Source organism: Cervus elaphus, chromosome 5, assembly GCF_910594005.1.
Source record: "Cervus elaphus chromosome 5, mCerEla1.1, whole genome shotgun sequence".
Taxonomy (NCBI): Eukaryota; Metazoa; Chordata; class Mammalia; order Artiodactyla; family Cervidae; genus Cervus; species Cervus elaphus.
Genome location: NC_057819.1, coordinates 12,668,510 through 12,738,844, shown reverse-complemented (window position 1 = coordinate 12,738,844; position 70,335 = coordinate 12,668,510). Strand labels below are relative to the sequence as shown.

The 70,335-nt window shown below is 49.8% G+C and overlaps 1 protein-coding gene and 1 long non-coding RNA gene across 4 annotated transcripts; one reads left to right on the top strand and one right to left on the bottom strand.

Moving 5' to 3' along the window:
* Positions 1 to 17,053: 17,053 nt before the first annotated feature.
* LOC122693841 lies at positions 17,054 to 44,818 on the bottom strand. 2 transcript variants are annotated; one of them, XR_006341027.1, is made up of 5 exons: positions 44,690 to 44,807; positions 43,829 to 44,116; positions 19,749 to 19,828; positions 19,098 to 19,279; positions 17,054 to 18,287 (listed from the first exon to the last, which is right to left on the bottom strand). It is a non-coding gene; the product is annotated as an uncharacterized LOC122693841 (long non-coding RNA). The 2 variants fall into 2 exon arrangements; XR_006341028.1 differs by lacking the exon at positions 43,829 to 44,116 and having other exon boundaries at positions 44,690 to 44,818.
* On the top strand, positions 44,061 to 57,634 carry TBX3 (T-box transcription factor 3). 2 transcript variants are annotated; one of them, XM_043901733.1, is made up of 8 exons: positions 44,061 to 45,014; positions 46,680 to 46,947; positions 47,862 to 47,921; positions 48,182 to 48,328; positions 50,289 to 50,365; positions 51,453 to 51,610; positions 53,042 to 53,718; positions 55,551 to 57,634. In XM_043901733.1, the coding sequence occupies exons 1-8, from the start codon at positions 44,626 to 44,628 to the stop codon at positions 56,025 to 56,027; spliced, it is 2,253 nt and encodes a 750-aa protein (XP_043757668.1). In that variant the 5' UTR covers positions 44,061 to 44,625; the 3' UTR covers positions 56,028 to 57,634. The 2 variants fall into 2 exon arrangements, with proteins under 2 accessions (XP_043757668.1, XP_043757670.1); XM_043901735.1 differs by lacking the exon at positions 47,862 to 47,921.
* Positions 57,635 to 70,335: the final 12,701 nt, after the last annotated feature.

Here is a 70,335-nt window from a genome sequence, read left to right as displayed (position 1 = left end):
GCTACACTCTAGTTGGGGTGCGCAGGCTTCTCATTGCGGTGGTTTCTCTTGTTGCGGAGCACAGACTCTAGAGCACAGGCTTCAGTAGTTGCAGTTCATGGGCTCTAGAGCACTCAAGCTTGGAAGTTGTGGCACACAGCCTTAGTTGCCCTGCAGCATGTGGGATCTTCCTAGACCAAGGAACGAATTCATGTCCCCTGCTTTGGCAGGGAGAGTCTTTGCCCCTGGACCACCAGAGAAGTCCCACAGAGTGATTTTGACTGGGGTATCCCTAGGGTGGCCTATTCAATAAACATCCTTTGGCAGAGTAAGTAGGAGTGGGGGATGACTTTCCTCTAGAAATGCCCTAGTCCTGTTTCCGCACTGTGCATCCCAGTTTGATTTTAGACCTGCGTTCTATTCTAGCAAGTGATGCAGGCTACTCTAAGACTGGGTCATACAAGACCATTCAGCTTCCATGTGATTCTCTTGTGCTAGGTGTTCAGTCTTAAGATAGTCTTACTCGGAACCCAGTTGCCATGATGTGAGGAAGCCCAAGCTGCAGGAAGATGCCATGTGGAGTTGTTCCAATCAACTGTCTCCAATGAGTCCAGCCTTTGAATCACCCAGCCCTGGTGCCAGACAGGTGAGTGAAGCAGCCTTTGATGTTTCTGGGCCCCTAGACACTCAGATGACTGCCAGCCGTTCAGGTCATCCAAGCTGAGGCTTCAGACATGATGAAGCAGAACCAGGCCAAAGTTCTGACCGACAGAATCTGTGAACATAATAAAGCGGTTGCCTAACAGCCACTAAATTTGGGGTAATTGGTTAGGGAGGAATAGATAACCATGTAATCGTACAATGCCCTTCACCAGTCTAAGCCTCAGTTTTCCCATCTCCAAAATGTGGATAAGAACACCTTTTAAAGGTGATCCTGGGAGTGAATGTGTTCATACAAATAGCAGGCACAAATAGCAGGTTCATAAGCCCGCTGGGTTTAAGAGATTATAACTGTTCAACTCAGAGGCTGGGAGCACAGATGAGCACCCTGAAATTCTCAACACCCAAATTACCTACCCACTTTTGCCATATGCAGTCAGTGGTTCAGCTAGCTTCCACATCCAAAAAGGACCCCCCAAAATGTACACACCCTGCCATCATCAATCTCCCTTTCCATGCCAATGAAAGAATTTTCAGAAAGCAAGACTGCCAACAGCAGAAATAAATCACAACTGGGGTGGGGGGGAGGGAGGTGAAAATAGCCAAAGAGAGACAGTGTAGCAAAATTCTCTCCCCTTCCCATCCTTCCTCCAAACCAATACCAATCCCATTATTCAGCCGCCACTGTGAATAATGAAGCAGCCACATGGCATCCCTGAAAGCCAAGAAGGAAAGGAGACGGAAACCAGCCAGACTGAGAAACACAAAAAAAAAAAGCCAAGAGGGGTACCCCTCCCTAGGACTGAGGGAAGGGAAAACAAGGACCATCCTCATGGTCACTGGCATAACACTTTGTTACATGACGCTCTTACAGCCATTATTGAAAACGCAGAGTCTTAACCACTGGACCACCAGGGAAGTCCCACTTACAACCATTATTGCATGAGACCAGCTGAGAAAGCCCAAGAAGTTGACTGAGATGATGTAATCCATCCCCGTTGAAAAGATACAGGGTGTGATGCTCAGAAAATAATTCAGGTGTGATGGAAAGAGCACCCAGTGTGGAGGGAGAAGGGGATGTGTTTGTTTACTCCAAGGCTGTTTGTTTGTTTTTAATTCTTTGTTTGTTTTTTGCTGTGCTGGGTCTTCATTGCTGCAAGGGCTTTTCTCTAGTTCCAGAAAGTTGGGCTACTCCCTAGTTGCAGTGTGCGGGCTTCTCATCGCGGTGGCTTCTCTGGTTGCAGAGCACAGGCTCTAGGCTCACTGGCTTCAGTGACTGCAAAGTGCATATTTTGCAGTTGTGGCCCACAGGCTTAGTTCCCTGCAGCATATGGGATCTTCCTAGGCCAGGGATCAAACCTGTGTCCCCTGCCTTGGCAGGTGGATTCTCAGCCATCAGACCACCAGGGAAGTTCTGAATATACGATATTTTTGAAAATAGGTCCAGTGGGACCTCTGCCTGCTATATCCTTGCACCTGGAATAGTGTTTGCTACCTGAGAGATATTCAGTAAATAATTGTGGAATGAATAAATTGGGCTGTTGGAGAAGGTCTCTTACAGGAGATGAGCTCAAAAGCTGAAGTTTAGGGACTCCCCTGGTGGTCCAGTGGCTAAGACTCTGAGATCTCAATGCTGGGGCCCTGGGTTTGATCCCTGGTCAGGAAACTAGATCCCACATGCCACAACTAAGACCCTGCACAGCCAAATAAATAAATAAATACTTTTTTAAAAAAAAGCTGAGCTTTAAAGGATGAGTAAGACACAAATAAAGAAAAGAGGGTTAGGGATCTAGGAAGAGGGTTGCCTCTGGTATTCACACCATGTAGAGTCTCCTCCCACATCAGATAAGGCCAACCTGCATTGAGACTAGAATATGGCAGAAAGGATGGACTGACCATGTCTTCCAAGGGTAGGTCATAAAAGACATGGTAGCTTCTACCTTGCTCCCTCTTGAATCTCTTACCCAGAAGGAAGCTGCCTGTTGTCATAAACACAAACAAGTAACCCATAAAGAGTCTCAAATGGAGGGAAACTGAGGTCCCTCCAACCAATGACCAATGCCAATTTATCATTTGTTTGAATGAGCCATTTTGTAATTGGATCCTACTGTCCCAGTCAAGCCTTCAGATGATTGCAGCCCCAGTGGACATGGTAGCTGCAACTTCAAGAGATCGTTTTTTTTTAAATATTTACTTGGCTGCCTTGGGTCTTCGTTGCGTAACGCAGTATCTTTCATTGTGGCAGAGAATTTACAGTTGTGGTGTATGGGCTCAGTAGTCGTGGCATGTGGGCTTATTTGCTTTGCAGCATGTGGGGTCTTAGCTCCCCAGCCAGGGATCAAACCCACGTCCGCGGCATTGCAAGGTGGATTCTTAACCACTGGACCACCTGAGAAGTCTCTTCACGAGATCTTGAGCCAGATCTGTCTAGCTAAGCCATGCCCAAGTCACTGATCCAGCGTTATGTTTGGCTAGATAAATTATGCATCAATAGCTAACTGATACAATGCTCACTATTGAAGCAGGAGGGGTCGGGGGGAAGACTTGACCTTTATCTGTGTGGGAAAGAGAAGCATAAGATAGTGACCAAGGGCTTAGCAAAGACCAAATCATGGAAAACCTTGCTAGGCACATGGAGGGATCTAAATTGTACCTTAATTGCCATGGAAAGTTACAGAAGAATTTTTTGTAGGGGAATAACCTGACCTAGATTTACACTCTCAAGATCCCTGTGGCTGGTATTCTGAGAACAGAGAGGAGAGGAGCAGGCGAAACCAGGAAACCATACGGGACCCAATTCCATCACTTACTGGCTGCATGACCTTGGGCAAGTTTATCTCGAAACCTCAGTCTCTTCATCCGTCAAGTGGGTGTTGTGGTCCTAGACTTGCTAGCAAAGATATTGAGATGATATGTATCAAGTGCTTCCTGGGGTGCCTGGCTTGCATTACATGTTTCTGCAAATCTTAATTCATCCCTGCTCCCCTCCTGCAAGAACCACTTCTATCAGGTACCCCTGGAGTATAGAATTTGCGTTCTAGTCCTGCAAACTGACAGATTACAAAACAGTCAACGAGACCAGCCATCAGCACGATGCTGGGTGCCTTCCGAGTGCCCGGCACCGTGCCAACCTCTCTGCTGTGCTATCTCACCCGTCCTCCCCGTCATGCTCCGAGGCCAATAATTACTATCACGGCGTTAACCTCAGAGCCTCTGTGCTCTCAGATTCCCATGATGTCACATCACAGAGCAGGTCTCAGCTGTCACTTCCAGTCTGCTAGCAAAGAGGCCACAGATACACGGGCTGCCCTAGAGACAGTAAGCACTGGAGGAAATCTGGGTCTAAGATACAGAATTCTGCTCCTTGAACGGACCCTGGAAAGAGAAGATCCTGCCTCCATGACCTGCCTGAGCTGGAGCTCATCACATCCTCACTCCGATGACCCCAGCTGGACTTACCCATCCTGCCAAAGGCAGTGGAGCACAATGGTTAGCGCTTGCTAGCATGTAGGACTGGAGGGAAGTTGTATTGATACAATCTCTCAATGCCTCATTTTCCCCATCTGTAAAGTGGGGATAAGGGCCACACACCCCTTTTTAGAGTTACCCTAAGGAAGAAGTTGTTTGTATTTTCTAGACGCTTGGATGCTGACTGTTTCCATTGTTTCCCCATCTATTTGCCATGAACTGATCGGACCAGATGCCATGATCTTAGTTTTCTGAATGTTGAGTTTTAAGCCAGCTTTCTCACTCTCCTCTTTCACTTTCATCAAGAGTCTCTTTAGTTCTTCTTCACTTTCTGCCATAAGGGTGGTATCATCTTCATATCTGAGGTTATTGATATTTCTCCCGGAAACAGTGAGAGACTTTATTTTTGGGGGCTTCAAAATCACTGCCGATGGTGACTGCAGCCATGAAATTAAAAGTCGCTTGCTCTGTAGAAGAAAAGCTATGACAAACCTAAATAGCATATTAAAAAGCAGAGATATTACTTTGCCAACAAAGGTCCATCTAGTCAAAGCTATGGTTTTTCCAGTGGTCATGTATGGATGTGAGAGTTGGACTATAAAGAAAGCCGAGCGCCAAAGAATTGATGCTTTTGAACTGTGGTGTTGGAGAAGACTCTTGAGAGTCCCTTGGACTGCAAGGAGATCCAGTCAGTCCATCCAAAAGGAGATCAGTCCTGGGTGTTCATTGGAAGGACTGATGCTGAAGCTGAGGCTCCAATACTTGCACCACCTGATGCGAAGAACTGACTCATTGGAAAAGACCCTGATGCTGGGAAAGATGTCAAGCAGGAGGAGAAGGGAGTGACAGAAGATGAGATGGTTGGATGGCATCACTGACTTGACGGACATGAGTTTGAGTAAGCTTCAGGAGTTGGTGATGGACAGGGAAGACCGGCGTGCTGTAGTCCATGGGGTCACAAAGAGTCAGATACGACTGAGCGACTGAACTGAACTGGACCCTGACAGCCACTGCTCTGTGAGTAAGCTGGCTGACTCTCCCATGGTGAAATCTTTGGTGGAACACAGATTAACCTGGTGGGGAAGAGAGGAAGGAACTCACAAGAAAGTGAGCGTCTTTGAATTTTTTTTTTAATTGAAGTATGCTTAATTTACAATGTTATATTAGTTTCAAGTGATTCACTTATACATATATTTATTGGGTTGGCCAAAAAATTCACTTGAGTACATGGGGGAAGGAGAGGGTGGGACGAAAGGAGAGAGCAGCATGGAAACATGTATGTTACCACATGTAAAACAGATAGCCAGTGGGAATTTGCTCTAAGACACAGGGAGCTCAACCCGGTGCTCTGTGAAAACCTAGAGAGCTGGGAGCGAAGTTCAAGAGGGAGGGGACATATGTATACTTACGGCTGATATATGTTGATGTATGGCAGAAATCCACACAACATTGTAAAGTAATTATCCTTCAATGAAAAATAAATAAATTGTTTAAAAAAAAAAGATATTGAGGATAGTTCCCTGCACTATACAGGAGGTCATTGCTGTTTACCTATTTTACATACACTAATGTGTATATGTTAATCCCAAACTCCCAATTTATCTCTGCTCCCTACCCCCAAAGGTGAACTGCCATATGGCAGGAAACACAGGTTGGATAGGCACTGCACACAAGTGTAGGACGAGAAAGGAGGTTTGCAAGCCCAGAAAAACTGCACGTGAGACAGTCAAGAGAGACCCAGAGACCTGAGAGAACTCCTAGCTGTTTTTCTTTCTCCACATGCCATTTTCTTGCATGCTCGTTTCTTTTTTTTTTTTCTTGCATGCTCGTTTCTTGTTGTATTCGGAGTGACACTGCGTTGTTACCACAGCCAGGAGGGCGTGCAACTGCCTTTGTTCCCCACTGGGAATGCAGGACAGGCTTTGAATGAAGTCTTCATTGTTCCAGGTCACAAAGCATTGATTATCAGCAATCTCATAAGAGGTTCAGCCTTTTATTAGCTATAAAAACAATAATAATAATTCTAGGACCTACTATATAGCACAGGGAACTGCCCTCAAAATTTTGTAATAACCTATCAGGGGAAAGAATCTGAAAAAAAAATAGATATATATGTATATAAAACTGGATCACTTTGCTGTACGCCTGAAACTAACACAATATTGTAAATCAGCTATACTTCAATAAAGTTAATTAATTTTAAAAAGAATTTCAAAAAAAGAAAAAAATAATAAAGATGTTGTTGCTTTCAAATTGTGGTGCTGGAGAAGACTCTTGAAAGCCCCTTGAAGTGCAAGGAGATCAAGCCAATCAATCCTAAAGGAAATCCACCCTGAATATTCATTGGAAGGACTGGTGCTGAAGCTGAAGCTCCAATACTTTGGTCACCTGATGTGAAGAACTGATTGTTTAGACCCTGATGCTGGGAAAGATTGAAGGCAAAAGGAGAAGGGGGTGACAGAGGATGAGATGGTTGGATGGCATCACTGACTCAATGGATATGAACTTGAGCAAACTCTGCGAGATAGTGGAGGACAGGGAAACCTGACCTGCTTCAGTCCACGGGGTGGTGAAGAGTCAGACACAACAGAGCGACTGAAGAAGAGCAACAACAAAGATGTTGTTATGGGCTCAGTCGGGTGTTCCCCCACCACCAGTTTCCTGTGTTGAAACCCTAACTCCTAGGACCTCAGAATATGACTGTACTTGGAAACAGGGCATTTCAAGAGGTGATTAAATTAAATGAGGTCTTCAGGGCAGATGCTAATCCTTATGGATGGTGTTCTTAGAAAAGAGACTAGGTCACCAGGGCACCTGGGCTTAGAAGGACAACCATGTAAGAGGTGAGAAGGCAGACACCTGGAAGCCAAGGAAAAATGCCCCAGAGGAAAGTGAGCCAGGCACACCTTGATCTTGAACTTCCAGCTTCTGGAACTATGAGAGAATAAGTCTCTGTTGATTAAGCCACCCAGGTTGTGGTATTGTGTATGATAGCCGAAGCACACTGGGCTATCATAACACAATACACTTTTTTTTTTTTTTGGTTGCATCCCGTGGCTCGGGGGGATCTCAGTTCCCAGACCAAGGAGCAAACCCAGGCCACTGCAGCGAAAACCCGGAGTCCTAACCACTAGACCACCAGGGAGCTCCCCTTTTCAATTTCATTTTCAACTTCCTTTTCATGACTACAATTTTTAAAAATACACTATTCCAAAAAAGACGGCCACAGTTCCTGTCTCATGTGGTCCCGCTCGCCCCCTGGTCCCTCCAGCACTCCATACGTGGAGTATTGGCCCATCTCAAATAGGAAGAGGACACCCAGGAAGCATCTTTAGTCACGTGGAATATACGGAAGGTGGCGTGGTGTTGGCAACTGTCTTGTCACAGGCATGTTCGAATCCAAAGAACAGGGTCCCAGCTTCCTGTGGCTTCACCTGTCTTCCCCCAGCACATAGTAGGTGGTCAGTAAAGGGTTTACCACAGCTCAGCTGGATCTGGGCTTCCATCTCAGTCCTGCCATTTCCTAGGTGGGTGGCCTTGGGCAAGTTCAACCTCTAAGCCTCAGTTTCTTGGTTGGCTCAGAAGCTTGGAAATATCTACCTCCCAAAGCTTTGTGAAAGATAGAAACTGAATATATCCAGAGCTCATCACAGTTCATAGCGTGTTGGAAAAGATCTGATGATTTTATGAATTCCGTTATTTTTTATTTTGTGTTTTTCCAACTTGGTGAAAGAATTTCCGCCATAGGGCTTCTCTGTTGTTTTTCCTGATACACACTGTCTGTCCTCTGTGATGGAAGAAGAAGGAAGAGGAGGAGAAGATAAAGAAGAAAAAGAACTACCAACCTCTATGTGCTTAATAGGCACTCGGCATTGTTCAGTGTTATCCACGGAGATTCTTATTCAATGCTCCTTAGTAACCCATTTTACAGATGAGAAGGCTGAGACTCGGAGACGTCACTGACATCCTTGAAGTAACACAGCTGGGAAACAACACAGTCAACAGATTAAGCCAATAAACACTACCTTTAAAATAAGACTCCCCTTAAAGGGGACTGGAGAGTGGCTGGAAGACACACACACTCCAAATTCCTCTCCAAGTGCGACAGAGACACACTTGAACCTATCTGGGTGCTGACAGGTGGAGAGAGTGTTTTTTGCAGGGCTCGGTGAGCATGCAACCGTTCCAGGAAATTCCCAGCGCACCTACTAAAAGGCATTCAAGAGTCCCCTTTCTTTGACGAAAACAGTCTCAAGGTCACTGAATGTGTTCCCATTTGGAGGGTGAAATAGGACCGAGGTGAGGTCAGGTCTGTGCTGCTTATTCTGTACCCCCTGCCCCATCCACACGCGCAGATCCACATTCTATCTTCTCTGCTTTGCCCAATACCCCTGCAGATACAGTGCCAGCTCCTTGCCCTCTGTCTTCTGGGCAGCACTGGTAGAGATAGGAGGGAGGGGGGTTAAGAGGTCCTGTATAGGTATCTATTCCCTGCCCTTCCTTGAAAGTGACCTGCTGTGGCCGGAGCTCCCGCTGGAAAGCCCAGCTCCATGGTTCTAGCCCTCGCTGGCTCCATATGCCTCCCCCCGGCCCCTGCAGCCCCAAGGGTGGTGACAGCTCCCACTGTGGCCAGCCCCTGAGAACCTCAGCATCCTTTGTGTTTCTTTAACCTTGCTCACCACCCCCCTGCCCCCTGTAAATAGCCCGTGTATTGAACTCCTCGTGGTTGAATTGTCTGGGATGAGTTCTGTTTCCTACAAAGACCTTGCCTGATCTGAAATCAAGGGTGGAACTCAACAGAAGAGTTCCTGGTTTCTGATTGTCTCTCCAGAGCCAGTTTCAGGTGAAGGTAAAGGAGAAGAAGTCAAAAGATCTTCCATGGCTTCAGGCACCGCCTCCCTCCAGCTCTCTTCAGACAAGCTCAGGCCAGCATAGAAAGAAAAGCTAGAAAGTTAAGTCGCTCAGTCGTGGCCGACTCTCTGCTATCCCATGGACTGTAGCCCGCCAGGTTCCTCAGTCCATAGAATTTTCCAGGCAAGGATACTGGAGTGGGTTGCCATTTCCTTCTCCAGGGGATCTTCCCAACCCAGGGAGAGAACGGACTAAATATGGTCATTGTACCTATTACAGAAGGATGTTAGATCAAATCCTGCCTCTGTCACAGCCTAGCTAGGAAGCCTCAGACATGCCACTTAACTTCCCAGAGTCTCAATTTGTTCATCTGTACAATGGGATTAGGGGCTTCCCCAATGGCTCAGCAGCAAAGAATCCACCTGCAATGCATGAGACATGGATTCTATTCCTGGGTCGGGAAGATCCCCTGGAGAAGGAAATGGCTACCCACTCCATTCTTGCCTGGGAAATCCTATGGAAAGAGGAGCCTGGCAGGCTGCATGCCCATGGGGTTGGACACAAATTACAGACTAAACCACCATCACAGTGGGAATAACGTCCACTTCATAGGATTGTTGGTTTGACAGGATAGCAGATGGAAAGCAAATCACCTGGTACTTAGTTAGTACCAAGGTAGGTGCTTGGAAAATTCTTGGTCTCTTTCTCATCCTCTTTCTCTAGCTTCCCTGTTCCTTTACCTAAATTCCTCCCCTTTACCCAATCAGTAGGATTGCATCATGGTTGAAGAACAACTTACAGAGTTGTTGTGCCACGCTTCCAGGCAAGTTGAAACTCAGAGGTGAAAGGGCACAGCTTACAATTGTCTCCAGCAGCTGAATCAAGAGCAGCAGGCATCAGCGTTTAGATCAAACAGCCAGAAAAATCAGGGTTTTTAGAAACCAGAAAAACCTCTATTACCCATTCTGATCACTTACTCATAGCTTTGAAACAAACCACCAGAAATGTAACAGCTTCAAAGGACCATGGCATATTACTTTCGGTGGGTGGGCTGGGGATGCAGAGTCTCAGGGGGTGAGGTCCCCCAAGACAGCCTCCTCCATATATCTGGAGCTTGGCAGTGACAGCTAAAGGCTGTTTCCTTCACAAGTGCTCTCAAAAGTCTCGTGGGAACTTCTTTCCATGGCACCTGGGCCACAACGCGGTGAGAACAGAACTCTTGAAAGGCCCAACCTCAGATGTGTGCGGGCATCATGTTTGCCACATCCTACTGGTCAAACCAAGTCTCGGGATTGGCCCAGGTTCAAGGGGAGGGGCAACAGTTCCTGCCTCTTGGAGCAGGAGAAGTGGCCAAAAACACAGTGCAAAGGACTGTGGGAGGAATTTTTGCAAACAACTTTGAAATCCACCGGTTCCTCTTCCGGTCCTCCACCCAGGCTGGCATCCCAACTTTGCTGTCCCTCACTGGTCGCTTCAGTGAGACGGGAAAGTCTCGTCTCAGATTTATGAACCTCTGAAGGCCGTGAGGAATTCATCAGTGTAGTTCAAATGATGAACAATGGACAACGTGGCAATTCAGCCTACAGTCTAATCTACATCCACCCTCATTATTGCACAACAAACTTACTGTTTCTTCATAACTCAGGGAGGTTAAACTTAGAAGCAAATGGGCATTTGAATCAGGAACCATATAGCTCATGGCACCCAGCTCTCTGCTTTTATAGATCAGGAAACCACGGGCCAGAGAGGTTGAGTGACTTCCCCCAGATCACACAGAGAAAAAGAGAAATGGAACTCAAACCCTGGTGTCTGATCTCTTTCTCTCCTCCCTTGGGACTCAGGGAATCACAGTTCTAATTCTGCTCCTCCCATGGGGAGCCTCGGTTTCCCCCTTCTGGCTGGTGAAGTCAGTCCTTGCCTCTCCCCACACCTTTGTCCCAGGTGTGCTATGAACACTAATGAGTTAACGTGTCTCTCAGAGCCTACAGAACCTCGCAGGAGATATAATTACAGAGAATTAGCCTCCACGGTCTTCTGGGAAGGATTTCGGCGGGGAGTAGGTAAATAAATTATATCCTGTGGTTCTCCCTTCCCACGGGCTGATTAACTCTTCGGCAGAGCGTTCCCCAGAGGGTGATGTGATGGAACCCCCTTGCCAGCCCAGTATCCCACAGGCTGGAGCTCTCTTCTGGCTCCAAGAACTCCCTGGGTGGCGCTCAGCCTAGAAACACACCTCTTCTCGGATCTGATTCTTCTCTGGGTGAATCCAGACCCCTTGTTGGAAGCCCTCATGGGTCCCTTCCAGCTCCAACTCCAGGTGAGCAGGGTTCTAAGAGTTAACCATCCTCTGCAGAATTTCTGGGTAAATACCATCCAGGCTGCCAGATTTATTACTTTTTAATGTCTCCCGTGTGGTTCCATTAGCCCTTCCCTTTGATACCTCTATCTTTTCCATCTGACTTCTCCCCACCCATATTCCATAACCCCAGGTTATGGATTTTCCCAATAACTCCTGTTCTGAGATCTGGGCATAAAAAAATCACTGGGCTCCCCAACACTCCATACCCCTCTCTCCACCCCAGCATCCAAATATTTACTAAGATCCTCCTTATCTTTTCCCAAGCATCTCATTGTTTCTCTCATTTTCTCCCACAACCTGCCAACCTCTCCTCTCCCACTTCTTAGAACTTTCCAGGAGAGCTCTGACACTGGTGAAATTGACCTCAAACTAGGTTGAGTCATCACTTCCTGCACTGAACCGCCTTTTTTTTGTTGTTTGTTTCAGTTTACCAGTGCATCTCCTGAGCTTTTGTCCCTAACTGAGTTCCCGCTGGTGCTTCTGCCGGCCACCATGCTTCATTGTATAAAACCTTCTGTGGTTTGCTTTGGCTCAGGAGGACACCATCCTAACTGCTAAGCCCAGCAATCCACAGGCTGTTGTGGGATTGTCTAATGGCACTAAACTGTTACTTCCTCCTCTTGTGACCTTGGGTAAGTTACTCAACTTCTCTGTGCCTTAGTTTACTGATCTGTAAAATGGGTAGATGACAGGACCAACTTCCTTGATGGTGGAAGTGGATGATTAAACAATTTGCTATCCTCTAAAAATCTTCATGCCCCAATCCGCCTTTTTGTCTGCTATTCCCTCTGTCTTGAATATCTCCCTTCCCCTCCAATCTGATGTGGGGACTTTGACTCACTTACCTGGTCCAGTTCAAAAGTCTCCTTCAAGCAAAGCATTCCATTATGCCTCCAGAGTTCATCATTTTCTCCTTCAGATCTCCACAGCTTTTCATGTTTTGACACTAGAATCTTCAGGACTCAGCCTAAGGATCACTCACTCTAGAAGTATTCCCTGACATTGTGTAGGAGACCCTCAGTCTAGCATGTACCTGAATGAAAGTGAAAGTCACCCAGTCATGTCCGACTCTTTGTGACCCCATGGACTATACAGTCCATGGAATTCTTCAGGCCAGAATACTGCAGTGGGTAGCCTTTCCCTTCTCCAGGGGATCTTCCCAACCCAGGGATCAAACCCAGGTCTCCTGCATTGCAGGCAGATTCTTTACCAGCTGAGCCACAATGGAAGCCCAAGAATATTGGAGAGGGTAGCCTACCCCTTCTCCAGGGGATCTTTCCCACCCAGGAATTGAACCGGGATCTCCTGCATTGCAGGTGGATTCTTTACCAACTGGGCTATCAGGGAAGCCCTGTACCTGAATGAATGAATGTAACCAATCCAATCTCATTTTCAGTCACCTTTGCTAATGTGCTGTGTACAAATTTTTCTTTGTTTCGTGTCTTCATTCTTTCTTTCTGTGCTGGTCTTTTAGACTGCATAAGCTGTTTGTCTTAGACTTATATTTTTAATCTGGAGAAATTGTGTTCAACTCCTTTATTCATTGATTCATTCGACAAAATGTATTGAGTGTCTACTATATGCCTAGAAAGACTCTGTGCTAGGAACTGGGGATACAGTGTGAATTAAAAAAAAAAAGTTTCCTGTATGCTCGTAGAACTTTAGGGAAGAAGTCAGATAACAGTTGAATGTTCCCATAAAGGTACAACTCCGATAAGTGCCATGAAGGTTATATTATATAATAGAGGGTTTATACCTAATCTGCAGGGTCAGAAAAGGCTTCTCAAGAGATCGCTTTGAGTTGAGATCTGAAGGATGAGCAGGAGTTACTCAAGTGATAATGAGGGGAACACCAGGGGCCTATAGGCAAGGAAGTCTGGCAAGGAGGACTGCTGTGTATCTTGTATCAGTCAGCTACTGCTGTGAAACAAGCAACCACAAAAATCTCCCTGGCATCACCAACAAGCCTTGGTTTTTCATGTGTTTTCAGGTTGGCTGATCTTAGCTAGGCTCAGCTAGGCTTCTCAGCTTCAAGCTGCCTGTCCGACAGGGCTTAGCTCCCAAACCCATGTTGGGGTCCAGGCAGATCCATCCATGTTTGTTCAGTCTGAGTGGGAGTCAGCCTGAAGGAGCAGAAGTTGAAAGTTCTTCAGTCAGTGGTAACTGACACACAAGAGGACAAGTGGAAACATTGTCCACTGTCAATTCTGCCTGCTTTTGATTGGACAGGGCAGGTCACCAAAAGCTCAAGGTCTAGGAAAAAACTTTATTCTTGAGGGAAACCACCAAGATACAAGCAAAGAGCATGGATATAGGAGTGTGGAGGCTTCTGGTTCAATAATTCAATCTACCACAAGGCCAGAGCAGGAAAAAAATGACTGAGAACTTGAGATAAATTGAGCCAGAGCAGACCTTGAGGGTCTATTGAAATATTTGGTCTTTCTCATAAGAATAATGGAAAGCTATTGGAAATACATATAGTGTGATGGTGAATAATGAGACACTTTGGATTCTAAAGTCATCCTCTGGCTGCTATAAGGAAGCAGATTGGACAAAGGGATGAAATGATAAAAACTCCATATGCCCTATAGCTTTTGATCCTGTGTGTGTTTGAATATGTGGGTGTGTTTATGCCACCATATTTACATACCCAGTTCTTCCTTGGAGAAGGTGGTAACCTAGGATTTATCGTTCCACACATCTGAAGAACAGCTTATCTGTACATTGACTGGTACAACAATTCTTTTTTTTTTTTAATATTTATTTATTTATTTGGCTGCATCAGGTCTTAGTTGCAGCACATGGGATCTTTTAGCATGCAGACTCTTAGTTGTGACATGTGAGATCTAGTTCCTTGGCCAGGGATTGAACCTGGGCCCCCTTCATTGGGAGCATGGAGTTTTAGCCACTGGACCACCAGGGAAGTTCCATAACTGGTACAATTCTATGGCTTCATCTCACAAGCTCCCTGAGAGTCACACTTTTACAGCATGGAGTGCAGGAGGGTTTCCACCTGTCTTAGAAGTGTCAATTCATCTCACTCCCAAGAGATATGTCTCTTATTATTGTAATTGCCATCATAACAATACCAGTTTCCAAACATTCTGTATCTTAAGTTTGTTGAAGATTTTATCCACAGGCCCCAGAAGACAGGACAGGAAGCATCAGCCCCCTTTGATAGATGCTGAGGGTTGGGGAGGTTGTCTGGCTGACTTGTTCACAATATCGGGAATGGATGAATCTGAAGCCGGTTTGCTCTCAAAACCCATGGCTTGGTTTTCAGCCAGTTCCCCTGTCTGACCTGGTGATGATATTCCCATCAGTAAGTCCAGCCAATGCTGTTTTGCTAGGACTGTTTGACCAGGTGGGGCAGTGACTATTCTAAAAGGTGTGTTCAGAAACAGGTCTGTACCCAAGTCCCAGGGTTCATCCAAACACCTACAAACATTCCTGACAGTCCCTTGCTTCCCTCAGTCAAGGGAAACATCCATCTTAAGGGTAATCAGCCAGAAAAACCTGTTTGCCAGCAAAATTTCATCATTTTTCACAAGGACACAGAAAGAGAAGGGGCCATGTGATCTGAACAGCCATCAGCCTGAGTGGCAGGGAATACAATCTGACTTTCTTCCATCACTGCGGGACCACACTTCAGACTCAATGGCTTAAGTCCTCACTAGGCCACCATCAGGGAAGGATACGGAGGGGGCGAAAAAAGATCATGCACTGGGAAACAAGCAGGCACAGCAGGATTTCGACTATGCCAGGCTGGGGTGAAAACTCAAGCTGTTTCCCTCTTGTCAGCCTTTTTGAATGAGAGGGCAAGATTTACGGCTACCATCGGCGGGCGGCGTTTTACAGCCATCGCAAATGGATTTGAGACAGCAGCACAGTAGACTGCATTGACCACGAAGGGACTATCGTGACTCGTTTTAAGACCTGTCCAGCATCACAGGCACAATAAAGAGGCGCTCCTGGTCGGTGAAGAGCACGAAGGATTCAACTGGAACCTTCAGGGGGCCAGCACTGTTAAACACGGAGCCAAATTGCTGAGGGTTTCAATATGTAAATATTTTCGGTACGCTTGCCCAGCTTGGCAGTTTTTGTCCACTTAGCAAGATCTGCTTGCAGTGCAGGCAGAAGTCTGGAGGTCCAGCTGATGGGGGACTGCATATATTATTGATAAAAGCAAAGGGAAAATGGCTTGTGTCTGGGTAACACCTGGCCCAACAGGTTTACTGTTTACGTAGTGCATATTTGTGATTTACCTCTCGCTGCGCGTGCTACCATTTCCCTGCGGATTGCCCATTTTCATCTAATTCAGTCTCTCTTTTTTGATAAGGATGATTCCTTCTGTGTTGAATGAAATACAAATTATTAATAGGAAACATTTCTCTATATTAATGTATTTAAAAAGGGATCCTGAAAAAAAGATATTCTGGCATGAATAATATATTTTAAAAAACAGACGAAAGTGATACATCAGTGAAAATTATGCATACACTAGTGTGTGTGTGTGTGTGTATATATATATATACATATATATATATACACATGTGTATTAATCACTTGGATACATGTTGTTACCATGGTGACTTATGAGGAGAGGAAATAGAGTTATGGAGAGAGTTATGGGAGAGAATATTACTTTTCACTCTCCTGTTTTGTACCTCCTAGATTTGATACCCTGTACATATACACGCAAGGCTTCTCAGGTGGCTCAATGATGAAGAATCCGCCCGCCAATGCAGGAGACACAGGATACGTGGGTTTGATCCCTGGTTTGGGAAGATCCCCTGGAGGAGGAAATGGCAACCCACTCCAGTATTCTTGCCTGGAGAATCCCATGGACAGAGGAGCCTGGCAGGCTATAGTCCATGGGGTCGCAAAGAGCCGGACACAACTGAGCATGCGTGAAGGCATGCACATATACACACAAACCCACTCAAAGAAAACAATACTTTTATTTATTCTAAGAATATGTATGGGGGGGAGGGGACAAAGGAAAGTGGTTATTATTAGAGTTTGTTACTAAGTTTTTCTCTAGATTTCAGATTTATCCCATAAACATACTTTAAATTTTTTATCAGGAAAAACAAACAAACAAAAAAACATGTGCCCCTTTGTAACTAACATATCCATAGATGACACAGTTCCAAATAGTTTATAGTTGAAAGTAGATTCACCTCCAGTTCTGGTTTCCAAGTTCAAGTCCACATAGGAAACCAGTGTCTTTAGGTAAATATTTATGTGAAAATAATAGTGTTCTTGTTTTTGTTTTCAGAACATGGGTCTAGAGTGTCAACGTGGGAAATATGGTGATTAAACGTACATTTGAAAAGGGGTATATGTGTGTGGGGAGGTGGGGGTGAGACTGGAAATACTTAAAGGTAGTTCAGGCCTGCAGCTCTGCACAGGGGGGGCAGCCCGGCCCTCACCACTGATACACCTCCACGCTCACCTCTGTAGGTGACCAACCGGGACCCCGGGGCCAAGACCAGCTGAGCTGGTCGCCGGAGAACAGAGGGCGGGTGCAAGGGCTTCCTTCATAGCTCAGCTGCTGGAGAATTCGCCTGCAATGCAGGAGACCCCAGTTTGATTCCTGGGTTGGGAAGATCCTCTGGAGAAGGGAAAGGCTACCCCCTTCGGTATTGTTGGGCTTCCCTGGTAGCTCAGCTGGTAAAGTATCTGCTTGAAATGCGGGAGACCCGGGATCGATCCCTGGGTTGGGAAGGTTCCCTGGAGAATGGAAAGGCTACCACTGCAGTATTCTGGCCTGGAAAATTCCATGGACTATATGTATAGTTCATGGGTTCTCAAAGGACATGACTGAGCGACTTTCACTTGTGGCGGTAAAAGAGTTTGCCTGGAAGGGAACCCAGAACAGGGAACAGCCCCCACTGTCTTCCTCCTGTTTTCTTTTTTTTTTTTTCTTCCCCCTCTATAAACAAGTGATTAATGCCTTGCAAAAAAGCCCAGACACACCTTCCCCGCTGCAAGCAAGCCCCTGCCAGATTCCCCAGCCTTAATTCTGCTGTTAACACTCGTCAGGGGGAGGGGTAAAGAGTAAATCCCCTCCTTCAAGAAGCAGACCTGGGGGCAATGTGGTTTGTTTAAAGTCTCCCGTGTGCTCTGATGGTGTGAGGACTTTGACATGAAAAATGAAAGCAGAAACAATACACTTTTCCCTAAAGCAGCTTCAAGTTTGTAAACCCTCTCTGCTCAGGATTCTCCCAAACCGACCTTCCCTTCTCCCAGCACTGGTGAAAAGTAGGGGGTGATGGCGGGTTGCGGGGGTGGGGTCCCATAGATCAATCAACATTTTCAGAGAGCTTCACGGGCTCCTTTTTCATTTTGTTTGCAAGAGGCAAACTGAATTTCCTGACTGAATGCAGAAATAAATTCCTTACACCTGAAATGAACACAGCATTGTAAATCAATCGTATTCCAATAAAATTTTTAAAAGGGAAAAGAAATTCCTGACAAAGTTGCCCACAGTCCCCGGATTAGGAATGGACTGACCACCGACTGCAGGAAGAAATTCTAGGCACATTTGTTTTCAAAGGTTATCGCTTTTAATTTCCAGTTGAGTGCAGTTCAATTATATATCATACGTCAAATCCAGTCGAAGAGGTTTATCATTGAAAAGCGTGAAAATGTAGATAGTGGATGATGTCTGCTCAAACTTTAGCGTTTAGTGATGTGGTGTCCTCTTGAGAAATTTGGGAGTATTTCACATAATGAAGATGAAATGAAAGAAATGAATATCACTATTGTGCAAACCCTTAAAGAAATGATGGATCCATGCCGAAAATGGTCTTCAGCGGCTGCTCACAAACCGAGAAGAAAGACAAGCGATTTTGTGAGTCTTTTGGTAGAAGTACATGCCACCAGGAGTCCCCTGGCTGTCCAGCGGGTAGGACTCTGCACATCCAAGGAAGGGGGCACAGTTCAATCCCTGGTCAGGGAGATCCTGCAAGCCACACACCATGGCCAAAAATAAATAAATAGTAAAAGCAGAAGTACATACTGTCATCCATGAAGCAGATTTGCCAAAAGATTCAACTCTGAAGCTCACCAAATATCTCTTTCTACCCACTAGTCTACAGGAAATACAGGAGACAGAGAAATGTAACAAATGACACTATGGGTGGGCAAATGGTAGGAGCCAGAATGATTCCATTATTCCCATTTACAATTTTTTTCAGGGGAAAAAAATGGGAAGTGGATGTGAGAGATATAAAATCAGAATCAGTGTAGACCCAACTCTGAACCCAACTGGAACAATCCAAATGCAATAAGGAGGATGGAGATGGCTGAGGAACACTGAGCACTAACAGTTTGTTTCACACAAAAAAAACCAGTGATTGCTTATGGGGTCAGTATGTGATAACAGTCTTGTGGCTGTTTTTAAAATTTTTTTATTCTTGTCTTTTGGAGCTGCATAGTGAAGTATTTAGAAATGAAATGATATAGTGTCTGCATTTGCATTAAAACAATCCAGGGAGGGTATATCAATGAAACAAGATGGGCCATGAGTTGATCATTATTGAACTGGTGGTGGGTATTTGGGAGTTCCTGCTGCAGTCGCTCTGTTCTTTTGTGTTGGAGATTTTTCACTAAAAATGTTTGGATGCATGTGTATGGGATCTAGAAAGATGGTACTGATGAACCTATTTGCAGGGCAGCAAAGGAGACACAGACATAGGGAACAGACTTCTGGACACAGCGAGGGAAGGAGAGGGTGGGACGATTGAGAGAGTAGCATGGAAACATACATTACCGTATATAAAATAGATAGCTGGTGGGAATTTGCTGTATGATGCAGGAAGCTCAAACCCGGTGCTCCGTGACAAGCTAGCGAGGTGAGACGGGGTGGGAGGCTGGAAGGAGGTTCCAGAGGGGTGGGATATGTGTATCCCTGTGACTGATTCATGTTGATGGATGACAGAAACCAGCACAATACTGTAAAGCAATTATCCTCCAATAAAAAATTCTTAAAATAGATATATACGTTTAGAGATCACTAACTCAGACCACAAAAACAAGTAGATATTTGACCCCCTACTCTGGACCAAATGGTGCCAAGGATCAGGCTGGTTGAGAAGGAGTGAAGAAATCTAATATTTATTGCTTATCAATTCTGTGCCAAGTATTAGGATAAATTATCTCTCCTGAAGGATCTTGTCTTTCTTGTTGATCAACTGCGGGTGACTATTTGGCTCCATTTTACAGATAAGTAAACTGAGGCACAGACCACCAAACTGACTTGCCATATGATCCCAAGAGAAGAAGAGGTGCTGATGAGCTAAGTCGTGTAGCCATTAGGATTTTTTCTTTTCCTCTGGGACCTTGGACAATTACTTCTCTTGTGTGGGCCCCAGTTTCCCCAATCTTCAAAGACAGAGCTGAGGATTCACAGGGTCAAGTTTACCCATTGGTCTTCTGCTACTCTTCCATGACCTTCTTGCTTCTTCCTTTCTTCTGTCTTCCCGGGAATGTGTCTGAGGCAGCCTGAGATAGAAGAAAGAGCAATTGAGTCCTGGGTTCAAATTCTAACTCTGCAATAGGCAGACCTTCGTGAGTCACTTAACCTCTCTGAGCCTCACCTTCCCCAACAATAAAACAGGGATGAAAATAAGAAAGACCTAGAATGATGGAGATGATGGATAGAGGTACCTGGCTCAGAATCCAGAACCCACCAGGTGTTTAGGTAGAGCTGGATCTCCCACACCTGTCTTCTCTCTCATACTTCCTTTAAAAATGAAGCCCGCAGGACTTTTCCTGGTGGTCCAGTGATTAGGACTCTGAGCTTCCATTGCAGGGAGCATGGATTTGATCCCTGTTCAGGGAACTAAGATCCTGCATGCCTCGTAATGCAGCCAAAAAAAGAAAAGTAAATAAAAAGTAAATGTGGTTGATTCACGTTGATGTATGGTGGAAACCATCACAATGTGATAATTATCCTCCATATTAAGAAAAAAATGAAATTTTAAAAAAGAAGTAAAATATACTAAGGACTTTCCCTGGCAGTGGTTAAGACTGTGCTTCCAATGCAGGGCCATGGGTTCGATCCCTGGTTGGGGAATTAAGATCCCACTTTCCACATGCTGCATGTCATGGCTAATCTTTTTAAAAAATAAATAACTAAAATAAAAATGAAGCCCCCACCCCCCACTCACAACTCCTTTTTCTGATTTTTTTTGTTTTTGTTTTTCATTTGATTCCTCACTACCAGACATTTATTTTCCCTGTCTGTTTTTGTTTCTTTTTATTTGCTCTCCTGTTAGAAGGTCCTAGGGGACAATTATTTTTATGTGCTTGGCTGCTGCTATATCCTTAGCCTGAGACACATACATAGTGGACCCTTGGTAAATATTTGCTAAATGAAGGAATGAGTTGAAAAAATGAATATTAGACCTTGTAATGGGAACTTCAGGTAACACAGGCCAAGAATAGAGCATAGGTCTTGCACAGAGTAGCTGATCCATAAATGCTTTTGTTCTCCTTTTGCTGGGACCCCAGGATCTGCTGAGGTTACCTTGTTCAGTGTTAAGCTACACTTGATTTATGTGAGGGTGTTTTGACGGTTTCCAGCATTCCAGTTTGCGGTTATCCCATAAACAGGCCTCCAAGTGCCCGTCCCAGGAACTCCGAGTTCTTTAAGCTGTATTTTGCCAAGGACGGTGACAAGTACTGTCCTGGGGCCATTTGCAACTTCTCTTCCCTGATCACAGAGGTTTGACTAAGTGCTTTGTCTAAAGGCAGAAAATGCACCAGTCCTGTGTCTTAACATTTATGAAGGGGTTACCCAATGTTAAGGTCAGACCTGTCCGCAAATCCTTTGGGGCAAAGTAGCCGTGCGGGTATTACAGCGTTGGTCGAGGGGAAAAGGCAGCAATCCGTTAAGTAGGTGGGAAAGCAGACATTTTGGAGGTTACAGAGTTGCCCAGAACATCATCCCAGGGGCAGAGCGTGGGTATGTTACGATAGGGACACTGATGGTGGCCTCTTTGGGGAGAAAATTCCCCTCTCTGAGACAAACCATCCCAAGCCGGACCTCTCTCTTCCCTCTGGGCCTGTTGAGAAATATTTCTTGAAATGCTGTTGATAATGCCTTTCCTTTCTGCCCAAGCTCGTGGTATCTGGCGATTGCATCAGCTCTCAAAGCTGGCCTGTTTCCCATGAGAACCTTCTTCTGTCCCTCGCAGAGACCAAGAGCCCAAGTTATTCCCTCTGCACTTCAGGGGTGCTTACCCTGGTGTCCTCCAATGAACTCTTCCAGGGGTGTCCCCAGAGGGAATTCCGGGATCTGTGAACTTGGGTGACTTACAGTGAAATTAGTATTTTCTTCCATTGTGAATCCAGGTGACCACCCCCAGGAGGACTCACACTGGCTGTGACGTGGTCGCCAATAGCATCACAGATATTTTCATAACCATATTACAGGCATGACCAAGACCCCCCAAATGTTGTTTTTGCTCATCCTGATTTCAAATGTACAGTGTCAGAACCATGGCTAGATTGTCTGATTTAATGAATTTGGTACACATGTATCACTATGCTTTTTTTTTTTGGATGCAGTGTCTTAGTTGCAGCATGTGGGATCTTATGCAGTTTCTTTAATTGCAGCATGCGGGACCTTTAGTTTAGGCATGCAAACTCTCGGTGGTGGCACGCGGGATCTAATTCCCTAACCAGGGATCAAACCCAGGCCCCCTGCACTGGAAGTGTGGAGTCTTAGCCACTGGACCGCCAGGGAAGTCTCAATACTTTTATATCTTTAATATTTCTTTTCTTCAAAATTGTTATCCCATCTCTTGTAAAAGGAAAAAGAATTCTGAGGCGGTATCCACAGGCTTCACAAGATTGCCTGAGGAGTCCATGGCCCAGAAAGGTGGTAAAGCTATTAGTGGTGATGGAGAAAATGAAGGGAGGGCTTGAGCCATGATTCTGAGGCTCATAAAGCAGCAGAATCTAGAAACCCTAAATCAGAGCAGAAGACTGCTTTGTGCTTCGGTACCATTAAAAAGCGCTAAGAGAGCATACGGAGTAATCTCCAAAATGTCAAAAGGGTACAAGGGAGGGTGCTGAAAGTGGCATTATATGGGACTAAATCCCCCGGAAAAAGAACCGGTCCTCTTTCAATTCCTTTGTCTTTTTGTGTTTTTTTTTTTTTTTTTTTAGCTGTGCCTTGTGGCATGCAAGATCTTAGTTCCCCTATCAGGGATTGAACCCATGCCCTCTGCAGTCGAAATGAAAATTCTTAGCCATTGGATCAGCAGGGAAGTCCCTCCCGCCCTGTCCCACTTCAGTTCTTTTTGGGACCTTCAGACTAAGTCCAGCCTCAAATGAGCACCCACCTACCTGTCTTGATCACCCTTCTAACAATTAGCGCCCTGCTCAGAGCCTTGTCATATTGCTTTCTTTCCACCAGTCTCCACTTTCATTCTACTTCTGGGAAGTGAGACACGAGTTTGATTTACGGTACCCAGATAAAGGTTTCAATTTCAACAAGTTAGGTGTTTTGAAAAAGTCAGCAGATGGAGATTTCCCTGGTGGTCAGGTGGTTTCAGACTAAGCTTTCACAGCAGAGGGTTTGGGATCAATCCCTGGTCAGGGGACTGAGATTTTGCCGGCCACACAGCATGGCCAAAAAAAAAAAAAAAAGAAGTGAGAAGATGCCTGAAATATACTTTAAGGAAATCATTGTGAAAGTTAGACCAAGATATATAAACATGAAGATGCTCTCACATCTCTCTCCTCCACCCCTCCCAATTTTGCCAGTGAAGGAATCAAGGCTGGGTACTTGCTCAGTGCCTGCTACTTCTCAGGCAAAGTGCTGGACTTCCCCGCCCCTCCACCCCCCACCCCAGTGGCCTGCGATCTGCCCGCCTCTCAGCCTCCTAGACCTCTTCAGGGCCAGGGCCAACCGGAGAAAGTCGGGGACTGGACTCCAAGTTCCCAGCATGGGTGTCAAACATGTCTTCTGAGTGCCCTGGCTCCAGGGTCCCCCGTCCTGAAGGGCCCGGCTGAGTGGGCCTTTCATCGGCCTCTGAGAGGTGGCAACAAGTGTCACCGCAGAATGCCTGCTGCCCACTGCCCCCACTTCTGCCGACCAGGTCGAGCAGCGCTGCGAGGACTGCAAGCAGGATTCCAGAGGCGTCTGGATATTATCAGTCAGTCGCTCAAACTGTCTGGTCGGTGGGCTGGGGTGGGGCTGGTGGCAGGGGGCAGGAACTGGCTGGAGGGTAGAGTTAGGAATCCCCACCCCACCCCCCGGCACAGATTCCTGGGGCCAGACCCAGCTCCTTGTGGGGAGGCAGGGGGGTGGCCGCGATGCACTGGTTTGCAGGCTCTGCGCCCTGCCCCGGCCTCATTAGCCGGTAGCACCAAGGGATCAGAAAGTCAAATGATGATATGTGTCTGACAGAGGAAACAGAGAAGGTGGGGGGGGTGGTCGGGGGGGCTGGTGGGCAGGGGGGAGGGGCAGCACTTGAGGATAGCAAGAGAAGAGGGGCTGGGAGGGGCTGGGCAGAGCTTTACCCTCTGGTCCACTTGAAGGCTCCTGCTTCAAAACTAACCCTGATGGCTTCCAGACAAGTCGGCACCAAGGGTCATTTCTGGAGGCTGTAAGTGTTGTCGATGGCAGCTGTAAGGACAGGTGTAAATCTGTCCAGGCATTCCTCGCCACTCCCCCCTCCCAGCTTTCTGCACCTGAAGCAGGTCCCCTTTATAACTACAAGCCCACTCAGGAGGCCTAACACACACATACATACTCTCTCTCTCTCTCTCTCATACACACACACACGCACACACACACACACACACACACACACAAGCAGTTAACACTTGGCCTGCCCTCGGGGTACAATTTTTTTTTTAAGTGCTCCTTTAAAGCAAACTCTAGAAGCTGTTTGTTAAAGCAAAGCAAACAAGTCTTGCAAGGAGAGGAGGTGGAAACAGTGGGAGGAAGAGGAATAAAAAGGAAATCTTTTTATCTGCTACCTTTGAAAATACCTTTCTCAGCACACTGGGAGACCAGTGAGGAAGACGCATGGGGTGAGAGGGAAGACGAGCCCTACTTTATTTGGTCAACTAGTTGGAGTGATGAGACGGGGAAGTGGGGAGACTTTGCCTTAAACTAGGCTTTTCTCCAGTATCTAACCCTTCTCCTTGTCTCTCACCGCCCCCCTCCCCCGCCCACCTGGTTGAACTAAAGTCTGCTTTCCCAGGTGTCACTGGGGACATTCTCCATCAACACTCCATCCATCCCTCTCCAGAGGGAGCAGCTAAGCAACTGCGTGCAGAGCCCCTCTCCATCTCGCCCAGTGCACTCTGGGAATCTGGAGGACTCCGGCAGAATTTTTCCTCTTCTTGGCCAACCTTGGACCCTATCGGCCCAACCATCCTTGTGGGTTTGGGTGGCTGTGCACTGGGGGAGGAGAGAGGCTTCCAGGCAAATCTGATGGCCAAGAGAGAAATGCTGCGTCTTTTCCTGCACGGACTGGGAGGCTCTTAGCCACACACTCTCCCACCCCCACCCCAAAGGCCTTGTAAGGGGGCCCCTGGAAACCCCTAGTGAATGATAATTTATCTCCTAAATTGCTGGTATCTGATGCTTCGAGGGGTTTTGAAAACCATATTCCCCTAGGGCTGGAGGCTACTTCGGGAATTGTTCGGTTGGAGGAGTTCAATCATGATTTAATGGAGGCATTTATACTCTACTAGATAATCTCCTGGCAAGTTAAGTAATATGTCGGGAGGGCGGGCCCGGGGGGTGTGGCTGAGCTTCCCTGGGCTGTCATTTCCCTACTAGCTCGCTTCTGTCTCTTTTGGGACATTCCTTTCCAAGCTCCTTCCTTCTTTTCTCCCCTCTCTGCGCCTCTTCGTTGCTTCTCTCTTTGTCTCCTGAGTACTCTCTCTCTCTCTGCCTCTCCCAGTCTCTCCAGGTGTGAAGGGTTTCTGTCCACCTCTGGGTGGGTGTCTGTTTCCCTCTGTTTTCTCCTTCCTCCCTTTTCCCCAAGTGTCCCTTCTCTCTCTTGCTCTCACTCGCTTCTCCCCACACTTGCAGTCACCCTCCTTTTCCATCTTTCCATCTCTCCTTTCTCATCTCTCTCTTCCCCACCATGCCATTCACTCTCAGGCTGAAAAGCGGTCTCAGTATGTCCTAGAGGACCAAGGAAGGGGACTGTGGGCTCCTGCTGCTGACCGGCAATTGGGCAGCTGCAGTCTGAGCCTGAGAGTAGTCAGCCACACACAGCTGTGCTGAGAGCCAGGAGGCATCCAGGAACCCTCCCAGGGGCCTGCCATCCCTTCCATCCCAGGTCACACATAGGCCCCTCCTCATTTACAGAGCTCTCTGCCCTGGGGGCTCTGCCCAAGGATGCTCCAGGCACCCAACCATATTCTTTTATTTTCCACAAGTGCTTTTCCCTCAATAGATCCCAAGAGATAGACAGAGACACTTTTTTCTCCTGTCAGGAGATGGAGATGGCCGGGGCTGAAAAGGCATTGGAACCTGGTCTCCAAGCCCCTCTGAACTCCCGTGCAAGGGCAAGAAGGGAGCACAGTTTCTGGAGTCACTTGCAGTGCTGAGATCCTGGGATTCCGGAAAGTAGCCTGCAACAGCATGAAGCCTGGGGTGGGAGGCTTGATCACTACAGGATCAACTTGGGAAAGGACAAGGAATGGGACTTCAGGCTGAGATGTAAACGGAACTAGGTAAGAGGGACTTCGCTGGCGGTCCAGCGGTTAAGACTCCACACTACCAAAGCAGGGAGCACAGATTGGACCCCTGATGGAGGGACTAAGGTTATGCATGCCATGTCGTGTAGCCAAAAGAAAAATTTTTTAAAGAACTGGGTAAAAGCAATGCTAATAGAGAAAGGGCCTAATATATGCTAGGTAGTGGTCTAAGGAAAAAAAATATGTCTTAAAGATACTCTAAACATACATAGTATATATTTTTAGTGTATATGTGATATACTGGGCTTCCCTGGTGGCTCAGTAGTAAAAATCTGCCTGCAATGAAGGAGACAGGGGTTCGATTCCTGGGCTGGGAAGATTCTGAGGAGGAGGGCATGGCAATCCACTCCAGTACCCTTGCTGGAAAAATCCCAAGTACAGAGGAGCCTGACAGGCTACACTCCATGGAGTGGCAAAGAGTCGGACAGTACTGAAGTGACTGACCACACGTCTAGGTGATATACTAAGTATGCACTGAGTCTATACATTTAGTAAATGCATATATACTAAGTAGATACTAAGTGTATCTATTTTACCAAAATAGCTGTATGATATACAGAGACAGCGAGATTAGGGTGCCCAAACAGCTAATGCTTAATGAGCACTTACTATGTACCAGGGGTTAGACTGAGTGATGTACACAAGAGGTCTCATTTACTCCTTGCCTCAGTCCTCCGCGGCAGGACCTATTGTCCCCATTTTTCAGAGGAGGCAACTGAGACTCAGAAGAGTTAGGGGACTCTTCCAAAGTTCCAAGGCTCTAACAGGCCCCCTTTTAAAGCTCAGTAGGAGGTGTGTGCCAACACTTTGATGGAACGAAGCTTGTCTGAGGCCGCCCGAGTATCCAAGGCCACCAGCAATGACTGCGGAGCCGGCAACTGCAGGGAACCAGCCCTGCCTGCACCTGCTGGCTCGCCTTCGCCTTGAGGTAGCCAGCATCTCTATGCCGCCGACCGAGCTCCACCAGACTGCTGGTGGCACTTGAAGGAGACTAGGGTCGTGGAGGTGAGTAATAGTCCGCGGAGAGGATGAACAGGGAAGGCGCGGCGGCCGTGATTCCAGGCTTAACTCCACACACAGCAACTGCGGCAGCGCCCGCCACCACCCAATCCTCTGGCCATGCCTCCCGTCCCAGCCGTTTCGTCTCGCGCTTGACTGATCCGAAAGGGGAGGGGAAACTGAGGCCCAAAGCAGTGCGCGCCAAACACGCGCGCCAAGCTCGCCAAGCCCCTGCGTGCGCGCCTGGCAGGAACGTGGCGAGCGGAAACCGCAGTCCCCGGCTTGCCTCGAGAGGCAAAGCCAAGCGCGGCGCAGGCACCTCGGGGCCTTGAGAGAAGCCAAAGTCGGTCAAGCAAGCAAAGTAAGAAAGAAAAAACGCGGTTGCGGGCTCCTGTGTGGAACTGAGGCGTTCATCGAATCATCCGCTGGGGTCTCTCCTAGGACCGGGTGGCTGCGGTTTGGGGAGGGGTTGGGGATGGGGGGCGGCCGGCAGAGAAGCGAGGGCATGGAATCGAATCGAGTCTGCGAATCTGCGTCTGTGGCTCCGATCCTGGCGGTTGGCGGCAGATGGGTGTTGACCCCGCTCCAAGCCGCGAGATGTGAGCAGCTACCTGGATAATTGGAAGAAAGTGGGAGAGATTCTGACCTCAGCCCCGTGCATTCGAAGGCGGGTCGAAGGGGACAGAGAAAGACTGGTGGGTGGGAGACCAAAGTAGAGACGGACCTCGAAAGACAAAGAAAGACGGGAAAGAAATGCAGAGTTGGAGAGAAATTCGGGCCTTAGCTCCAAGCTGGAGGAGGCAAGGTGATTCTGGCGAGCCTCCTCCTGTACATAAATGTTCGGAGCCCGGGCCAGGCCAGCAGGACCTCTGAGGATCGCCTGAGCTCTTCGCGGGCTCAGAGGGCAGCACCGAATCAAGGCACTGAACGCCTGGTTGAGGGTGAAAGTCTCAGCCTTGCTTCCCCTTTGCTGTGTGACTCCAGGAGGATCAGTCCACATCTGTGAGCCCCCAGTTCCGTCCCTTTAGTTCAGGAGAGGCCGCTGGTACGTGGCACAAAAAGACCTGGAAATAACTGAGTTTAACAATTTGTGTCTCCCCTGTCTCCTCTCCAGCAGAGCTGCTTTGACGGAAAACACCCGGGATCTTGGCTGCCTGGGTTACCCAGAGTGACTGGAGGAGGCGTGGCGGAACGAAATAAGGAAAGCATACCGCTGGCGCTCAACAGTTGCTTCTGTGTGGCAGGTGTGCCTCAATCCTAAGTCCTCATCGCCTGAGGACACGGGTCATGGGTTATCGAACCCTTTCAAAGCCCTGCATTATCTCAGAGGGTTCTCCTAACCATAGCCGGGGAACCTGGATCCTAGGCGACCCAAGGATGAAGAGTTGTGTACCTAGGAACACACAGCAGGCCTCAGGGCTCCAAAGCCAGGGCTTATTTCCACCCTGTGTCCCCTAAGTCCAGGCTTCTCCACATCCCCGGCGCCGTTCCCAGACCACCCAGCCCCAAATGTGCTAGGCAGAGGCAGGGGCTTTAGAGGAAGATTCCCCAAACGGAGAGCTTGGAGCCAGACGCAGCTGGGAGACGGGATGGGAAACCGCGAGGAAAGTTCCAGGAGAAGGGGCTACGGCAAAGACGAAAAGGGAAAGGAGAGGCGGACGGAGGGAGTCAAAAAAAAAGGAAACAGACGATGAAAGCGAGAGCCCGAGGAAGCGCGGGAGCCCGCTCTGGGGCGCGGGGTGCAGGGCGCCGGGCGCGGGGCAGCCAGAGGCGCCCAAGCCTTGTTCCCCGCCGCGCCCCACCCGACCCAAAGGGGAGCGCCCCACCGACCAATTTGGCTTGCACAAAACCCGCGCCCCAGGGGCCTTTGCCAGGCCGCTGGGGCTTGATTCATTTCTTGACTAATTAACTGGAAGCTACGTTGCCCCTTCTTTCAGGGCCCAATTAATTCGCCGCGGGCGGTGGGGCGGGGGCCGTGCTGCCGAGGCGCCCGCCTGGAGTCCCTTTGTGAAGGGCTGTCTGGCCCATATTGATTCTACGTACACACACGTCCCCCTCCTTCCTTCGTACAAAAAAAAAAAATTGTCTTGAAAGCTCTGGATTTCCGAGTTTAAGAAGATTTGTCAGACTTGAACATTCCCCCCCCACCCCCATTGCATTTGTTTCCAGAAGGAAGAGACTACGGATCAAAGCAGTTTACAGATGTGCTTGGGAAAGGGTTCCATGGAATGTGTGCTCCCTAAAGGGCAAAGAAAAAGATCGCCTTTGTGTACCTACTGTGTGTGTGTGTGTGTGTGTGTGTGTGTGTGTGTGTGCTTGCACACGCGCACACGGCACCTATGACCTTGTCGTTAAAAGCCAGACAAGGAGTTAGACCCTCCCCAGGTTGAATCTCAGCTCCAGGAGGGGCTCACCACCTGTCCCAGCTCGGTCAAGTCTACATCTCTCTGCATGCCTCAGTTTCCTCATCTGGGAAATGGAGACCCGTGAAAGACGCCCGCCTCCTCAGATTGTTGTATTCTCTGAGCCGATGTATGGGAAAGGTCTTAGAACAGTATCATCCTCCAAGGGGATTTCACAGACGTTCTCTCCAATAAACAGTATTTCGTAACAAACCCATTTCGCAGATGAGGAACCCAGGGCTAAGGACAGCCGACCCGCTGGGAAAAGTTGGCGGGTGTCTGATTCCAAGGCCAGGAAGCTCCGGAACGAAATTTACCAGACTTTCCTGAGCTCGTGGCCGGCTGCCTGGGAGCCGACCCGCTGTTCTCAGAGGCTCCCTCGGGTGAGACTGGAGGCTTCTTCCTGCCCACCTACCCCCATCCTCCTCCCAGTGCGGTAACTTCAGCGTGGGAGTGAGAAACCGAAATCCCGAAAGCTTTTGGGTGGAACCCAGCACGCAGCCACTCGAGCGGTTTCCGAGAGGTCGTCCATGGAGGACTGCATCGATTGTATTGACCTCACAGTGGGTCAGCTTGTCTCCTCCATCCATCACCCCAACGAAGTCTAGGACGAAAAAATAGACCGAAGGAAATCACAACCGTCTTTGTAAAGCTGGTGGGAAGTAGCCTAGCCGCTGCGAGGGCACGCCCATGACCCAAGGCTGTCCCACCGCCAGGCAGCCAGTCGGGGGAATGAGCTTCTCAACCCACTCCCCTTTATTCGATCACTGATCCATTTTTTTGGTTTGTGCAATTTTTAAAACAAAAGAACCAAATAAGAATTAAGTTTATTCAACCAACCACCACTTGATGAACCCACCGCAGGTGCCCCGACTGCACACGGCATTGGGGTACTAATGAGAAGAGAGGTTTGGACAGACTCCGAAAAACCCTGGCGGGGAGGGGTCGTCGTAAAGTCTTCTTTGCTGTCATTCTTTAGCCAGGCGACCTTGGATGGGACTCCCTAGCTTTCTGTCCCACAAATTCTGGTCTGTAAAAAGCAGCAGAGCTGCTCCGTCCTAGGCTAGGTGAAGGAGCTAAACAGGAAGCAACGGATGGGAGAGTTCGGAGGTCAGATAACCTCATCATAGCCCCAAGGCTGGAGGTGGGACAAGCAGAGCTGGGGTGGTCTTTGCAACATCATCAGGGTGTAAACTTCTGTCGTTCCCCCCAAGCCGGCCCAAGGTGACTTCGTCAGCACCGCCGGGGTTCCCAGGGCTCCCACACTCCCCAGGAGCAAAAATCACCCAGCCTTCTGCCTCCCTAGAGCACAGAAGAGCTGAGGGCCGACTTTAGTTCAGCCTTCCTGCTTCAAGACCTTGAGTCCTCTCCCGACACCATCTCTCCTCGGCCTCAACTTTCCTGATCTTTAAAATGGGAATGATCTCGCTCTCTCTTTTTTAAACCACAGTGACCAAAACTCAGGACCATATGCATCAAGCTGGGAAGACCCATGTTCTCACCCGTGTCTCCAGTGCATTGCAGAGGCGTCTCTCTTGGTCAGGATTTTGTGGAATGACCAAGTGGATGGTTCTGTCCATTACACCAAATTTCTCTTCCCGCTGCCATCTTTTCACTGTCTCATGTCAGGATCTGTTTGGGAGAACAGCTTACAAATTCGATGCTTTTTTTAAGTGTTCTTTGAAGTGTTCACTTATTTTTCATATGCACAGAAAATCACCTCTATTTCGACTTCTTTCCTTTTCTTCATTCATTTTCATTCCTGTATTGAAGGATGATTTATTGAGCACCTCCCAAACAGAGCTAGAGATGTGAGGAGTCTTATCCCTCCAGGAGTTTTCAAGGTGGAGAACTGATATTAGACACTCCTACCCAGAGTGATTGGGCTTCCCTGGTGGCTCAGAGGGTGAAGAACCTGCATGCAATGCAGGAGACCCAGGTTCAATCCCTGGGTCGGGAAGATCCCCTGGAGAAGGGAATGGCAACCTATTCCAGTATTCTTGCCTGGAGAACACCATGGACAGAGGAGCCTGGTAGGCTACAGTTTGCAAAGGGGGTCAAAAAGAGTCAGACACGACTGAGTGACACACACAAACACACACCCAGACTGATTAACTTCTTTGGTTAATTTTTTTTTTTCTAGCTCTGTAAGTAACTTTTGACAAGATCACAGCATCTAACGCAGTGCCTGGTGCATAGTAAGTGCTCAGTAAGTTCAACGTGAATTTATTCTTCTCCAAATTGTAGCCCGCAGTTCCTCCTTTGGCTGCGGAACAGCCAGCCTGAGGTCGTAAATGCCTTTAGACAGACACTCCCAAATGAGGACTCAGGTCAGTTTGGCAATGTGCAGTGCCCCATCCCCAGGCAGCCTGAGATCGGAGTGCACCCCAGCCCTGAGAGTCTCAATCCCAGATACAATTCCAGTCAGGAAGGCCAGCCACTCCAATTAGACGGAGCAGACCTGGGCGCGGCGGGGGGGGGGGGGGGGGGGTTGTGGCGGGGGGAGGGGGGCCATTAAATTGACCTTTGCAAAAAGTGACACTGGACAATGAGGTCCTGCAAAGCCTGTACGCTTTGCAAATCTCCATACCTATCTAGCTGACCTCCTGTCCAGACCATTCCCTCATCTACACCCCCCCCCACACACACACACCTTTCTAGGTAAACGGGTGACACCCAAGAAATGAGGCACTAGTTTGCCCTGAGAACCATCTTTTCCCACCTCCCCATTGTTGCCCATACTCTCTTTGTCCAGCTTCCAGACCTGGTGGGTCTCTGGGTGACCCTCTCCCGCCCCCGACTCCAGAAACAGTTCCCACCTCCTGGTGCATCAGGACTGCCACTGCGCTGGCTCAGAACCACAGTCCCAACCCTGCTCATTGGCGGAGATTTGCTCAGACCTTTCGGGGGCACAGGAGGACAAGTGCCTGCCAGCCTCATCTCCTCCCAGCGCCATCCAGCGGGCAGATGGGGCACCCTGGGCAGAGGGTCCTGGCGAGTCCCTCCAGCCGCAAGGATCGAGGAGGTTTCCAAGCTGGAGTCGGTCCCTTCCATCCACCCCCTCTCACTCCAAATTAGGACACGTCTATCTTCTACCCTCCTCACACACTCCCCGATTGCTTAAGGCTGATTCGGGTTCACCCAGCGTTCAATAATCACCCCCCCCCCACTGCCCCTGTTTATTTATGCCCAACATATGCACTGGACAGGGAAGTTCTTTCAAGAAGGGGGGAGGGAAAGGAAAGGAAAGAGGAGGCAAAAAATAGTGTTTGCTCCACCACTGCTTAGAAACTTTTCCTGTGCCGGCTCAGGGGTTTCACCCCAGGCTGGGTTGACGCTTTCTCTCTTTTTGTTGCGGACATGTTAAGTCCTGCCTTCCTAATTCTACACCTATGACCTTATACTGGCTGCAGTCAGGCGCCTTGATTCCCTGCCTTTGCATGCAACCAGGGCTGGAAAGCCTCCTACTTCTAGATTCTCGTGGGTGTCAGTCCCCAGGGAATAGGTCTTCAGAGTGGCAACTCAGCTACAGATCGAGCCCTACTTGCAAAGGGAGAAAAACATCACTCTTCATACAGCTGGAATGTTATCGCTAATTTTTTGGAAAAGTGCCTGTGTACACACACATTACATATATTACTGAGCGGGTTAGTGCAAGACTGAGAGCACTGAAAAACAGTTGGGGTGGGGGCGCGTTCTCCAATTTCCTGGTAATTTGTAACAGACTATTGCTCCAAGAGAAAAGGAGTAACTGCGTAGCAGCAAAACAAATTTAATTCTGTCTATATTGATCAAATGGGAGTCTGCCCGTGAGGTGTGATTGCAAAGCATCTTTAAATCCGAGATTTCATTTCCCACCTGGGGCTACTTGGAAGTCCACATATACACACTTGTACCCACATAGAACATCCTAGAGGCACACACATATTCTATTCTGTTTAAATAATGCAATGGAGTATAGCCTTGAAGTTGGGCCCATACATCGTTTAACTAGCTCTCCAATCGCTGCTATTGTTTAGTCGTTAAGTCATGTCCGACTCTTTTCAACGCCATGGACTGTACACCACCAGTCTCCTCTGTTCATGGGATTTCCCAGGCAAGAGTACTGGAGTGGGTGGCCATTTCCTTCTTCAAATACTAGGAAGATCTAAACTGAAGCTCTAGAAGGCATCTGACTGCTGTCTGAAAGACCACTTCTTCCCCAAATGCAGCTTGGGGCGGTATTCTGATATACGAACTAAAGGCAATTTCCTTGTTTTTTTCTTATCCTCTCTCACTCAAATTTCTACACCAAAAAAAAAATAAATCCGTAAAATAATCCAACTCCAATATCTGTTATATAAAAATCTGTTCCATTCCCTAAAAAAAAAAAAGAAAGAATTCATAACCCACTCTCAAAAGGCCTTTCATTGACTCCAACAGTTCTCAATTCTAGACAGAGAAATGAAATAGAGGAGCCTGTCCTGGTTATCCACGACATCAATACACTGACATAAAAGTGAGTGCAACATCATATTTTAACTTGTCTAATAGAAAAAGCCTAACTCTGCTACACTCTCTCCCCCTCTCCCCCAAAAGAAATAGAGCCCAGCCATGGGTGGGTAGGGTGGAAGGGGGGTGGGTTTTGAAATGAAGTCGCTTGGAATGCCAAACAAAAAAAAAAGCAAGGCATTATTTACACCTGCAAACTTTGGATGGTTGTATTCGGCCCCAATTGGCTTAATTGTAAATCTTTTCCGCATGGCCCCAACTTCTGGACGGAGCGTCTGGGTTTAATAATACGCCGGGGCACCCCAGCAGGACCAGACTGAAAAGACAGAATCCCCCGCCCCACCCCCGCTCGGCTCAGAGGTAATTAGAACAGCCCCCTTCCCTTCCCTCCCCAAATTCTGCTTGAGGTACCAGAAGACCAGACTCAGACATGCGGGGAACTCATATTTTACCCTCTGAAGACAAGAGAAGCTATTTCAAAAGCAGATATACCCTCCAAGTCAAAAGTGGAAGGTGGTGCCCCACCCCCCGCCGGGACTCCCACCCGCATCTCCTGCGCGTTTGACTTGCAGAGGGGGCGAGGGGGAAAGAGAGGCGTCCACACTGGCAGCCAGAGATCCCTGGCAGCATAGGGCTGACCTGTTTATAAAACTTGCTGCTGAGAGAACATGTAAAAACACACCCCAGCGGCGGGAGAGGAGATGGCTCCCTCCGCTCCACCCTCCCTTCGCGCGCAGAAAATCTCGCCAGCCTCAGCCTGGTTCCCTCCGAGCCTGGTTTTTCTCCCAGGAGGCTCTCTCCCTTGCAATGGTTTTCCACCCCTTTGAGAGACAGAGAGTGCTACGCGACTCTTTCCTTTTTAGTGCCCCCTCCCAAGGTCATTACTATCCCCCCACCCACCCCATTAATCCTTTCCCAACGGAGCGGGGCGGGAGTTAGGAACCCAGGCTGCAAAAAGACACATCGGACGTGGGGGGGGGAGGTTCGCGGTGAGGGGCTCCTAACTGAATCCCCGCGATCTTAGTTTGGGGGGGAATCTGTGAGTTCCGCGGGCAAGGTCGGCCGCCCTCCCACCCGGGAAGCCGGCTCGCCCCGCCCCGGCCGCCGCAGAGGAAAGGCAGGTAACCCGCGCGGGGAGCCAGTGCCTGGCAGGACCCTGTCGCCACCGAGGCCCGGGGCGGACCAGCCTCGTCCGGTACCCCTGTGCTTCCCCGCCGGCCGCTGCGGGCGTTGGGGACCCCGGATCGCGGCCCCCTCCACCCGTAATCCGAGGCCGCGAGCGTCTTCTCAGGTACCGCGCTAGGCGAGGCCTGGAGCCGCAGCGAAGCACGTCCAGCTTCCGTATTTGGAACCCGGGTAAGGGGAAGGGGGGTGAAAAACCCCCGCCTGGAGGGAAGGGGAGGGGAAACCATCGCCCCAAAGCACTTTACAGGGGGAGCCCTGGGCTGTCACTCTCTCCCTCTCCGTCCTGGGGCCCGAAGTTTTCCTTTCCCAAGCGCAAGGATAGGGCGTCAGGAGGAAAGGTAGGGGACAGATTGGTTTCTAGATCGGGAAGGCCGCTCCTGTCTGCCCTCCCAAGCGCCCCGCCAGGATTTTTAGTATTTGGCTTGGAGATGAAACGTACTGAGGCCTGGGCGCCAGCAAAAGCAACTCTTAGGAAAAGCTCTCTCATAATTCCAAACATTCCCTCTTTCTATGTCTGTGTGTGTCCCTGCCTCCCTCACTCTCTCTTCCTCCCCTAAAACAGAAATACAAATTTAAAAAGAAAGAATGCATCTGTATAGCTGAGTCCCATTGCTGGTCACCTGAGACTGTCACAGCAGCGTTCATCAGCTCTTGTTGTTTAGTTGCGCAGTTGTGTCCAACTCTTTGCGACCCCATGGACTGTAGACCACCAGGCTTCCCAGTCCTTCACACCTCATCGGCTCTACCCCAATACAAAATTAAAAGTTCAAAAACAAAAAGGAAAGAAAGAAAATCCAAAAAGAGAATAACAGTGAGTTCAAAAATTGCTTTTACAAACGTGACAGCTATTTCTCATCACATTTGCATTAGTTCTTGTATGTCCTAATAAAGGACAGTAAGATAATTTGCAAGTAAAAAAAGAGAGAGAGAAACTTCTGGAACCCTTCTGTATTCCAAGGCCAAGCTGGAGAGGTTTAAAGACTGTTGGCATCTCTAAGGCCAAAACTTTCACCCAAGCCTTCAGCTCTGGTTGAGAGCCAGAGAACTGTCGCTCTGACTCCTACCGGTTCATTCCCTGAATATGCTAAAAACTCGGGCAGGATTTATGTCTTATTTGGAGGACAGGATGACTAGGTCAGGAGCAAGATATCTCTGACTTAAAATGAAGTCCCACTGTTGAGGTATCTAGTCATTACTGACACAGAGGAAAAGGGTCCCCAGACTGTCAGGTAATTAAGACACAGAGGTGCATCGACCTCTGCCCAGTTATCTGAGTGGCCCTGGTAGAGGGTCAGTGATCACAGAACACGGAGGCAGAAAAGGAGCTGGTGCTTGATTCCAAATTCTGAGAGATGTGTTCGGTGGGAGAGTGACAGCCGGGCTAAGGCCTGGAGTCGGGACCCTGCATCCACAACCCAAATCCTGGCCTTGGAAGCTGGGGTAGCAAGCCCCCCTACCTGCCAGGCATGCCAGAGAAGCAGGTGAAACCAGCTGCCAAACACGCTGTGTCTTAGAACCACAAAAGGGTAGACTGCCCATGAGACTGTACAAGGAAGGAGGGATTTGATTAGTTTCCAGTATGACAGAAAAGGCTGGAACCCTCAGTGCCCATATCCCTCCCATATCTGAAACCCCATGCCTACACAGGCGAGGCAAAGTCCTTCCCAAAGGCACTCCACACACACAACTAGATCTCTTGCGGCTTCACTGGAGATAGAAGATTCTCTGTCGGTGTTACCTCCTTTCCCGTCTCTTCACCTACTCGATTTGGGAGACAGGAAGGCATTACCTGTGGGAACACAGGCAGATTGGCTGACTGTTGAGAAACAGCGGAGAGGCTCCAAGAAAGAAACGGAAAGAAAAGAGGAAAAACACACATACAGATACACACAACTTGGGTGCTCACTGGTCCCTTTCATTTATCTCCAGCCTTCCCTCTCCGCTCTCACCCTTTTTAATTGAAACCCAGTACGGGAAATAGTAATGGATATTGTGCTCAAATTGAGGAAACGTGTCTGAGGCTACTCAGGGACAGTTAGTTCAGCAGCTTTAGAGGAGCTGATCCTTTGCCCTGTCAACCTCCCTCACAGTTGTAGCAGTCATCCGATTTGCCATGCCCTCTCACTTACCCAGTCCCTTGTTCCCCCCACCTTGTCTGCCCCTCCACCCCGGGGCACCTAACAACACCACCAGAAATAATGGACAGAAGCAAAAGCAGAAAGTCACAGAATTAGGGGCTCCTGTTCAGTCAGTGGACACCCTCAGTCTGCAACTGGGGACTGGAGAATACATCGGTCTATTTCCCTTCACCCTTTGAAATATTCTGTCCCCGAGATTCCCACCACTCCCTGAGGCTACATTCTTAGGACAGATTGCTGAAGTGCCATTGACACCCTTACCTGTCTCGACTGAGACATCTGGAAAGAGGATGTTGAAAGAAGAAAGATTTTGGGTGGTCAACAGTGCCCGGTGCCTGAGGCCGAAGTCAGCTCTGGCTCTGCGCCTTGCAGATGCTGAATCAGATAAGATGAGAGGAAAAATTCCCAGCCTCTTCCCAGTGAACTCATTTCTGCTGGACTAAGAAATATCCATTGCATTATCTTGGGTTTCTTTCTTTTTTTTAAGTAATCGGGGTAAAACACACAAAGAGAGCATTGAAGATGTAGAATGGTTTGAAATTAGGAAACCACAATTAGTTCCTGTTCCTGACAGAGAGAGAGAGGGAAAAATCCTTTCACAGATGTATAAGAAGCACGCTCCCCAGACACACACACTACTTCCTTCATCCTTCCCTCCTTGCTTCCCTTCCAACTTCTCTAAATCATTGGTCGTTTACAAATTTGCCATTTCGCAGAGCGATCTGCTTTGATGAAAGGTGGGTGCTAATAAGAATAATGCAGAGGGTGAAATCTTTTCATTCTGCCTCTGCCAAAAACATATTTACATTAAAGGGAGGTATGATAAGCATGGATTAAGTATATAACGAATGATGCTCTAGAAACAGCATAAACCAACTGGCGCCAAAGTCAACCTCTGTACTAAAAATACTGCTTCCCCCCCAAGCCAGACAACTTTGACACTCTTCTCTCTCTCTCTCTCTCTCTCTCTCTCACACACACACACACACACACACACACACACACACATGCGCGCGCGCGCGCGCGCGCGCGCGTTTCAGGCTCTTGCACTAATCGCCCTGATCAATAATTTAGAGGGCTGTCAGAGGACAGGGAAATGTGCCTTACAGGAAAGCCCTGTGCTGCTGGGGCCAGACAGAGGCTGGGAACTGGGGCTTTAGAACCTGCCATGCTGCCCTTCACCCTGGGCTCCTGCCTTGGAAAGGAGAGGGAGAGAGAAAGGATGGGAGATTAGAGCATTGGAGCAGAGGTGAGAGGCCAGCCCTGGGCAAAGGGTGGTTTGGGGAGTACTAAAAGCAGAAAGTGAGACTTCAAATCTACACAAATGGGCCCAGCATTCTTCTGTCTTGGAGGGCACCTTATCGTCCTGACCAGGGATATGAGGGGAAGGTGTCTGCTTGAACCCCAGGGAGAGGTAACTCCAGCCTGTCTTGATTTCTGGAAAAGACGAAGAGTTGGGGGTGGATACAGAGGCAATACAGAAATGCAGAAAGGCAGAAGAGAATTCAGAGAGGACCAGGAAAGCCAGAGAAAATAGAGAAGAGAAGAAGAAAGAACAGAAAAGGTAATAAATACAAATTAAAAAAAAAAAATGAGAGAAGTGAAGGCTGGGAGGTAGAGACTGAGGAGTCATAGAAGCCGAGAACTAGACGGATGCCAGAAAGAGAAGAGAAAGTAGAAGAAAACAGAACAAAGAACACAAATCTGCAGTCTTGGAATTTTGAAAGACATGGACAGAGAGAGAGGATAGCCCAAGCAGAAGAAAGAGAAACAGAAATGGGTGTCCTGTCTGGTCCAACCAAGACTCTTGTGCCTACCTCTGGAGGGAAACAAGGATGGAGAAACTGACTCTCCATCAAAAAGATTGATCCTGAAGCCTCCAGACCTGAGAGGCATTAGGCTCTTAAAGCAAATTTGCAGGGGGAAGGTAGGGAAAGATGCGAAACTCCAAGAGGAAAACCAAGCCTCCCAGGTCCATGAAGTCCTCCTTTGACTTCAGAGCTGCGTGTGAGAGAGTCAGGGTTTGGGGTAGCACAGGGGTGCTAATGTGGAAAGAAGGGTGCTGGCTGCTATCTGCTGGAGGAACTTAACCTAGGCACTCATCCCAGGGGAGCTGCCTCCCTGAGGTGCCCGCTAAAAAAATCACCTCCAGGGTTTGGGGAATTGAATGCAAAGGATGATGGGAGTCCTGAAGCAGACACCTAGTCAGTTTCAATGTCTGTCACTATCAAAAGAGCCTGGGATCCCATGGGCAGGGGCCCTGGCCAGAAACAGGGAGCCGTCTCTACCCAGAAAGCCCCTCCCCAGAGAAAGTTTACGTTTTGACCGACCTCCATAGTAAACTTCTTAATTAGGCCCCAGACCCTCCTGGAGAAACCCCTGGATGTCCTTATGTCAACAGAGTTCCCAGTTCAGCGACACCTCGGACTGAAAAACAGCTCTGCGCAGCAAACGGTGGGTGAAAGTTTAAGGGGGAATAAGCGTGTAATAGTCCCTCGCCAGACCTCACACATGCTGAAAAGAATATTTACAGCAAACTTGCCAAAGTAAACGACCCCGCCTACCCACCATCCTTTCCCCTTCCACCCCACCGACCCCCGCCCCCCCCACCGCCGGGGTTTTTGTAAACTCCAGATAAACACCATTAGGTCACAAAAGGGTCGATCTGCCGCCCTTTAGAGTGGGAGGCAGAGGATGCTCTAAGGAAAAGTGGGAGCCTCAGAGGCTTCCTGAGGGAGATTCTTCGGCAAGGGGCGGGGGGCTTCTCTGCCTCTTGCGTGGCCTGACCTGAGGATAGAAGATTTGGTTGCGTGCGCGTGCGTGTGTGTGCGCGCGCGTGTGCACATACATTTATTCTGAGGCTCCTCCTCGCCCCTTGCCCACTTTAGAATCCGCATTCATACTGTTCTTCACCTTAAACACTTCAGACATCCCAGATTTGCAGAGATTAAAAAAAAAAAATCAGGCCTACAATTAGGTGAATACTCTTTGCAAAAGACGGAGGAATATTGAAGGGACACAAGAAGTTCGGCGCATCCTCTCGGATTCAAATTTTGGCTTCCTTTTCCCGCTCTTTTAAAGCACCGTTTCTCAGGCTCTGCCCAGGGGCAGGCTAGGCTGCTTCAGTATTTCCCCGTCTGTCTTTTGTTGAACGTGAGGCCCGGAGAGAGACGGAGAAGATCGAGGGGGTCTGCATGGAGAGGGGTAAAAAATGACCTTGGTAGAGCCCTCAGCTAGAGCCTAAAAGCCCAAAAGCCCGGGCCCGTGGCGCGCTGGCCTACAAGTTGTCCCAGCCGCCAGGCCTGGCACAAGTCTTCGGAACGCGCTAGCCAATGTTTAACCCGAATGCGGTGACCACCAGGCCGCTTTTGTTTGTTCGCAAATTAATCACCCAGCGCACGGCCGGCGCCAGAGTGGGTTTATCACCCACCGGGAGGGGGGCGCGGCGGCCCCGCAGAGACAAAGAGGAGTTCGCACCTTCCCGCTTTTGATCCCCAGTTACTGCGGCCTCCCTGCATAATACGAGCCTCCTGGGGCCGAGTCTGGGAGGTCAGTCATAATTGGCGGAAGTTTGCAGACCATTAGCAAGATGTCGACATTTTCGATTCAGAACCCCACAAACTTTCCTCTCCCGCCTTCCTCTCTGGCGCGCTGGAGTGGCAACTGGGGTGACCCCAGGGTTAAGGTGGAGCTATGGGCAAAAACAGGCACGTGAGAGAAGGGGCCGAAATCGCGGTTAAGTCCACCTCCACCGTTGAGGCCAAAGGCAAGTCGAGATATTTACAAGTGAAATCAGCAAGCTCCCCTCCCACAGTCCAAAACCGAAGGGAGGCCAGCATGCGGACAACCGAGTAAAATGTCTCTCTTCCTGGGCTTCTGGATGCTTAGGACACCGATTGGGTGGATGTGGATGGGGGTGGGGGTGGAGGGGGTCATCTCGTGCTTGCAGAATTACTTTCCTTCTCTTCGGTGCGTCGGAGCAGAGATTGGCCGGCGAGTGCAGGCAAAACCAGACCCCGGGTTTGGGGCCGCTGCTGAAAGCCCAGCGGTGCGGCCCCAGGCTCCGGCGGCCAGCAGAGTGGGGGAAGGGCGGGTTTCTGCCTCCGGAGACTGGTGAAAACCCTGCGGTGACCTCGGTGGTCGGAGTCAGAAGGGGAAAGGCCTGGGCTTCTCGCACCCTCCGGGGTCGGGCCGCCAGGGACGCGGGAGGGGGCATCGTGAGCCGACACCCTGACCCCCGCCGCTCTTGCTCCATCACCGCAGAGAAAGCCCGAGAGAAGGCCAGAAGACAGACCGAAAGGGAGAGAAAGGGGCGAGATGGCAAGCCAGACGGAGTTCGCAGAACCACTCTTATTCTCTCTGGTGACTTCAGGGAATTCTTAGCGCTGGCGCCAAGCGCTCTTAACCATGTGCGTCAAAAATGCGAGGCTGGAAAAATCTCGTCGCCTCAAAAGTTCCGCCCCAATCTCGGCGCGGTTGGCCCACAATGGAACTGCAGTTTTCACACACCCCCCCCCCCCCCCTTGCTCCCACTTCGGAATCTGGGAGCTGGGGGTTTAGGGGGTACACGAGGCAAAATGTAAGAGAGGGCTCTGCTGGTTACCTACACACAGACACACACGTAACAACCCGAGCCTGGGCGTTCTTAACCCCCTAGGCCCCGCAAGCAGTCCTTTCTTGGTTCCACTGGAGGAAGTTCCCAGCTTAGGAAGGGTAAAAGAATACTGTCCCCAAGACGTCCCTCCGTCTAAGCACGGATGGCCCGACTCATTGGCCCCTAGAATCGGGAAATGTGGGTCTGGGGAGTCCTCTGACCCGGACAGGGACCTGCGGTAACAGTTACCAATTCGGCGACAGGTCTGGTGGATGAGATCCGGTTGCGTCCCTCCCCTTCACCCTTGCTGAGCACCCCCCCCCCCCACACCCCTGAACTGGAGCCAGTCACCTCGCCTCTGGGGTGGGGGCGTTTCACGGTTTGTTTTACAAATTCACCCCCGACTTCTGGCGAGATAAGTCCCCGGGTGGAGAAAAGAACTGAGGCACCAAGAGATAATTGCGATGCCTGGAGAAGATACGGGCCTGGAGCACCTCCGCTCACCAGCTCGCCCACCCCATTCCAGCAGCTCCTCACCCTGCCGACCGCCGAGGGGAGGACGGCGGCTGGACGCGGACAGGCCCAGAACCTAGTCCCTCGCTCTGCTCACTTTGTTCAGATACCCCCTCTGCTCTCACATACACATTCAGGTGGAAAACCGGGAGTCCGAGTCCAAAAGAAAGACGAGATCTATCCAAAAGGGCTGGTAAATGCATTTGAAAAAAAGCCCGAGTCCGCCTCCGGAGTGAGTTGAGCGCAGACCCGGGACTGCCGTGCAGGCTGGGTCAGTATTTGCGTGTATGTGGTTTTCGCGAGTGGCTGAGTCCTAGGGGACTGCTGCGTGTTCGCGTACAAATGTGCTGGGGGTGTCTGGGTCTCCGCGCATAGTTTCGGGTGGGGCGCGGTGGGGAGGGAGCCCCCACCCGCGTGGGCTGAGATCTGGCCGCACCCGCGTGCTCCGGAGCCCGCGCGCGAGCCCTGCTGCCCGGGCAGACCGGCAACGAGAAACACCCGAGCTCGGGAGCCCTTGAGCGGCGGCCGGGAGGAGCTTGGCTCCACGTGGGGCTGGAGAGCGCGCACAAGCCTGGAGACTCGGCGGCGCTCGCCTCTCCGCGGCGCCCGGCTTTTGTCGCGCCCGGCGGCCGGATGGCAGCTCACGGAAGCCGAGGCCGTCCGCTCGGCTCGCCCGGAGCCGGGTTAAAAGGGTGAGCGGGAGAGGGAAACGGCCGCGGCGGCCGGAGAGGCGAGCCGAGCGCGCGAGAGGCGAGCGCCCCTGCCCGGCGCCCGGCGCGCTCTCCGCCTTCCTGGCCAGGCTCGCTAGCTCCCGCCTCCCTCCCCCGTGCTCCCTCCTGCCCAGCCTCCTCCCTCGATCCCGGGCTGGATGACTGAGGCATTTCAGACATGGACTGAGCCAGAGCGAGAGAGCGAGCTCCGGGGCTGCGGCGATCTCTCGATAAGCCACCTAGAGGCGACCCGGTGCGCGCGCTCCCAGTGGCTCCCCGCCCTCCCTCTGATCCTGTTGACATATTCACAGGACAGGCAGTAGTACCGTTGCGGCGCTGCGACGTTACAGTTTCCGACACCTTCTTTTTATAACTCGGCTCTATCCCCCAGCACTCGACCTGTGAAAACCACGCCTATGCAGCAACACAATTGGTCCGAAAGCGTCAAAGAGCCAATCAAGAGGCCTCCGGCTCCCCGCGGCCCACAGCAGAGCCCGACCTTCTAGACCGCCGAGCAGACGCCCGGGGAATTCTAGAGGCGGAGGAGGGTGGCGAGGAGCTCTCGCTGGCTTTCTTTCGCTCCCTCCCTCTCCTGGCGCTCCTTCTCCCACTCCGTCTCTCTCTCACTCTCTCTCTCTCCCTTCTTTTCATTCCCCTCCTCCTCCCCCCCCCCCCTTCTAAATCCTCCCAGTCCTGCGCGTCTGGACGCAGATTTAGGAAGGGAATTCGCTCACGTTTTAGGACAAGGAAGAGAGGCGCGGGAGCAGAGCACACACAGCAAGATTCGGATTGAAACCCAGACACCCTCCGGAGGCTCGGAGCGGAGGAAGGCGGAGGAGAAGGGCGAACGGAAGCCCGCTTGCAGTTCAAGTTTTGATAGCGCTGGTAGAAGAGGGCTTCCATCAGAGATTTTTTTTTTTTTTTAAGGAGAGAGACTTTTTTTTTTTTTTCCGCTCTCTTCGCTCGCAGTTCCAGCCGGTCTAGCGCAACTGCAGACGCCTCCCGCGAGCCGAAGGGAAAGGCTAGAGACGGGGGGGCGGGGGAAGAAGAAGGAGAAGAAAAGGTAAAAAAAAAAAAAAAAAAAAAGTCTCCTAGGAGAGCCGTCCGCGTCGGCAACAAAGAACTGGGGGCTGGGGAGCAATCGCCGGGACCCAGGGCAGGCGTGTCTATTTCGAGCCAAGCGGCAGGGCTCCGGCGCGAGTCCAGACCCTGCTCGCTCCCCTCGCCTCGGAAACCGACTTCCAGGAGTGGCTTTTTGGAAACGCCAGACACCGGGACAGTCACACAAGCGACTACGTCTCCTGATTTCTCGCCTGGCCCTCTTTAAAAGCGGCCTTCCCCTGCCCCAAAGACACTTCCCCCTCTTCACTTTGAGGTGCTTTAGTTGTGATCCTCCCACCGCCCTTTTTTTTCTTTCGCTTTTTTCCCCCCTCCAAACTATGCGCTGCTGTTAAAAAAACAAACCAAACCAAAACTAAACAGCAGCTGCGGACTTGTCCCCGGCTGGAGCCCAGCGCCCCGCCTGGAGTGGATGAGCCTCTCCATGAGAGATCCGGTCATTCCTGGGACAAGCATGGCCTACCATCCGTTCCTACCTCACCGGGCGCCGGACTTCGCCATGAGCGCGGTGCTGGGTCATCAGCCGCCTTTCTTCCCCGCTCTGACGCTGCCTCCCAACGGCGCGGCGGCGCTCTCGCTGCCCGGCGCCCTGGCCAAGCCGATCATGGATCAATTGGTGGGGGCGGCCGAGACCGGCATCCCATTCTCGTCCCTGGGACCTCAGACCCATCTGAGGCCCCTGAAGACCATGGAACCCGAAGAAGAAGTAGAGGATGACCCCAAGGTACACCTGGAGGCCAAAGAACTTTGGGATCAATTCCACAAGCGGGGCACGGAGATGGTCATTACCAAGTCGGGAAGGTAAGCAAGCCACGCACCCTCCCCGCCCCCACAACTCCCCTAAGCGACTGGAGGTTTCTTTTCTCCTTTTATTTATCTTCTCCCAGAACAGTCGGTTTACCAGTTATTTGACTTAGAGGAAAACTTAGTACCCCCCCCCCACCCCCGCCCAGAACTGTGTACAGAAAGCTCCCCGGCCTTGCCCTAGTGATAGGAAATTTCAGCTTACCTGGGCGTCTGCAGCCGGTGGTTTTTCCTACCTGGTCTGCATACTGGGTTTTCTATGGGATAGATAGAATTTTTCAGTGGTACACAGACATCTGCAGGAAGAAAGAAAAGCACCCCCATTGCAGGAAAGCACTGTGCAGACCTTTCTGGACCATCCCTGTGTCTTTGTAGATGTTGTATTTTTTCTGTTTCATTTTGTTTTCAGAGAGAAACACTGAACAGCTCTTTTTGTTTGTGTGGTAGTGGGAGGCCTGGCAGAAACTGCCCTGCCCTTTCAACCCTCCAGCCTAGCTTCTGGATCTGGAGGGGGCCTGAGCCTGCCCCCTGCCAGGGTTAGGGAGAAATCGAAGGGCATTTGGGGTTTGTCAATGCTAGTTCCTGTGTCTGTAATCAAAGGGAGAGTTCAACAGGCAACTCTGGATGGTTCAGATTGTGTTTGCAGACCCAAGAAGCCAGCAGGGAGATATACGTACTGCTGTTTCATGTATGACTGTTATCGACTATATTTTACATACTGTTTAGAGGTCCTGGCCTGACCAAAACGTGCCTGTCATTTAAAGTCACTGATTTTTTTTTTAATGGCATTGAAGTCTATCAAGGCATACAGCTGAAGGCATAAAAGGAAAATCCCTCTCTTTAGCTCTCTGTGTCTTTCCAAGCTGAACGAGGCCAAAGTTTGCCACTTATCCTCCAGCCCAGAAGACAGTTTCACAGCGATGCATTCCCTGCTCCCTTTTAAGTCAAAAGTACCGAATGCTAACACTTCAGGGAAATAAAGACCAGTTTGGTGGTGGAGTCTTGCAGTTTGGGTCTGGCCCCAAGCAGTGGGGGGGGGAACGTGGTTAGCAGCGCGCTAGGCGGGCTGGTGATCAGGCCTCAGAGTTCACCCCAGTCTGCAGAATTCGTTTGGAGAACTCACCGAAGTAGTTTCATTTCGCCAGCAGCGGGATTACTGTTCCACAGCGGAGAGGGGTCCCGACTTGACATTTCTTTTCTTGATCCGTTTAATATTCTCTCATCCACGGCTGGTGGAAAATTCTAGCCTTGGTTAACCAAAGTCGACTAAAATCCTGCCCCAAGCTGTTTAGAACTAGACACCCGCAGGAAAAGACAGAAGCAAGAATTTCCCTCTAAGGAGGGCAACCTCAAAAGTCATACAAGAGACCAAAAAATTAAAAAGAAATTATTAGACAATGTAGAGAAACCCAGTGCCCTTATTCACTTGTTTTGAATCTTGGGCCATTTAAAATAGACACATTGAAGCGTATTTAATCCTTCTGTTGCTGAAGGAAGCAATTTCGCACCAAGCCGTCCTACTCTGAACTGGTACAAGATCATCAATTGTAACAAAGTTTTAAATTTGATTTAAGTATTTTAGCATAGGGGATCAAACCCAAGATTCTGAGTGATTTTTTTTTTTTTCGGTTTCTTTTCTTCCCTCATCTCTCTCCCTTGTAGGCGAATGTTTCCTCCATTTAAAGTAAGATGTTCTGGGCTGGATAAAAAAGCCAAATATATTTTGTTGATGGACATTATCGCTGCGGATGACTGTCGCTATAAATTTCACAATTCCCGGTGGATGGTAGCAGGAAAGGCTGATCCTGAAATGCCGAAGAGAATGTACATTCACCCAGACAGCCCTGCTACTGGGGAACAGTGGATGTCCAAAGTTGTCACTTTCCACAAACTGAAACTCACCAACAACATTTCGGACAAACATGGATTTGTAAGTTTCACTGCTTGCCTTCCTAAAATTTCCTGTCTTCTCCCTAGCAAAGGCAGTGCTTTCCGCTTCCAGGTAAAATCCAGTTTCTCCCTCACTCTCAGTTACAAAGCATAGCAAACTTGTTCGATCCACAGAGAATTCCGGGGTGTTTCTTTTCGGATAATAGAAGGCCTGGCGTTCTAAATTAGTGAGGGGCGAGAGAACTTTATCGGCTCCTGTTCTGTGGCAAGGCCAGGTCTTGGTAACTGCTTGACCTGACAGGAAAGTTAAAAACCCATCGTGAAGATGGAAAATCAACCTTAAAGTTAGATGTTCATAAAGGATTTGTTTTACGATATCATACTTCTATTTTTGAAACGAGTCATAGTATTATTGTTTGGGAGGGTTTTAAGGTTCGAAACCTCGACTGCGTTGGTGAGACGGTGTGGGTACAGATTTTGAAAGATTTTTCTTCCCTTGGACTAAAAAGGAATTGGGCTCAGGTGAAGGTCAGGTTTACCTGAAATGAGACCTAGATCTCCCGGTACAAAAATTGCATGTGTGTTGCGAATATATGTATGGATTCAGCGCGGGAGTCCCTAGAAACTTTCCAGAGACTTAGATTGCTTGTAAAAGTCAAGCAAGCGACCTTTTGCTCCCTGCCCCTACGCCTCCCCAACATTTCAATAAAATAAACAGAGTGATAAGTGAGGAATAAGCGGAAAGATTAGGCCCAGGAAGACATGAATGGCACGGACATATCTTCAGCGGGCAGGAATTGCATTTGAAGCCCTTGATTTGATTAAGGCATAAATATTCCTCTCTAGAGTTCAGCCTTTCAGGGCTTTAAGTGGATTGGGCTCATCAATTAGTGGGCGCTTAAAGGACTGAATCATTTTGTAAATTAAAATGCATGTTTTTCTCTATCTTTTAAGACTTTGGCCTTCCCAAGTGATCAAGCAACGTGGCAGGGGAATTATAGTTTTGGTACTCAGGTAGGCTAGGGTTCAACAAAGCAACCTTAGATGGTGAGGGTGGGGGGGCGGAGGGCACCCTTTGGAAACTGAGGAGCAATTTGGATTCTCCAGAATGTAACAAGTGGGGAGCTGAAGATTCCCACCGAGGTACTCCGAGAAGGTGGGGTCCCCAGTGCCGTTGGTGGGGTAGACATCAGCCTGGCAGGGGTCCTAGGAACGCATTGGTCCCCGGATAAATCCTCTTGTGATGTGTGTCTCTCCTCTTCCGGCCCCTGCAGACTATACTGAACTCCATGCATAAATACCAGCCCCGGTTCCACATCGTGAGGGCCAATGACATCTTAAAACTTCCTTATAGTACTTTTCGGACGTACTTGTTCCCCGAAACCGAATTCATCGCTGTGACTGCATACCAGAATGATAAGGTAACCAAAATTGCTTTCCTTTTTAATGGTGATATTAACACCTCCCCACCCTCACCTCCATCCCTTAAGCTGCTTTGGGGTGAGGATGAGAAAGTTACAAGAGCATTGCAATGGGAGTCTGATTTTTCTTTTGTGATTTGACCTTCAGTGGAGCTTGGGGGAAAGGGGGTACCGGCACATAGCAGAGGCAGAAAGAAAACTGAAAAAACTTAACCAGCTAGGGATCCAATGCTGAGTGAGGGGAAAAAAAAAAAAAAGCCAGACTAACACTGCCTGTGAGAACCTCCTGTAACCACCTTAAGGTTGCCTGCCCCACCCCCACCCGAGCTTTCCCCTGTCTGTTTCAAGGTTCATCCTCTTTGCATTCAGGAAGAAGGATCCAGAAATCAGGTTCGAAGGGAACCAGCTAAAAATTGAAGGCAAAAGCCAGTAGGGATCTTGGGAGGGAAGTCTCAGCGGAGACCAGATTTTCTCCCCTAGCCAGAAATCCTGAGTAGCTGGTCTGGTTTTTATTACCTTTTATGCTGCTGTGTTTTTTATGGTGTGTGTGTGTGTGTGTGTGTGTGTGTTTGGAAAAAACCTACTCTGATCACAGGGTCATGCTAATTGAGTTGTCTGAGTCTTTTGAGATGAGATGACCAAAGTCACCACTTCATTTGAAGGCTTTTTTTTTTCCCCTCCCTGGGCCTGAGGCCGGGGATTAGGAGTACCCCCAAATGGAAGAGCAGACGGCACCTGGTATGTAAGCTATAGTTGCCTGAAGGTCATGGGTGTGTGCACAGAGCAACACAGAGAAAGTGCTGCCAGGCCACCAGTCTCCAGCGTGGCTGTTAGCAGGCAGTTACTGGGGGTAGGGGTGAGGGCGGCAGGGGGCACCTGAAGACCCCTGCCCTTCAACTTCTGAACCCTGGCCCTCAGTGCCAATCCAGCTCACCGGACAATGCCGCCCTACATTTTGATTTTACTCTCACTATGGGTGGGTTCTCTGTGGCCCGCTGATGGGGTGTTCCAGGTATGTTTTCTTCATCTGAAGACTAAAGACATCAGGGTCTCCTCTCCCTGAAAGAAGTGCAGAGGAATTGACTCCAAGAGCAAGAATCCATCCAGGGGGCCCTTTTTCCACCTCCAGCGAACTCTGTATACATCATCCCCTTCTGCCTCCATCCCTGGAAAGGGATTTGAGAGACGACGTACGATTTTTCCTTAGTGTGTAAAATGCACAATCCTAGACCCAGTACCCTGTGAATCTAAGTTGTTAATGGAATAATAAAATATAGCATTTTTGATCAAAGCAGCCACGGGCCTTCTCCACCTAATGGCGGTGGCAGGGGCATATAAATGAAAACAAATGCTTTCAGCGGTCATTCGGTCCTTTAAATTCTGTAATTGTCAATATTGTAATTCCTCAAACATGTCCCCCCCCATCCCCAACACCCAGCAAAAAAAAAATCAAACTCAGTCCAGCACAAAGGTGGTGAAACCCCATAAATCATTTTATTAGATTACAGAAAAAGTTGGAAGGTGTGCTGTGTGAATGTGTGTGCATGTGTTTGGGCAGGAAATATACCATAACATATTTTATGATCAATTGCACTATATATATATATATATATAAAATCAAAATGAAGGCATAATTTTAAGATCCACAGGTTGCCCTTTTGACAACTTTTCCATTTCTAAGCCCATGCTGTTGGCTGCCCAGGCAGGATCATTGCAGCCCAGAATCCCTGGTTTGGCCTCCTATGGGTAACGCCAGCCATGGCAGTTTCCTTTGGTTTTTCCCCCCGGGCTCCCTCAAACTTCTGCTGTGTTCTCCTCTCTCTCTTTAACCTGGCATGTCCAAATGACTTCTCCAGTTGGAAGTCAGATTTCGCGTGGATCATTTGAGTTGGGGGACAACACTCTGGGAACATTCTAGAAAATGAGGCCAATGTTTCTTTCTTGTTTGTGTCTCCTCTAGATAACTCAGTTAAAAATAGACAACAACCCTTTTGCAAAAGGTTTCCGGGACACTGGAAATGGCAGGAGAGAAAAAAGGTGAGCTGTGGCAGTCATTTCTCAGACAATTTAGAAAATCACTTTTCTGAGTCCTAGGACTCAGCTGTTAGAAGTGGGATGCAGACCCTTATCTTGAGAATGGTGGTGGAAGGGTGGAAAACAATGTACTCCCCCTTGATCAAGAATCTACAGATTTCACTACACTACTTTTTCTTCTTCCTCCATATTACCTTAAAGAAAGTCAGCTAGGCCACCTCCATAGATGTCTCTGGAAGAAAAGTATCAGGGATAACAGATTATATACAGACGCCTATTAATTCCTAATTAATTTAGGTTTATTCTGGGCAGGTCCCAGGAAAGGACTAAGCCATTCACAAAAACGCTTTGGAATTTTTGCAATCTTGTCTTGCAAATACCCTCAGACAGAAACTAGGCCCCTGGAGACATATATGGCTCCCTCCTTCTGTGGGGACATGTATCATTTTGCATTAAGCTGACAGCTGGATGGTAAATAAAAGAAGCTCTCCCCTCCCCCACTTGCTTTCAAAGAATTTTGAAAATCTATAAAATCAGCCCCAACTTTTAACCTATCCCCTGGGGGAGTGGGTGGGCATTAAAAAATAGTTTCTCACCTGGAAATAGATTCTTTTTTAGTCCGATTAATGTGTTGGTGAAATGATTACAGTAAAGTGCACCATGAAATAACCACTTCCTCCCAATCTTAGCAACCAGTCCAGAGCTGGTCTGCTGTTTGTATTCAGTACTTTGATTCCTCTCTTCTCCTTGGTCTGTGAGGCGGGCTGCTCAGCGGATCTCTGGCCAGCTCCCATCTCCCCTCTTGCTCTTGGCTTTTAAAGAGCAAGCCCCAGCCAGCCGCCCCTTTCCTAGGGAAACCCTCTGGTCTTGAATACAAGCCTTCTTCCTCCCTCCCTCCCCCTGGGCTACAGTCTTCAGCCCAGTCCCCGGGTCCAGAGCAAGGCTTGGATCCCTGTGGCCGCCCCCAGGGCATAGAGATTTCTGGGAATTAGTGTCATCCCAGATGCAGGGCGGGTGAGGTGTGTGTGCCCGAACCTTTTGGAGAGGGGGGAACATCCTGTATAATGCTGGGTGTCGGCTTCTGCCACAGAAAGCAACTCACCCTGCAGTCCATGAGGGTGTTTGATGACAGACACAAAAAGGAGAATGGCACCTCAGACGAGTCCTCCAGCGAACAGGCCGCCTTCAACTGCTTCGCCCAGTCCTCCTCCCCGGCCGTGTCCACCGTAGGAACATCCAACCTCAAAGGTGAGCCTGGCCACCTCTGACCTCAGATTTCTCCACGTCTTGGAGGCTTGAATGAAGAGTTGGGAGCTGGGAGCATCCTCCAGGGAACCTGCCCCTGCAAAGCTTCCGATACTTCTAGAAGTTTGTAAAACAGAAGCCAAATCTCACCAAAGGGAATCAGGGGTGCCCCCAGCCCCTCAAAGTTCGTCTGAGCTCTCAGATTCCTTTCTGCCAGACATTGGTCTGGCAGGGATGAGGGGGTGGTCTCTTCCTGTGTCCCCTCTGGGGGTGGGGGGCTGGAGCATCCCTCTCTTTTGTACCTCCAACCAAGTAACAACTGATTTTATATATATATATTTTTTATTTTTTTTTAATATCTTTGAACTCTAGCTTAAAATGTGTTGGACTGATGGGGGGGTGGCGGTGAGGGGGAACACAGGTGATTCTCTGCCACTTGGAACAGGGAAGGGGGCTGAGAAAAATTCAGCTCTAGAGCCACCCTAGACCTGAGATAGGAGATGAGCCCTGAGAGTGGGAGCTGGGGAGGGCAGGGGTGGAAGGGGAGGAGCTGTTCAGATCCTCAGTTGATCTCCTGTGTTTAAAGAGCAAGAACTATTTATTTGGAAAGACACACATGCTCTCAAGGGGAGGAAACCTGTTTTTTAAGTGAAATAAAAGGAAAGTCCTTTATGTCTTCAATCTGTTTAAGCTTTAAACACAAAATGGGATTGGTTTTTCTTTTTTTCTTTTTTTTCTAGTAGGACACCCACAGAGGGTGTGGTGAGAGAAAAAGAGAATCTATGATTGTCTCCAGGCAGTGAGTGGGCACCCCCCAACCACCACCCATCTCTGTCTGCAGAGACAGAGGCAAACAGAGAAGGCTCAGGGGGGTGTGGGGGGGGGGGAGGGGAGTTCATGTCTGCCACTACCGATTCAGACCTCAGGGTTCTCTCCAAACAAGTCTTCCTGAAAGAGTCCACAAATCTGTGGAAGGGACTGAAATCAATCATTCAGGGAACAAAGCGGGTAACTGAAGGTGTTCCTGCCCTGAGTTTTAGTGTAAATCAGTTTTTTTTTAAAGTGAATTTGCAATCCAGTGGAGGGAAAAGGACAGTAAAGGCTTTGTCTGACCTAGTAGATCAGTCCACATGTATAAAATAGTAAAATTCACTACTCCTTTGGGAAGGGTTGCAGCGAGGATTGCAGCCCTAGCTAGAGACTTGAAATACATGACTAGCTGGTGGAACCCTTCCTCTAAAGTCTGAGGTATTGTCACACTCCCACTTTGCAGATGAGAAAACTGAGGTGCAGAGAGGTTAAGAGGCTTTCCCCGGGTTGCACAGCTGGGAAGTGGCCGAGCTGGGGATTCCAAGTGGGGCATTGGAGTTCTGTTGGCCCAGGTTTTAGAGCTAACGCCCTTCCGCCTGGCTTGTCTTCCCCCTCCCGCGGTAGATCTGTGTCCCAGCGAGGGGGAGAGCGACGCGGAGGCTGACAGCAAAGAGGAGCATGGCCCCGAGGCCTGTGACGCGGCCAAGATATCCACCACCACGTCCGAGGATCCGTGCAGGGACAAGGGCAGCCCGGCCGTCAAGGCACACCTCTTCGCGGCCGAGCCCGGCGGGCGGCCCCGGGACAGCGGGCGGCTTGACAAGGCATCGCCCGACTCGCGTCACAGCCCGGCCACCATCTCGTCCAGCACCCGCGGCCTGGGCGCCGAGGAGCGCCGGAGCCCGGGCCGCGAGAGCGCGGCCACGTCCAAGGCCGCAGAGGAGGCGCGCGCGCTGCCGGGCAAGGAGGCCTTCGCGCCGCTCACCGTGCAGACGGACCCGGCCGCCGCGCACCTGGGCCAGGGCCCCCTTCCTGGCCTCGGCTTCGCCCCTGGCCTGGCCGGCCAGCAGTTCTTCAATGGGCACCCGCTCTTCCTGCACCCTGGCCAGTTCGCCATGGGGGGCGCCTTCTCCAGCATGGCGGCCGGCATGGGGCCCCTGCTGGCCACCGTGTCCGGGGCCTCCACCGGCGTCTCGGGCCTGGATTCCACGGCCATGGCCTCGGCTGCCGCGGCGCAGGGACTGTCGGGGGCGTCGGCCACCCTGCCCTTCCATCTCCAGCAGCACGTTCTGGCCTCTCAGGTATTTATCAGCTGCCTCTGTAGCCCCTCCTTCCATTCACTCTCCTTTGCCTGCCTTTTAGAACCAGACCCTCACCGAATCTCCCTGCCTAATAATAATAATTTATTATTATTACTAGGGGCAAGAAGGCTTATCTCATTGATTCATCATAAACTCATACTCCCCCCTCAAAACTTAAAACAAAATTTCCCCTAAGTTAAGGGCTGTGTCTAGCAGAGTAACTAGGTGGTATAATAGATAATAACTCTTCACAGCACTTCCTTTGTGCCAGGCACTCTCTTCTCAGTGCTTGATCTATTCTGACTTTTTCGGTGATCCTGTGATCACCTCCACCTTCTAAATGAAAGAGCAGAGCTCAGAAATGTTTAGTAACTTAACCAAGATCACACAGCTGATAGGTAGGTGGTGGAGGTAGGTGGTGGACCTGAGTCTCTAGCCCTAGGCACTCAGGCTCTTGGGGGCCTTTTCCAGGGCTGTGATTTTAGCTTCAGAGTTGAAAAGTCTCTTAAATGTTTTACAGCCAGCCCTCCCCCAAGACTAGGGAGATACCACGGCCTGGGATTGGGAACTGACTCCCTGCGACTACTTCCCTGCCCCCTCCCATCCCCTACTGCAAGCAGGCCAGCCTGCTCCCTAAAGGGTTAATAGTTTGTGCACACGTGGGAAATGTCAGAGGACAGACTGAGGCTATGGCAGGCCTAGCAGCCTGTGTAAGGCTGAGACAGCTGTGTAGGGGCTCCCAGCAGCTGGAGAGACGTTTCAGGCCGCTGGAAGTGCTCTGAACCCGGGCAAAAAGATTCTATGGGGTTTTCTGCATGCCCTTGCCTTTTGTTTTGTCTGAGCACATTCGTCTCCCTTCCCTGAGCCAAGAGGCAGGACTGGCCTCCTCCCCTCTGGGGAGGAGGGAACCAGAAAAGGCTTCTGCTCTTCCACCATCCCTCCCATCTCTTGGTCTAGTCCTTTCTGGAGACCTCACTGGTGGGGAGGTGACAGGTGGCTGAGGGGCTGCCTGGATCAACAAGTAGTAACAGTACTCAAGGCAGTGAGTGGGTCCAAGAGAGCTAGCCTAGGCCAGGGCCCCAGGATTTTAATTCTGCTTCTGCCACTTGCTAGTTGACTGACTTCCTATACCCGGGGGCCTACCTCAGTCTCTCCACTTGTAATATCTGGGGCTCCACCAGCATATCTAGGGTTCTCTATCTCTGTTTATAGCAAATACCCTTTACTCTGTCCCCTTCCAACCTACCCTCGCTCCTTTTCCTTTTGCTTAAGGATCTTCCCCAGATTTATTTATTTTTTTTAGAAACTTCTAGAATGGAGTGGGAGGGCTGTGAGGTGGTGCAACAAGAATGGGTGGGGGGCGGGGGAATGTATGTCCAGTAGTTTATGCCCTCTGCTTTTCAGCCAGTTACTTTTGTGGGGTAGACTGTAGCCCCATTTAACAGGTGGAACAACTGACTGATGGGAGAATTTCCAGCAGTCTTGATGGCCAGGCTCCCTGTGTGAAGCATATTGCAGGCAGCAGCAGCTCATTTCACACCCCCAGAGTCCCCCAGAAGAATACGAATTGGTGAACTTTTCCGTTTTTGCCATACAAGAAAGCTGAGGCCTAGGGAGTGAGTAATTTGGCTTAGGGTAACTCAGCTCAGATTTGGGTCTAGACGCAGAAGTTGGAGCGTCCTGCTTCCTATCCGCCCCCCGCCCCCCCCCAACCCCCCAGGGAGTGAGGTTAAGGACTCGTCCGCGGGGACGGTGGCGGGTGGAGGAGGTCGGCTCCTCCCCACCGCGCAGACCCCGCTTGCTCACTCTGCCCTGTTGTTCTCCTCGCCCAGGGCCTGGCCATGTCGCCGTTCGGAAGCCTGTTTCCTTATCCTTACACGTACATGGCCGCAGCCGCGGCCGCCTCCTCGGCGGCGGCCTCCAGCTCGGTGCACCGCCACCCCTTTCTGAACCTGAACACCATGCGCCCGCGGCTGCGCTACAGCCCTTACTCCATCCCCGTGCCGGTGCCCGACAGCAGCGGCCTGCTCACCACCGCCCTGCCGTCCATGGCCGCCGCCGCCGCCGCCGCCGCCGCGGGCCCCCTCGACGGCAAGGCCAACGCCCTGGCCGCCAGCCCGGCCTCGGTGGCCGTGGACTCGGGCTCGGAACTCAACAGCCGCTCCTCCACGCTCTCCTCCAGCTCCGTGTCCTTGTCGCCCAAGCTCTGCCCGGAGAAGGAGGCGGCCACCAGCGAACTGCAGAACATCCAGCGGTTGGTCAGCGGCCTGGAAGCCAAGCCCGACAGGTCCCGCAGCGCCTCCCCGTAAACCCCTCCCCAGAAAAGTCTCTTCATTCCGGTCCAATCCAGTCTGCAGTGCACTTTGTTGGATGTCACATAAACCGCGGGCGTGCAGTGAGGTCAGCCCTTTTTTGTGCAGCCCTGTCTGGGAAAGGGGTGCTGGACTCCCTGGAGAGAATGTGCTAGAAACAGGCCCTGTCTTCTTGGCTGTGGTTTATACATCCGGGATCTGGCTCAGAAACGTCCCAGTTGCATTGAGCTGTTGGGGGTAGGAGTTCAAGCCTTGGCGGCCAGAGCATCTCCTTGGGGGCTGGTCTGGAAGCTGTGGGAAGAGCCGAGGTAGCCAGGCCCCAGGAGGGGAGGTGTTGAAAAGTTTCTCCTCCAGTGAAGATCTATATATATGTGTGTATTTTTTTTTTTTTCCTTCACCGTCCCAAGTGGAAACACAAAATTGAAAAAAAAAAAATACTGGGGACAAATGGATACATTAACATGATTCTGTTCGTGAAGATTAAAAACTTTCTAGTGACGTGCTTATCAGTTCTAAATAAATTACTGGGCAGCATTGTTTGGGGAGGGAAGTCTCTGCCATCCTTGTTTAGTCTCTATTAAGGAAATCTGTGTCTTTTTAATAATTCTTGTGATGTTTTAAGAGCTCTAGGTCTCTTGCATGTTCCACAGTAATGTATTTGTGGGTTTTATTTTTGAATGCTTGCTTTTAGAGAGAAAATATGATCCCTTATCTTTTCCTAGATCATTGACAACCCCAAGGGGGATGACTTAAAAAGGAAGGGATGGGGAAGATACCAAAAATGAATTTATTTTATCTAAGTTCTGTAGCAGGATTCATGTTGTCCCTCTGGCAGTTCTTTTCTGTTTCCTGTATATGCAATAACAAGGTTTTTAAAAAAAAAAATAAAGAAGCGAGACTATTAGACAAAGTATTTATGTAATTATTTGATAACTCTTGTAAATAGGTGGAATATGAATGCTCGGAAAATTAAACTTTAATTTATTGACATTGTACATAGCTCTATGTAAATAGGATTGCAGCTGTCAGGTTTTGTGGTTTTGTTTTCCTATAGTCAGTTTTATTTCAAGGTCACAGGATCGCTTTTAAAAGTAGAAAACACACTTTCTGCACCGACACCAACACACTTTTCAAAAGAGTCGTCTGCAAAGAAAATTTCTTTTTTAATGTCCAAAACTGGGGGAAAGTGCTATTTGCCTATTTTACCCAAAACTGGGGAGGTGGTGCCACTTCCTAGCCCCACCTGAAATTCCTAAGAGTGTTTTTGAGATTGCTTGGGGAGGGTGGGCGGGAGGGGAGTGCAGAGGCTGTGGTTTGACTTTCTAATTTTTCTTTCCTATTTGTATTTGCTAGTCTCTGATTTCTTCAAAACAAAGTGGAATTGACTACTTACTGTCTTCAGTGTTGATGTTTTGAATTGGTGCCTCTAGAGAGAGATATTCACAGTTAAAAAGTCAGGTGCTGAGAGATGGTTTAAAGACAAAAATTTCATGAAGGTATATTTTGTGTTATTAATTGTTGATGAGTTCTTTGGTTTTCTGTATTTCCCCCCGCCCCCCTTTAAAAATCTCGTTGAAATTTCAATAAATTTTTATTGAAATGTCTTTGGGCCTCCTGTTAAGTGTTTTGTTTAGGGACCTTTCCTTAAAGTGGAGTCGTCTTTCTTCCCTAGGTTCCTTTTTAGCCCCTTCTCTTTGCCTTTAAATAATTAAGACCGCCCCGACTGAACCCAAAAGAGATGTCACTCAAGTTACAAAGCTAAAAACAAAAGTCCCTTACTCCGCCGGCGGAAGGGAGCCGCTTCAATCTGAAATTACTTTTCCTTGAAATTAGGAAGCAAAACGAGAGGCGGAAGAGGGGCTGATTGGAATTGGATAGACTCGCAATTGCAGATACTTAAGTTTTAATGGAAAAAGAATGTTCGCTCCCTAAGTCAGTGTTTCCCAGCCGAATCCGATCAAAAATGAGTGCGAGGACCGCGAACGTTTTCGCTTGGGGTTCGCTCTTTCTCTGCGCTTCAATCTGAGCCATCCAAGGCAATTTTTTCTTGCCTCAGTGTGCAAAAAAAAAAAAAAAAAAACTAGCAGAATCTCCCCGCGGCTAGCTCCGGCCTGGCAAGGAGCAACCCTCCAGGCAGCCCGAGAAGGGGACAAACTCGAATGTCCCCTGGAGTCCCCGGTGTCTCAGATTGGACTAGGCTGACCCAAGGTACCCCTCCAAGTCCTCAGCCCGGACTGTGCGTGCGACGCGCGGCCAGCTCTGCGCAAACTTTGTGTCCCACGAGGCAGGAGGGCAGTTTCCAAAAGGTAATTCCAGGGCACATATTTGACCCCCTCCCAGGGAAAAGTCACCAGGAGGCTGACACCCTCCTCCAGTTCTTCCCTCCAACCAGCCTCTGGGGCTGTTTGGGGAGTTGCCTTTTGAAGTTCGATTTATCTTTGAAACATTCAATAAAAAATGGTGAGGCCGTGACAGTCTTTGGTCTCCTGGCCTCCCCACCCCCAGCCTCGCCTCGGAGGTGTGTGTAAGTGAGTGTGCTAGGGCGGGTGGCGGGTGGGGTGGGGGTCGCGGGGGGTTGGAGGATGGGAAGGTTCTCCAGGCCTTCTCTTGTCTCGGGGGACCTTGATGTGGGGACGCAGCCGGAGCCTGCCTGGCGGCTGCCTTTCCATTCCCCGCCCCCCGCTCCCTGGAGCCCGCCAGCCCGGCCCCAAGTCCCTGTCACCTTCGGGGCCTCTTGAACGGCCGGCGAGGAGGAACCGCCCCCCCCCCCCCCACGCCCGCCCCATCCTGTACTTGGAAGGAGATCGAGGTCGAGACCTTTTGGAGAGGGGACATAGACCCTTCCATCTCCAACCAGGCACGTGGGGAGCCCACAGCCTCTCCAGCGCTGTCTCCCAGGCTGGGAGGGAAAAACCACCGGGGTCGGAGGTGGGTGCGTGGGGGAGCTTTGCGGGGCCTGGGGACCTTCGGGGCGCTAGCTCCCCGAAGGGCCCGAAGATTTCCAGGGCGCGCGCCCTACGCGCAGAGGCTGCAGCTGACCGGGGCTGTTTATTGACCCAACAATGAAGTGCAGTGCCTGCGCCCCAGGAAAGTGGCAGTCAGTTGGGGGTGCCCGGGAGGCGCTCTCCCTAACCAGGGTGGGGAGAGGCAGAAAACTGGCTCGGCCTCAAGAGGGAACGAATGCTTTTCTTTCTCGGTCCCGATTTGCTCACCTCCTCCCCACCCCACCCCCCAAATTCTCGGACGGTGTTCAGACGTGCGGCCAGCCTCTCTACCTCAGTGCTTCCTTTTTTTTTTTTTTTTTTAATTTAATCTCCCGTGTATCTTATTTGTATATAGTGATGTTAATGAGTAACTCTTGTGGCGCTGATGGACGGGGGTGAGCGGCTCGCAATCTCTCTGGATTTCGTTGCCTATTACTCACCTGGCGCCGGTCGCAATCTCGCCGCGGGCTTTATGGTGGCGGCGGCCGCTGCGGAGGCCACTCGGGGCCGGCGCCTTGGCCTTTTTTTTTTTTTCCCCGAGCTTCGAGTGCCACCTATCTGTCTGGCCCACGAATGCGCCCCGGTGGCGGCCGCTTTCTCGACTCCCCGGAGCTTCCCGAGTTCCGGAGCTGGGGGGTTTCACCTTTGCCCCTTCTCATCCTCTCCACCCCCAGCCCGGGCTCCCCTCCTTCTCTGCCCCCCACCTCAGCACACCCCCCAGCCCCCAGCATCGGAAGAAGCCGCCGTCATCTCTTTCCTGAATATCACTTTCACTCCTGTTTGGGCCTCAGATGAGAAAAACAGTCCTTCCCGACTCTGGATTTCCAAGAGCCTTCGGAAATTCAATGAAGGGGACCCTCTCTCATTATTTTCTCGCCAAATACCTTTCTGATTCGTGTAGAAAGCTCCACTATATCCCCCGACCCTGTTGGACTGGGCAGAACCCGAGTTCCTTATCGGTAGATAAAGAGAGAAAGGATCCCCGCTCCCCACTACAGCCACTCAGAATCTCCCCAGGACGCAACTCCCTTGTGTCTAATGCGCTATCTCGTCCTTACTTTACAACGCTGGATTGTTTTGTTTTGTTTTTTTCTGGTTTCTACCCTGGTCGCTTCTACGGGGACGAAGGGCACCCAGCTTGTGGGAGCAGCAGTCCGTAAAGGGCCCGGGCTGGGGTCAGCTACCGCAGCCTGCTGGGCCGAGCGATTTCGTGGTTTGTAGATTTAAGGTGACAAACGCGGGGGCCAGCCTGAGCCCTTCGGCCCCGCCGCTTGGCTGCGCCCGGGCGTCTGAGACCGGCGGCGGGGGAGGGGGCAGGCTGGTTTTTTTTTTTTTTTTTCCTTCTTTTTTTTTCCGCTGTGCTCTGAGCCGCGGGTGAAGGCGTCCGAGTTCCTGCTGACCTCCCGGCGCTAATTGCAGGGGCCGAAGGGCGCGCTCTAGCAGAGGCCGGGGTCACGACCCTGCGCTCCTTCCTCCCGGGTCCCAACAAGCTCGATGGAGCCGCGTGTGCGCTCACGGGCGTGCGTGTGCTAGTGTGTGTGTGTGTCTGTGTGTAGAGCCTTCCTCTGAATCTGAGCTGTCCTAGAACCCATCCTTCCTTTGTGGGGCAAGTTCCCGGCGGGTAGGCCCTTCCAAAAATTCCATCCAAGCAGGAAAACCCTGGTGCTGACCTTTCCCATAAGCCAGCAGACAGGCAGCCGCCTTTGGGCTCTGCGAGAAGCTTGAAACGCTTCGCGTCCGTGCGCTTTTCTGCCTCGCTGGTTTCCAATTTTGACCTCACGGCAGCCAGCCAAGAGAGTGGCTGTTGGGGTGTAGATGCCAGGCCTCGATCGCGACCTGGCTCTTAGAGACAGAGCTCTAGAAAGCTCGTACCTATGGGTAACTCTTTGGGCGTTCTGGAGCCAGGAGCTACAGGTGTTAGAAGTAGATGCGTGTGCGCCCGCGTGGACTTGTACGTGCCCCACCAGGAGACGTCTCTTCCAATTTGTATTTCGAAGTTGCTGCGCAAGACAGTTCCGGATGTAGATGCCTTTGGTTGTTTTATAATCAAGATGCGTATAATCAAGATGTATATGTTGCAGATGTTGGCGTTCAAAGTACACGGAACAACAATAATAAAATGAGCTGGCAGACCGGGGCACGTGCAAGAGACAGACACTGGGTTGAGCGCCCACAAAAGAGATCGCCTTTAATGCCGCCTCACAATTAACCCTATGGTGTGCGCGGACGACCTTTAGCCTTGTTTGACGAAGTAGAGGGAACGGAGGCTCAGAACCGTGAAACCACTGACCCGTGAGCGCCCGGGGAAACTGTGGAGCCAGCATTTGAGACCAAGTGGGCTCGGAATCCACTTGAACCACTCAGTCTATCTAGTTCAGGTGGAGGTGTGCGTATATCCCGGATGTAGAGAAATCTGTGGGTGTGTGTGTAGGATTTTGGTGTGTGTCTCGCCGGGTTTTCAGACGAGAGACCATTTTACATTTCTTCGGGCGTCTGTCCGGCAGGGCAAAAGTGCAGTTTCTATCTCGGGGTCTCATTCTTTGGCCCTGTCTCCCGGGTCAAGGGAGGAGACCGCACGCTTGGGGCCCTTGTTCCCAGGCGGATGCAGCGACGGTGGGCTGGGGCCGAAACCCCACTTACAAATGCACGCGGCGGGGCACGCCAGTGGATACCGTGCTCTGGTCCGGACCCAGAGGGACAGCGCCTTACAATCGCGCGGTCGTGCGCCGGGGTGACCCCGCTAACTCCAGTTTCCCTCTCCCGCCGGGTGGGAGGGCGAGACTTGGGCTTTTCTCCGCCGCCCTCGGGTCCTCACCTGCGACCCTAGCCCTCGCGAAGCTCCATCTGCCCGGGCGCGGAAGCCGGGGACCGCAGGTGGCCACACTCCCGGCGCAGGCATCGTTTTCTTTTCTTTCCTGATTCGATCCTGATCAACTTCCAGGAACTTAAGCAAATTTACTTTCTCTCATTCTCTGAACTCTTTGGTCCCAGGTGGGAGCCCAGGGCTTGGCAGGTGGGGAGATAGATCCTCCGAGAGGAGGGAGAGGGGGCTACCGAGGGCGCGGCCCCGCTCGGTAAAGCGGGTGTCTGCTTAGGGAACAGCGCGGCCCAGGTTCCCCAGCCTGGGCATCTGGAGGCCCCAGGCACCCGGGGGACCGAGGCAGGGGTCTGGATGGAGGCTGGGCGAGGACGTGGCAGGAGCGGGGGTGACGGGTGGACACAATACCCCCACCTTGGGCTTGGGTAGGGAATAAGGACCCCTCTTCCGTGCGCCGCAGATGCAAGGCGCTTTCTGCCCCCGCGGCTGGGATGAAGTCTGGCGGCCTGTGTCCCTCGGATCCCGCAACTTTGAGCCAGTTCTGGGTTAGGGTGGGGGTGAGAGTTTGGGGTACGGGGAGGGGGGAGACTTAGAGAAGGGACATTGGCCCCGTCCGAGCCGTCGACAACCCCTCGCCCTCCCTAGTCCAACGATCCGAGTCAGTCAATTTGAGCTTTTGAAATGCGATCCCCCGCGCCACTTCGGTTTCCCGCTAATGACCCGGGCTCTGGTTTCGGGCTAGCGAATGGCACCCGGAGCTAAGGCTGCTTCTCCGGGCCCGCGCCAGCAACCACCAACCCGCCCCCCACCCCCCCCCCCCCCAGTCTAGGCTCTCCTCCCGCCGGCGGCCGGCGCGGCGGGCCCAGGCCGGGGCGTCCCCTGGCTCCTTTCAAGGTCCCCAAGGTGTCAAGGACACCCAGGCACGGAACTGACGCTCGGGGCACTGACTTGCTCCCGCTTTTGCGCTTTGCCGCCCACCCCAGTCCCCAGCACGGACATCTTCGACGTCACTTTTTTTCCCCCCTTCTTTTTGTGCCGGAACCAGGCACCCCTCCCTTTCTCAGGAGCTCCTGAGGAGCGCCAATTGTCGGGGGCAGTTATTTTAGTCGCTCCCACGCCCCAGTCCCGGGGTAGGAGCCCGTTAGGCCTTGCCCCGGCGCCCCTTCTCCAGAAAGCACGCACCATTTAGCTAGTGGGCATTCTCTAGGGTGAGGGCTCTTAACTGGAGGCCAGGGCCGATCCCCAGAAATCATATACAAAAATTTCGTACTTTGTATATATACAGATTTAAGGGAGGAAACCCTACAGTTTTTCTCAGCTTCTCAGAGGTATATGAACCCAAGCAAATTAAGGTGTACTCGGTGCTTGAGGGACAAAAAAAAAGGGGGGTGGTTTTGGGGAGGAAAATCTCCAGAGTTTAGAGACTCTGGTTTTGTTTGGAGAGTTTGGTTTTGGTCACTTGGAATGTAGCTTTGGGGACCAGCTCCATCTCTCTGGATGTCCATCTTGCTCACCTTTGGCAAGGACACTGTTTCCTGGCTTATTTTTGAAGCTGAGCCTCCAGACCCGGAAGGCTTCAGGCATCATCTAATTAGCTGACTAATTAATGATATTAACTTATCAACCCAATGATTATGAACAGTCATTATCACTCCCAATGAATTCTGTGTTAATTTCCTGTTGCTAAGGTCACCCCCCACTCAACTATCACAGGTAATAAAAGGAAACCACTTTTCATAAAACAAAATTGCCTTTTACTGCACACTCTCCTCCCACCTTAAGATCCAGGGCAAGGGGAGCTGCAGAGGAGTCTCCTTCGGGGAGAGAACACTGGGGTCCAGGCTAGGCGTCCCCCTGCATCTACACCCCCTTAGAGCCACGGCCATGTACATCGTGGGGAATTGGCAGATTTCAACTTTATTTAGACCTTGCGAAGGGCTTAGTTTTTCATGTTTTTTTTTTTTTAAATTTTTATTAAAACCACACCTGGTGGAATCAGGGACCTAAATTTTGGAAGAGAATGTGTATGTGTTGACCAGGGAGGGATCTGAGTGTTTAGGATCTGAGGGTCACCAGAGCTCCTCCCCGCCCCCCCATCCCTGGGTGAAATAATGGACAAGGGGAAGGCTGGGACCTCTTTTCACTGCAGAAAATTCCCTTTATCTTTACTGCCCAGCAGAGCCTAGAACAAAGTAGGCACCTACCCAAATTGTGTGTGAGGCCAGCCTAAACATGCTCAGGAACCCCATTAACTTAGAAGGCAGAGGTTATAGTGGAAACATTTTAAAACGTCGCCTGCATTTTTCTCTGTCATGCTTCCCTCTTTTGTTTTATTTCGGCAAACACACCAAGCACACATGAAAATTCACAAGCACTTAAAAGAAACTTTCTAGACAGGGCAGAATGTTCGAGGAGAGAGGGGAGGGTACTCCTGTTTCCTCCTCTCTGATAAAATAGGGCCCCAGGGGAGTCCCCCATCCCCACTCCCAAGTTTTGCCAAAAAAAAAAAAAAAAAGCCTTTTGGTGGTACTTGGCCACTTAGAGATGGATTTCCTCCCTGCGTCAAGACAAGATGGATTTCATAGGAGGTGACATAAGCAAGGGCTCCTTACTTCTCTCCACCCATGCCTGCTCAGCCCTTCTGAATCAACAACCCCCAACCCCCACCCCAACTTCACTCCAAACTTTGCCCCAAGACTTTCCCGCAGGAAAATCACAAGAAAAGTATGCATGGTGTGACCAGCGTTTGGCAAAAACCTGGACCTGACTCAGGGAGATGAAGACGCAGCGTTTTTGTTTTCTATTTGTTAATAAACAGGTCATTTCTGCGCTGGGTTTATTTGACATAAAAGCCTCTCTAGTGTTATTTCCCCCGATTTCTTGATACACCCTGGTCTCTGAGTTAGAGCAAAGGTGAGGAAGCGCAAACAGGAAAGGAGGACTGCACAGTCAATCAACACTAACTCTTGGTTTTTCCTCTGGGCAGGGGAAAAAAAAATCGAGCTACCTGTTTTGCAGAGATCAGGGGAGGGAGAATCAGAAATAAAAGCGGCTCACGGCCATCGCTCTAGCGCCTTTGCTTGGCCGTTCCTTTGCCGCCATCTGCTGGTTCATTGTGGGAAGTGCAGGGCGCTTTTTCAAGACTTTCGAGGAGGATGAGTCATTCATTCTTTATTCATTTATTTATTAAGCAAGTAGCTGTGTCTGAGATTCGATCTCTGTTCTCATCAGATTTGCATCCCAGAAAAGCCAGCTTCATAGCCATCCCCTGTAAATAAGATACAGAGGGAGCAAAGAGGTCAGAAGAAAGAACCAGATCCTGTGAGCCACCGTGTTTCATGTGGCTTGTAAGCTAGAAATGGTTTTTGCACTTTTAAATAGTTGGGGGTGGGGAAATCAAAGGAAGGATATTTCGTGTGCCAATGACTTGATATTCAAATTTCAGTATTCAGAAATCAAGTTTCATTGAATTCAGCCACACCTATTCATTTACACATTCTCTGTGGCTGCCAGATTGAATTGTTTCAACAAAAGATGGTGTGACTTTTAGAGTCAGAAATCTTCTTTCTGTGGCTTCTTGCAGAAAAAGTTTGCTGGCCCCACGTCTAAAGGAAAGGTTGGCTACTAGCCCCTCATTTTTCAAAATGGAAAACGGTGCTACAAATCCGGAGAAAGTCTGGAGGACTTTGAAGTGAAGTGGAATGAAAGTCACTCAGTCATGTCTGAATCTTTGTGACCCCTTTGAAATAGAAATGAACTGCGGCAGGAGGAGACACCCAGCACTTAGTAGGTTCTCAATAAGGTCACCTCCTCGGGGCCGGGCCACAGGATCTTGGAGAAAATGCACCAGTTGCAAGATGTAGATGGTTTCTGTTTGTTTTTGTTTTTTCTTAATTTGCCTGCACGTGTGTGTGTGTGTGTTTTAATTTATTTATTTTTAATTGAAGGATGATTGCTTTACAATGTTGGTTTGATTTCTGCCATACATCACATGAATTAGCCATGTTGTGTCTGACTCGTGCGACCCCTTGGACTATAGCCCTTCAGGCTCCTCTATTCATGGGATTCTTCAGGCAAGAATACCGGAGTGGGTAAACATGAGTGGGTAGCCTCCAGGGGATCTTCCCAACTCAGGGATGGAACCTGGGTCTCCTGCATTGCAAGCAGGTTCTTTACCATCTGAGCCACCTGGGAAGCCCAAATCAGCCAGAAGTATACATATGTCCCCTCCTTCTTGAACCTCCCTCCCACCTCCCACCCTTTTTCCACCCCTCTAGGTTGTTGCAGAGCCCCAGTTTGAGTTCCCTGAGTCATTCAGCAAATTTCCATTGGCTGTCTATTTTGCATAAGGTAGTGTATAGACGTTCCATGCTGCTCTGTCCATGCATCTCACCCTCTCCTTCCCCCCCCACCCCCCACCTCCATCCATAAGTCTGTTCTCTATGTCCGAGTCTCTATTCCTGACCTGCAAATAGGTTCATCAGTACCACCTTTCTAGATTCCATATATTGGCGTTAGTATAGATATTTGAGTGAGTCGGTTCTAATGAGGTGGATGAACCTAGTGCCTATTACACAAAGTGAAGTAAGACGGTTTTGGTTTTAAAAATCTCCGACAAAGTTTAAAAATAATGGATCATCAGAGTCTAAGGAAAGAGAATGGTGCGGGCTTGTGTACACTCAAGGTGGAATCAGCTTTGTTTCAGATCTCACACTCAGGAAAGAGAAAAGCAGGAGGCCCGCGGGAGGAGAGACAAAGGCTGAGGCTTGCCTTGAATGACTTTTTTTGTGATTTGCTTTGCTTTGGTATGAATGGGGGCGCCATAAGGTCAAGTTTATTCCTCTCCACAGCTTGTAATGATTCAAAACACAAAAGAGGCTGCAACCATTTCTCTCTCTCTCCTTCCCTCCCTGGCTCCTTCCCTCCCATTCTTCCTTCCTTCCACCTTATTCCAGATAGCAGCCTTCATTCTGACGGTCAGGGGAGGAAACAGAGGCTCCGAGAACTTCAGTGTTGAGCCCAAGTTTTTGCATCCAAGGGGTGACTTCATCACGAAGTTCGGGGACTCCGCCTCTGTGTTCTTTCTACAATGATGAGAGAGACCTCCCTCTCTCTCAGCTTTGGCTTCAAGGGGAGCCTCCTTATTTATCATTTGGAAGCCCCAGGATTTACAGAGCCCAAATCCAAGCTGAAAATGGAGGCAATTACCCAGATAATTTAGGTAAACGTCGGGGTTGTGTGGTGAGTGTTTTAACATCCCGGTCTGAATTGTCGGCATAATTGTTTCCACTTCTCCTTCTCATTGTGCCCTTGAAGAGGCAATTCTCCCGACAGCCCCTGTTTGTTTTGTCCTGGGTAGAACAGGGCCCTGGTAGCTAAGGAGAGCGGGCTAGAAGCTGGGCAAACTCTAGAGGGCCAAGCCAATTTGTATTTGAGGTCAATAACCTTTGTGTTTCCATCAAAACCCCATCCAGGAGGCACACTCCACCCCCCAGCAATTTGACAGTGGAAACGCTCCCCACGTGGGAAACATCAAAGACACAACAGCATTCGCACACCTCTGTGTGTGAGTGCGCGCCTGTTAGAAAAGAAAACAAGACACAAAAAGGAGGACTTTTTTATTTCTCCTTTATGCTTTTTGTTTGCCAGACTAGTTTCTTTGACATCTTCCCCCCCCCCCCACTTTTTTTTCCTTGACATCTTTAGACAAGAGAGTTTTGGCTTTGAGAAATTGGAATCGATACTCATGTGGATTTGTCTGAAGGAAATGGTAGAGGAGTTTTTAAAAACTGAAAATAAACCTTCTCTAATTTCTTAGAAGAAGAGAATGAACTGTGGAGTTGTTTTGTCCCCTCCTCCATCCTTACCCTCCACTCCCCCATCCTTTCCCCACCCCCCACCCTCCCAACCCTCCACCATCCCTCCCATCCCCCCACCTCACCCCCTTTCCAGTTTCCTTAGGAGGAAAAAAAAAAAGCTTCAGCTCCAGGAACCTCCATTTCTCTGCTCTTAAAACAGGGTTGATAATAATCCTTGCTTTATGGGGTTGTTGGGAGATAATATAGATACAGCAGAAAGTGCGGGACCGGCATGGAGTAAGTCCAATGCCCGCCTGCCATTATTATCAGGGATGGAGTCTGAGATACTGTCTGCTAAAGTGGACATAAGCCCGTGCATTTCCAGAAACAAACCAACAACTTCCAGACCTCCCAGTCAGTTCCTTCTCCTGGTCGGTCAGTATATACACACAGTGAATCAGAAAGGCTGTGCCTCACGGACACCCCAACAATGGGAAATCCCTGCATTAAAGTTTTATAGACGGCGGTCGTTTACTTCAAAAGAAAACAGAGTCTGGAGTAAGGCAAGCTGGGGTCCGGTGACAACAAGTAGAACCAGGAACCCCCGAGGACATAAGCTTCTTGCCTCTTTTCTTATTTATTTATTGCTGCTGCTCACGCCACTCGGGGAAGCAGGAGGTTGGCAGGCTTACCCCTCACTTAGAGATAAGGAAAGGAAGGGCCGGGAAGGTCAAGGTTTTATGTCAGGACCTGAAGCCATTTCAGGGCCAGAGAACTCAGTGTTCAGTAAAAAACAAGACCAAGTCAGCAAGCGCAAAGGAGGATACAAATGTTGAGTGTGGATCAAAACACGAGCAGAGATGATGAAAATCCAGCAGGTGTATTATCTCTGATGACTTCAAATCTATGACAACCTCTCATTTGGAGCAGCGTCATCCCCACAAACACACATCAGATTTGTATTCAGCCTCAGACTGGTGGAATCAGAGTTCTGGGGACAGGCTCTGGCCTTGATATTGTCTTTTTTTTTTTTTAACATTTCTTAAGTAATTCCAAAGAAAAACTAAACTATTTAGAGGTATTGATAATCCCTCCAGGGGACTCAAATCTCATTCATAAGTCATGTTTAGTGGTGAAAAAAAAAGACCACTAATATTTTCTTCTCTTTGAGTCAAAAGAGGCTTTGAAAAGAACAGGAAGGAAGGCATTGAACCCCAGCTCTAAAATTTGGATTATTAGGTTTCTTCCCCTCAGGCTCTGGTTTATTGGATCCATGGCCCCCTGGTATCAGAGGCAAAGGTGGTGGGTGATTGTGCAGAGGGGCATTTTTCGAGGGAGATGGTCCAAGGTTTTCATCAAATTTTCAGAGTGAGCACCCCTGCCCTTCTTCCCAAACGCGTAAAAGCCCCTGCTCCAAGACTAAGTCAAACTAAGTTTGTTCCTGGAAAGGGGTTGCTAAGGGATCAACCTCCATCTCTCGGCATTAAATCCACTGCTGTCAATCAAAGTCATGGCCTTATCTTCTTCGGTTCTCCTGGCTCCATTGACCCTGGCGACCATGCCTTCTCCACGCCTGTCTCTCCCTTCGGTTCCCATGACCCCGAGGCCCTCTGGTTCTCCCCCGGCATCTCTGGCCATCTTCCCATCAGCGCGCCCGTAGTTTCCTCCTCTTTGCCCATCTGTACATGACGCAGCGTCTCAGTCGCCAGCCTGGTCCTCCCCTCCCCTCTGTGTACGCCCCTTCCTTATTCTCTGTCCATCACCATGTTGCCAGTTTCAAACTCTGTCCTTCTCCAGGCAGACAACCAGTTTTCTGTCTTCCTTCTTAGCGTACCAAGTCGCTTTGACGGTATCTGACTCTTTTGTGATCCTATGGACACCCCGCTAGGCTCCTCTGTCCATGAGATTCTCCAGGCAAGAATACTGGAGTGGGTTGCTATGCCCTCCTCCAGAATATCTTCCGACCCAGGGATCAAACCCTTGTCTCCGGTATCTCCTGCATTGGCAGGCGGTTTCTTTACCATTAGCACCACCTGGGAAGCCCTTCTTCTTAGGAAAGAGAAATGCTATGCCCCCCCTCCCCAGGGCTTCCCAGGTGGCGCTAGTGGTAAAGAAACCTCCTGGGATGCAGGACACCCAGGGTTTGATCCCTGGGTGGGGAAGAGCCCCTGGAGGAGGAAATGGCAACCCACTCCAGTATTCTTGCCTGGAAAATCCCATGGACAGAAGAGCCTGGTGGGCTACAGTCCCTGGGGTTGCAGAGAGTCAGGTGCAACTTAGCGACTAAAATACAATCCCCCACTCCCAGGGTCACTAGGAAGATTAAGGCAGACATCATATGACAAGTGAGCTCAACACTGAGGGTGTTTGTTTTGCTTGGGCTGCTGTAAGGCAGGACCACAGACAAGGGAGCTTCAACAACACAGCTTTGAGGGCTGGAAGTCCAAGATCAAGGAGTGGGCAGGGATAGTTTCTCCTGAGACCTCTTTCCTTGGCTTGTGGATGGCAGCCCACCAGATGGAGTAAAGTTATGAAGTGAATTCAATTCCCAGAACTGTCCTCAGCATCCCTGGGTGTCACCATAGAGCAGATTTCTCTACTTGTTCCACAAAGAAGATGTGACATGCAATGGAAAGCTTTGGGCAGAAGAAGACTGTTGTGGGGGACTTCCCTGGTGGTCGAGTGGCTAAGACTCCATGTTCCCA

Excerpts from the sequence above, each read along its gene's own strand:
- TBX3 (XM_043901733.1), top strand. The coding sequence starts at position 44,626 with ATGAGCCTCTCCATGAGAGATCCGGTCATTCCTGGGACAAGCATGGCC. Across the intron at positions 51,611-53,041 it reads AGGAACATCCAACCTCAAAG|ATCTGTGTCCCAGCGAGGGG; the intron begins GTGAGCCTGGCC and ends CTCCCGCGGTAG. Across the intron at positions 53,719-55,550 it reads AGCACGTTCTGGCCTCTCAG|GGCCTGGCCATGTCGCCGTT; the intron begins GTATTTATCAGC and ends CTCCTCGCCCAG.